At 44.1% G+C, this 62,221-nt stretch overlaps 5 protein-coding genes across 15 annotated transcripts in view; 1 reads left to right on the top strand and 4 right to left on the bottom strand.

Moving 5' to 3' along the window:
* LOC128896713 (nuclear hormone receptor FTZ-F1 beta) overlaps positions 1–4,440 on the bottom strand; it is a 7,298-nt gene extending 2,858 nt beyond the window's left edge. The window contains exons 1-7 of the mRNA XM_054160128.1: positions 4,090–4,440; positions 3,526–3,944; positions 2,971–3,360; positions 2,205–2,886; positions 1,185–2,053; positions 609–899; positions 1–443 (exon numbers count right to left, since the gene is read on the bottom strand). The exon at positions 1–443 is cut by the window's left edge and continues 2,858 nt beyond it. Coding sequence (XP_054016103.1) covers positions 633–899; positions 1,185–2,053; positions 2,205–2,886; positions 2,971–3,360; positions 3,526–3,944; positions 4,090–4,432 — 2,970 coding nt within the window. The 5' untranslated portion in view covers positions 4,433–4,440 and the 3' untranslated portion in view covers positions 1–443; positions 609–632. The remainder of the gene's footprint in view (positions 444–608; positions 900–1,184; positions 2,054–2,204; positions 2,887–2,970; positions 3,361–3,525; positions 3,945–4,089) is intronic.
* Positions 4,441–14,486: 10,046 nt separating this feature from the next.
* LOC128896710 (GTPase-activating Rap/Ran-GAP domain-like protein 3) lies at positions 14,487–28,041 on the bottom strand. 4 transcript variants are annotated; one of them, XM_054160121.1, is made up of 18 exons: positions 23,050–23,786; positions 21,182–22,012; positions 20,777–20,843; positions 20,272–20,355; positions 19,968–20,049; positions 19,623–19,741; positions 19,355–19,419; positions 19,211–19,277; positions 18,868–18,970; positions 18,654–18,752; positions 18,357–18,569; positions 17,805–18,073; positions 17,344–17,629; positions 16,678–17,123; positions 16,190–16,526; positions 16,024–16,110; positions 15,634–15,903; positions 14,487–15,542 (listed from the first exon to the last, which is right to left on the bottom strand). In XM_054160121.1, the coding sequence occupies exons 2-18, from the start codon at positions 21,493–21,495 to the stop codon at positions 15,295–15,297; spliced, it is 3,156 nt and encodes a 1,051-aa protein (XP_054016096.1). In that variant the 5' UTR covers positions 21,496–22,012; positions 23,050–23,786; the 3' UTR covers positions 14,487–15,294. The 4 variants fall into 4 exon arrangements, with proteins under 4 accessions (XP_054016096.1, XP_054016095.1, XP_054016098.1 ...); XM_054160120.1 differs by having other exon boundaries at positions 21,182–21,799; XM_054160123.1 differs by lacking the exons at positions 21,182–22,012; positions 23,050–23,786 and adding an exon at positions 26,225–28,041.
* A 266-nt stretch (positions 28,042–28,307) lies between these two features.
* On the bottom strand, positions 28,308–37,480 carry LOC128896712 (uncharacterized). Of its 3 annotated transcripts, none has more exons than XM_054160127.1 (6): positions 36,989–37,480; positions 34,159–34,239; positions 33,088–33,424; positions 32,840–32,996; positions 32,322–32,679; positions 28,308–32,199 (listed from the first exon to the last, which is right to left on the bottom strand). In XM_054160127.1, the coding sequence occupies exons 3-6, from the start codon at positions 33,422–33,424 to the stop codon at positions 30,046–30,048; spliced, it is 3,006 nt and encodes a 1,001-aa protein (XP_054016102.1). In that variant the 5' UTR covers positions 34,159–34,239; positions 36,989–37,480; the 3' UTR covers positions 28,308–30,045. The 3 variants fall into 3 exon arrangements, with proteins under 3 accessions (XP_054016102.1, XP_054016099.1, XP_054016100.1); XM_054160124.1 differs by having other exon boundaries at positions 37,136–37,480; XM_054160125.1 differs by lacking the exon at positions 36,989–37,480 and adding an exon at positions 34,454–34,472.
* A 2,233-nt stretch (positions 37,481–39,713) lies between these two features.
* On the bottom strand, positions 39,714–49,841 carry LOC128896721 (innexin shaking-B). Of its 4 annotated transcripts, none has more exons than XM_054160144.1 (5): positions 49,022–49,841; positions 43,933–44,152; positions 41,473–41,695; positions 41,150–41,403; positions 39,714–39,852 (listed from the first exon to the last, which is right to left on the bottom strand). In XM_054160144.1, the coding sequence occupies exons 1-4, from the start codon at positions 49,470–49,472 to the stop codon at positions 41,155–41,157; spliced, it is 1,143 nt and encodes a 380-aa protein (XP_054016119.1). In that variant the 5' UTR covers positions 49,473–49,841; the 3' UTR covers positions 39,714–39,852; positions 41,150–41,154. The 4 variants fall into 4 exon arrangements, with proteins under 4 accessions (XP_054016119.1, XP_054016120.1, XP_054016118.1 ...); XM_054160145.1 differs by having other exon boundaries at positions 41,473–41,762; positions 49,022–49,828; XM_054160143.1 differs by lacking the exon at positions 49,022–49,841 and adding an exon at positions 45,692–47,097 and having other exon boundaries at positions 41,473–41,762.
* Positions 49,842–54,297: 4,456 nt separating this feature from the next.
* LOC128896672 (alpha-aminoadipic semialdehyde synthase, mitochondrial) lies at positions 54,298–60,075 on the top strand. 3 transcript variants are annotated; one of them, XR_008462063.1, is made up of 11 exons: positions 54,298–54,493; positions 54,985–55,467; positions 55,628–55,853; positions 55,949–56,279; positions 56,451–56,814; positions 56,915–57,237; positions 57,373–57,622; positions 57,878–58,141; positions 58,262–58,643; positions 58,778–59,373; positions 59,578–60,075. XR_008462063.1 is itself a non-coding variant. In XM_054160029.1 (10 exons), the coding sequence occupies exons 1-10, from the start codon at positions 54,404–54,406 to the stop codon at positions 58,891–58,893; spliced, it is 2,829 nt and encodes a 942-aa protein (XP_054016004.1). In that variant the 5' UTR covers positions 54,298–54,403; the 3' UTR covers positions 58,894–60,075. The 3 variants fall into 3 exon arrangements, 1 of the variants encoding a protein (XP_054016004.1); XR_008462062.1 differs by having other exon boundaries at positions 58,778–59,499; XM_054160029.1 differs by having other exon boundaries at positions 58,778–60,075.
* The last annotated feature ends 2,146 nt before the right edge of the window (positions 60,076–62,221 follow it).

The following is a 62,221-nucleotide window of genomic DNA, read 5'->3' as shown; positions in this document are numbered from 1 at the left end:
CTCTCTCTCTCTCTCTCTCTCTCTCTCTCTCTCTCTCTCTCTCTCTCTCTCTGCCCTCCCTCCTTCCCTCCGTCCTTCCCTATCGAACTCTGTACATTATTGTAAAAGTAAATGCTCTGCATCTCTCCTTCGATTATACTTTCAGTCTCTTTTGCATAGAAACGTCTATGCTGAACGTTTGGAGCATACCATAGGCTGCTCTGAAATTCGTGCGTGGAAGGATCTTAATTGAAAAAAAAAAAAAAAAAATAGAAAAAGAAAAACATTTCTCATACGCTTTACACGTAAAGTAGTCCACCCCTAATTAGTTCTATAAGAATGTAGTCCCTTCACCTAGAACGAACGATGGACTATAATGTTTATAGTTTCTCTCTAATTTGTTCACTTCTCGAGTCTCTAACATATCCGATTCCTTAAGCTTATGGACCCTATAAGCATGGAATCTGCAAAAAGAAAAGATATCCGTTTATCAGAATTCAGATGTTTGATTTTCTAAGCATGCATGTTTAAAATTCTTTGTACCAAACAAATTCCGCATCCTCAAAAGTAAAGTTGCGATATGAAAATTACATAGAAGCGTAGGATCGTTAAAAATATATTAAACTCACGGCATAATCAACTGTCGCGATAATTCAATGATCTCCCCTCAACAATTCCATTAACAAATTAAACGAGCTGCCTTCTCCTTCCGCGCGTTTCGCGCTCAACAATTCCTTTCCTGCCTGGCACGTTCTTTGCAAATCTGGAATTCTCAACAGCAATTCGCCAAACTTGGCAGGCATCTCGGGGTACCTTGCTATGGTGTACTGTTGCAGTGCTTGCAGAGCTTTCTCCTGGGAAGCTCTGACTTTCTCAGGTTCCTTCAGCTCGCTCGTGTCGGAGGTCAACAGCACTATTACCTGTACGCAACAAAAAAAAAAAGAAAAAAAAAACAAGAAACAACGAGATATATATATATATATAAAACTGATCAATTATTTAATTGTAGTACTATATATTATTACAACGTTTTTCTTCTTATAAAAATCATAGTTTATCTATTCGGCAATCAGATAATGAACGCTACAATCGAAATTCTTCAACGTTAATCTCTTTTTTTCACGACAGTTTTGAAATGAATTTAGCTAATAATTAAAATACTCTCTGAAAACGATTTATGTTGCAACCTGTTTGAGGACAATTACCTTCATCGCTACATATTCATACTGGTCCACTCTGAGCCTTCTCAGATTGTTAGTAAACGCTAGCATTCTCTCGATGCACGTCGCTAAGCCAAGTTGCCTAGCCTGTTCCAAGGTAATCGACTTACCGAGAGACACTCTGATTTCACCGGGAGTGCTCATACTGCGAAAGCAGCACGAGAAGAGCAGTAGCTCGCACCAGGAATTAATCAATAGACAAATCTGATCGTCGATCGAGATGTTTTTAAATAGCGGTAGACTCTTGCACCACTTCACTATTTTGTACAGCCGATGGTCAGCGATGTTGCAGAGGTTCGAGAGAAAGTCTGGATGCTGTGTTGGATTTCCATTGGTATTGTTACCGATCTGAGAGCTGCTGTTGACTGGTGTACCATGCTGTTCGTTGTTAACGCCAGAAATAGTAGAACAAGACCTGCCATCTCTCCTGTTGCTGAGATTTCCGTTGGCTGTGGTGCCATTGGAGGAACACTCGACCGAGCCAACCTCGTTACCAGTAGAACTGGTATCCAGTAACATGGCGTCGTTACTTTTGGCGACGTTCGTTCCTCCAGCTTGTATCCCAGACATGCGATCGTTATCGTTGTAGTGCCACAAGTGCTCCACGTCCATGATATCCTGCAGAAGTTGAGGCACCACTTGCATCTTGTGCGAGTGATTCGAGTGATGCCTAACCGAGTAGTGATGCTCGCTACCAGCAGGGGCTGGACTGCAGTTTCCTCCCGCTGCTAGCTTGTCGCTAGTCATTCCACAGGCAGGGCTGCCGACCAGACTCGCTGGGAGAGTGTAAGTACATTGGTAGGTACTTCTTCCGCCTCTGGTGCGGTCCTCTCTGATTGCCTCCAGCTTCATACCTGTCGAATACACAGATAATTAGTATATGTAGTATGTAAAACCCGGTAAAACTGGCTATCTTGGCTTTAAACGGTACAATGAAATAATTATAGACGAGAAACAGGCATCATTAATTCTAGGTATTATCCTACGAGTATTTGTTTCGCGTACCCATGTTGAGGCACTTGTCGAAGCGACAGGCAGGACACTTTTTCCTGGTGGCGACGGTGACGGGACAACCCGCGCCTCTAAGGCACACATAGTTTTTCCTATTTTGGACGGTGCGTTTGAAGAATCCCTTGCAGGACTCGCACGAGAAGATCCCGTAATGGAACCCACTGATCTTGTCTCCGCAGATTGGACAGGGACTGTTGATCAGTTGCTGCCTGGTAGAGATACCAGAGGGAGCAGAGGGTATTCGACAGTCCTCCTGGTCGTCGGCGGGGTGTCCCTCGGGGGAGAGCTCCGAACCAGGCGCGGAGGGAGAGTAATGATGGGGAACTGCGGCAGAGGCTGTCGCTGGTAGATGAAGAGGACTTCCTTGGGCTACCTGGTGTTGGTGGTGATGCTGAGGATGTCGCGGCTGTTGGACGGGTGAATGCGTGGGGGGACTGAGGGAACCGTAGCTGTAGCAGCTGCTCGAGGCGTCAGAGTTGTTCCTCGAGAGAGAATGCGATAGCGACAAGGATAACGATGAGGTCGAGTTGTTGAAGCTGTGGCGGGAGAGGGACAGAGATGAAGAGGGGACCGGGCTTCCTGCTCCCAGAGCGGAGTGGCGAGCTGCGTGGGGACTCTGCGTTGGCGAACTGAATACGCTGTACGCGGAGTGGATCGCTGAGTCTGGAGAGGGCACCTAGAAAATTCGAGAAATATTAGGAATTTCAAGTTACAGCCTTTACGATACAAAATTCCATGGCACCATGTGTGTCTGCATTACCTGCGATCGCGTGTGACTGTGCTTGGTTAAATGGTGTCTTGGGTTCAACACTGGACTGTGATTAGGGGTAGAGCTATTGTAACCTCCCAGTAGCTTCCCCACGAGGAGAGGCAGATCGCTTTGCTGCGTCTGTTCGAGGTTTTCGATGTTCCGTTGCTGTTGTTGTTGTTGTTGTTGCTGCTGCTGCTGCTGCTGTTGCTGGTGCTGCTGTTGCTGTTGCATCTGCTGACCGTGGCCCAGAGACAGCCCTGCGTCGTGGAAGGAACCTAACGTGAATCCTGGGCTGGACCTGAAGTCTGGCTCTAGTTTTATGGGGAACTTGTGCTCTATGGGCCCAGGACTCGCACCACAAACCTGAACGCCTTCCATCGAGGTCTCCTCGTGCGTGTCCTGTGAAAATGAAATTGTTTTTAGTTATTCCGAGTCACATGCATTACACGTAGCTCTACCAGAATAATTGTGTAAATTGTATAAATTGTGTCATGCAAGTACAGAGTTTGTTCGGTATAATTCAGTCTCGATTCGATCGTCATCTACCCGAAGACAAGCACCTACTTGGTTCGTGATGGTGTTGGAAGACATTTCTTGATCGGAGAGTTCTCCTTCCCAGGACATGGGCCTCTCTGGCTGATGCTGCGAGGCGTCGTTCCCCTCGTAGCAACCGTTCCCATCTTCGACATCGCCTTCGCCAATTTTCTCGCCATTTCCAGAGATGTCTCGCTTCTTCTTCGTGCGCAGATTCACCCCTCTGAAGTCGATCTTGCTGATTTCTCCGTCGCTGTCCTCCGCGTCGTTGTCAGTGGCGGCGTTGTGGCCCAACACGCCGATCCCTATGCTGTGAGAACCGGTGCTGGTGCCTATACCCGTCGTGGAGACGACGTTCGCATTCCCACAGCCCAAGACGGACCCACAGCTCGATACCACGGACACCGTCACGCCGTTTTGGCCAGCGAGGTACTTGCAGATGCCCTTGCCTGAAATATTAAACTGTTATAGTCGGTTCTCTGGGTGTTTAGGGGTAAGTAGACGTTACTATACAGAGGCGTTACTCTACACACACACACACACACATATATATATAAGAACATTACTACGCAAATCCTGCTCAAGATCTAGTACCATCGTGTATGTCTTGATTAGGGGGCACGTTGATGGTGGTGACGGAAACGTTTTTCCCAGCTTCCGTGGAACGCGGCGCGGTGATGGTGCACGAGTGGGCTCCAGGAGTCGAGGAGCAGCAGCTGGAGGAGACGGTAGCCGAAGTGGTAGTCGCCAAGGAGGAGGTAGAGGTGGTGCAGGAGGCAGAGACGGAGGCGGAGTTGTCCGGAGCAGCTGAACCGCCACTGGACGAGGACGTCGTTGCGCTTGAGCTCGTCTTCCAAGACTGCGAAGATGGCCACCAGCCAGGACTCGGCCCTGGGCCCGGTCCTGGGCCCTCGCTGGGCCCGTTTTGCTCCGACATCCTCAGCTGGTTATCCCTCTGCACCTCTGAAACCTCTGGACAGTCGCGAAATCCTGCGGCATCCTGGGGAGAACCACTCTGATTACTGTAACTGGTTTCCACGGTTCTTGGACCTCTGGTCCAGGCTATCCTCTGGTCACGTGACCTCCAATTCCAACATCGAGAAACGCTGAGGTCTGTAACCGAAGAATATATCGTTATTGGTTGAGGTATTTTCAGTTTAAAACTGGAGATACTGTTGTAGTTGCAGTTGTAGTATTTTTGCATTGTACTCGTCTAGAAGTCGTTCTATGTAGTCATAGTTTCACCTAAACTCGACAATAAGTTAATTACGAAGAGTACTGGTAAGGCGAGGAATGGTCCAGTGGAAAACACGTTGCACTTGGTAATCCCCGAGTCGTGGGTTCGAGTCTCGAATGCCCTCAATTCCGTTTTTATCAAATATTCAATCGAAAAACATATTCAACAATTTCGTTTGATTAAAAATTGAAAAATTTAGGCTCCCTTTCTCCAACACTCTAATTACCTCCATAAGTATACTACAGTTTCTCTAATAATTCTTCATCACCTCCACGAGGCCTACAATCGAAATGATAATTAGCCGAATTTTTCGTAGGTAAAGTGGTAACCGAGGAAAAACGGTTAAATCGCGAGAAACCGCGCACAGAGGCGCGCCACATTTACCGAACGTCCAGAGAGACGTGGAAACGGTCGCACACATCCAAGTTCCGCTAGTGTGCGCTGACGGTCGTCCCGCAAGGCCGGTCCACTTCCGGTCTCGCAGAACCACCGATCGACCTTCGTGCGCAAACGCAAACGCGCTTCATATTCGCATCTTTCGCTTATAATTGATCACGCAACGCGATACGACGCACCAGCCACGGAAAACCCGATACGAAATCATGTAGAGGTCCGCTTACACCTACTCGACTCGTTAGTTGAGTTAATTTCTATTGACAGTACTGGCCCATGGGTAGTACTTTTTCCAATTTCTAACATTTATTGTATTACATGGTATAATAATGCAACTCGTTACAAGGAAATCTATAACTTATATTCGGTGTGCTCATTGTTAAATACATATTGCTTCCCTTTCTACGGAAAAATAGTACTTGATACTCTGCTTCCAATAGGAGATTCCAGGTTCCCTTATCGATTCGAAGAGCTTTATCTTTTGATAGCGTAAGCAGTAAGGTCAAGAGGAGCGTGGCCTCAACAATGCGAGGGAAAGAAAAAAGTGTCGTCTTGAAATAAAAACTTGTTCACAGAGCGTAATTGTACACCTCCTGTACGCTTCAATTCCTTATGGAAGTAGCCTAAAATCAAACGGAAATAAGAAAAATGTGACAAGCGAGCAAATATTTGCATAGTCTTTAATTGTACAGTCTGTAATGTACGATAAAAGTAGCTTAAAATCACATTTATCGAAGTAGAAGAATATTTCTGATTGCGCAATATTTCCTAATTTCCTCGTCGCCTAGTTTCCTCATTTCTAAAGCTAATAGCCCAACTTGCCTCGTTAGAGCTAAATCGCAGACGTTATCAGACGTCAAAGGACAATTATTCGAACCTTTAGGCGATTAAATCGCTGGTGAACTTGTGACAAGGTGGTCCGTCGCGAATGGCCACAATTATACGAACATGAAGCGTCGCGTATTGGCTCTCTTCTCCCGGTGGTTTGTAGAAGCCAACGACGATGGTAGCTACAACTACGGGCTGCGACGACGACGGTAAGGTCAAGGCCCTCTGCAACCGCCCTACCCAACTCAGATGTATATACCTACGTAGTCACGTGACGCGACTCAAGGTCTTTTCTCCCTACTCTGACCGAGCACAGCCACGCCATGCATGCCTGTCCACGATGCACCTAGGTCGATCTTTTTCGTGGTTGGACCGGTGCAGTGCGTCCTGCCTCGGGCAAAAATCATTCTCAACAAGAGTCGACCTTGCGTAACCCTTTCGAGTCTTACTCGAATTTCGAGCTGTGCTCGACGGAATAATTCAAACTAAAATTTCCCAATTCCTCGATTGTCAAAAATTGCCAATTTTTATCCTTCTCGGAGGATAGTTTGAAGAATATTGGGACGAGGAGGATCTAGATGCCACGACTTACTCTCGGCGCCTCTTAGACAGGATCGAATGTGTTTCACGTCTAAAAAATTCAGAAAGGTCAAGCTTGGAATATCTTCCACGAAAGATCACTCGTCGATCGAATGTTTTACAAGTTATACAACAACTTTTCAAATTACCAGGAAAATATGCGTCTCGATTATTCTCTGATTGGTGTATGTCTGTGTTCCATTCGTCTATCGGATGATGCTATTACGTCCGTGGCTTGATAGAAGGTGTAGGCATGGGCAGGTGACGCGGAAGAGGGATCGATGACCTTACGAGTACACGCCGGGCTCTATTTTGAGCGCGTACAGAGCGTTTCAGGAAACTTGGCCGGACTGTACTCTGTTGCAACAATTTGAGACACGAAAAATAATTAGTAGAGCAAGATTAAATTATCCATATCGGTGTACCGTCAGAAAATTTAATTACGAATATTCACATTAACATAATCATGAATTTAGAAGAATAATTGCATGAAATTAGAGTGGTCTTATGAATTCTACCATATACATGTAATGTATGACACGTGGCTACTTGTTCTCATGCCTGATGGTTGCAGACTTGTTCTCTACGCCTCTAAGAATCAATTTCCCGTTACAGAGGCCGACCGAGACCCATGAGGAACCCTGTACACGGTAAGTAGTCCTAGATCCGAGGACCGAATGACCGCGAAAGAAGCGCGATGAATCGCGTCTGCGTCCCCTGTTACGTTAATCTCGTCACTGGGAGCCTAAAAAATCATTCCTTCAGCGAACTCTCCTTTCGAATCTCGCGAGTCCACGGTTATCGCCAGGGGCGTTCGATCCGCAACCATCGAAAGGAATAACAGGCTCGCTGGCGATCGATTATTTTCTAGCGCGACCGCTAGTTTTATCCGACTGCCAATCCGACGCGATCTCGTTGAGGCAGGCGAAAACAAAATGCGCCGGTGTGTACATATACGAGACGGTAGCTGCCTGTTGCAGTCGGTCCAGGACCGAACCGGTTCTCCACGTTGCTCAAAAATGTCCCTCGACCGGCTATAATAATTTTAATTGACACCCAGGCCAGACCACTGACTCTACGTACACGGGTTCCCTCGAGGTGTCACATCCGCCAAATGAACAATCAACATTCTCCATATTTTTATGTCATATATACAATTAATTTAGGACTAATGTCTTGTAGATACAATTAAGAAACTCTATTACCAACTATTTACTCGATACCTTCTTGGATACCTGTACACCGTCAAACTTTGCTTATTATATTAACAATGTGGCTTTGTAAAAATCCATACAGCATCCCAAAGGGACGCAACCTTCGACTCCTTATCCACATTTACCCCTACCAACTATTTTTAGTTACACCACTGTACCGATTCAATTTCCACCACGTATATCCAACAAAGTATCGTAAGTAATACCTCCTAAGACCTTCCTAATACTACATTTTCGAGGTCTATTATCTTCGAGGGTCTCCAACAACCAAAGTGTGCAAGCAGAACGATGAAAGCGTCGCTGCATGTGTCTGGCGTGCATTCATAAGCGCGTACAGTTACAATCGCGTGAGGTTACGTGTCTGTACATTCAGAAGATATTAAACATATGTGCGGTTGGGCCTGCTCGGGGCCCACTGGGCCCGGGTGAAAGGAAAACCCGCGCCTACCTTCTGAGTGAAACAGAGAGAGAGAAAGAGAGAGAGAGAGAGAGAGAGAGAGAGAGAGAGAAACACTGACTCCACGTCAAAGCCACTATTTTTCGTACGCGTGTATGCAACGAGAGACAAGGAGAGCTTCCATCGAATACCTACGCATATTCAACCAAGGTGCAAGTCTGGTCGCGGAAAAAATAAGAAAATACGCGATGCATCGACAGCGCGGAAGGATTTTTGGCGATACGCATTAAAATTTGCTTATTTAAGAATTCAGAATTTAATGACAACTTATTCAGAATTGTGAAATTCAAGATGGCGCGGCCAACACGGTCGACATGTATCGCAAACAAAGATAATGAAAGAGATGCCAATGGAAAAAATGAGAAGGAAAGCTTGGCAATCAAAATTCTCCAATTTGGATTTGAAGCTCTCGCCCAAGTTTCAGCTACAAGATGAACAACTACTGTCAACGCTCCTGGAGGAGCTAGACTTCAATGTCGGCCCAGGTGGGTTTGTTTCGCTATGCATAGATCTATGCGCAGCCTTAGAATGCAGCTCGAGATATTTTTTTAAAACGGGAACCGAGTTCCATGCGCACGCGGCGAGTCGGCCCTGAGCGTGTATACGTTTTCTTGTACCAACTCCACACCAGCGACTTCCCAGAGTTCGCGATACTGCAAACACGCACGACGTCAGCGATGTCGATTTTTCTGTTCGAAAGGACCGTCGATATGAATGCGCTTCAGTAGCGTATAGCCCCGCGGGGCCCTGAGAGAATGCAAAACTTTCCCTATCTGAAATGTTTTCGAATTAAAGGATGCCAAACGACAAAATTTACTACACTTTTTACAGATATATTGTATGCATTGCCGAACGTTCCAATGACCATCAGCGAGTTGAGACTTACACGAAGGATGTGCATCAGGTCCATTGTAATGGAGGATGGATTCAGGACGAAGGTTCAGATCAGTCGATAAAGAGATCCTGTCTGCTGGTAATGGACAACACTTGTCGATAAAACAGCGTTCTCTGCTGGAAATGTAGGACGTTTGAATGGTAAGTCAGTTATCTCTGCTGGTACTCTAATGCAACAAAACGACTCGTACATATTTCTAATCAAACTACGGAGCGATTGAATGCAAAGCATTATTGAATTAACCGCAGAAAATTAATTTCTGCGCCTAATATACTTACTTTTCATGCACAACAGTTGAAATCACGAATTGAAAGCTACTTTAATTCTCTGATAATTAATTCCAAAAGAAATTCAAGCTCCTGTGGCATTCAACTTGGACATCCGTGCATCTGCAGATTTGGTAAACATGGATAACGAGTACCAGGACGGGACGAGTTTAGAAAAGTAAATTCAAAAGTGGCCAGGAGGAAGATCGTCGTCGAGTAGCAATGAACGATCGAGGTGCGGCCAGGTCAGTACGTCGAGAAAGGTTCATCAATATTCATAAGTCGCACTAGGCCTATCCGTGTCTCAAGGATCTAGGGAGTTTCCAGTACCGCGCTCTTTCTCTCCTCTTTTTTTTTCTCTCCTCTCTTTTCACGTGCAGGGTGTGGGACTGCATATGCACGACCGGAGACATTCGCGCGACATAGAATTCTGCAATGCGCACATGTGTGCTCGTGCAGTTATTTACGTTGCATTCTATGCGCACATTGTCATATCGCGTTACTGTTTTTGTCTTGCCGTGTGTCGCGCATATGCAAAAAAACAAACTCAAGCAAAAGGCCATTCGAATATCTTATTCCAGCAATCATTGTGAAATAATTCATTAAAGCATACACGTATATGTGTTCTTCTGTGGGTTCTTTTTGTGTTTTTGTGTCTTTCTTGGCAGAGTATTATTTGTAATCGATGACAATAATGGAGCCAAGTAAGAATTGTATGCCAATATCTTCTTTCGCCAATCGTTACGGGATAATTCATTAAAGTATACGCATTCCAAATATGCACGTAAGACTTCTTATAATATAATTCCTTCTCGAGATCCTTTTTCTATCAACATCTGTGGTGAAAACATGTGGAGTCACGAGAGATCATTTTCATCTGCTTTCTGTAGCAAAATCTTTCAAAACTAATAAAGTAATAATAACGTAATTGTGTTAAGAATGTGTATACGACGATGCCACATACATGTGCAATATCATCCTTGATTTCTATCAAAGTGTACGTTTACTATGAAATTTCATGAAATCCTTGTCCACCATCCTCGAGTATACACGTTAATCTACAACGTAAATGTCGACATTTGTGACGATTACATCCAATTACTTGAAGACGATCTAAAAAACCAATATAAAGACCAAACGAAACATGAGGAACGAGCAAGTTTTGTAACAACCATCAGCAATCTCTGCTTTTGTTAAGTTTACACACCGATTTCCCAAAATCCTCTAATTCTATTAATTACATTTCCCAAGTTTTCTACGTAGCCTGCGTACTTGAACATCGTTTCGTCTACGTAGACGCGTGCTGCTGGTGTGCACGTGTAATGTATACATTTTGCGGTCATGATAAGATCAAGAAACTTGCGCAATCTCAAGTAGTGATTTCCACGAGAGCCAGTGTCGTGTACAGACCCTCGCTTTTACCTGCATATTTCGCTCAGTATCTACAAACTCTAAGTAATCGTTACCTTCCATGCTCCTGGTGGTGTAGCAATCAATTTTTCAAACAATCTTTTGCGTTGGAAACTTTTCAACATTTTTCTTACACCTATCCAAGCCATTTTTTGAGGTTATGCAAACTCCATGACCAACTTCGGAATATTAACATTTACCGACTGGTGTCGTCTGATATGTAATTAAATTTGATAATAGCTTTGATTTTGGGAATGTTGGGATGTTTATTTTATGTATTAGAGTTGTATTTTCATTAGTATTTATATAATGTTTCATAGTTAATGGGATTATAATATGTGTAACGGGAGCATTAGTTGTCTTAGCGAAACAATTACCGGTCGGTAAGTGTTGAAGTATTTGAGTCGAAATTCCTATTTCTCCTTTAATCCTTAACGATATGTTCTTAAACATGCCACTTAAAAAGAATAAATTGAAACAAGAATGGAAATTTGTTGGACTACCAAACTACAAAATATTTGTCAATTCGCTACTGACGGTAACAAACAAAAATATCCCCGAAAATGTAGGGTTGTTATCAACCGAGAGTAATGCTTTTCCAATAAGCTTTTTTAACGTCACTGTAACCAAATAGGGGAGAAACTAGCTAACTGTTCCAGTATCGCGCGGTTATTTTCGTCCTGTTTCATGAATTCAATTTTCCCGTTACAATGAGAAGCATATCCAAGAAAATATCAGGCCTCAATGTCGTGTCAATAACGTCATTACGAGCCGTGTTCGCGTATACCGCTACAAGCTAACGTACCATCCATTCGATCCCGTTTCCTTTTTTCTGTAACAGTCAGCCTCGAGCGCGATTTTCCCCACTCGTTCTATTTCCCTCCTCCTCGCGTTTTTGTATTTCTCGAGTCACCGTCTTTTCCGTTCGAGCTGTTTCTATGCTTGTTTACAACGATAAAATAAGCCTAGATTCTTCCAACTTCCGACTGCTACTCTACATTTCAACCTTAGACTCCCTAGATCGACTCGAATTCAAATGACATAAACGTTTTCCAGGTGAAATATCGAACTTTCGGTTAGTTTCAAGTTCCTTGATCGCAGATAACGCGTCTACGCGTCCACGTTCGACCTTCGATTCGATAACGCTAGGATAACGTACCGACGGGAATGCAGTTCATTCATCATTGCAAGCGGATAGACCAACCAAACGAGCCTACAATTTCACCTGCGTGAACAAATATGCTCGTACGAAATCACAAGAAATATTTCGTTGGAAATCCAAGGAAATTAATAATTCGATACAAGTCCAAGGGTTAAAACTGCCCCTCGTCCCTCGCTGGATAAAACATCATCGAGTGGTTTCAACCCTCGTCGCCAGTCTCTACATGTACATAAAGGACACTAACTTACACCAATATCCCGAGTGTCCTTCATTTCTGACACATTCAGAGGCACGATAAAGCTGTAGAAAAATAAAATTCAGGAAGTAAGTTTCACGTTCGAGCGGCAAACGTTCATACGTAGAGCGCGAGAGAAAGAAGCCGAAGAAAATCTCCCAGGCGCAAGAATCTCGCGTTGAGGGGCGCTGATTTGCAGCGCGTATATCGTACGTATCGCCTCCGATGGTAGGGATGGAGGTGAAGGGTGCAAGGGGGGCGGGGGACGCGGAGGGGCTCAAGGCCGGTCACGCTGTCAAGCCAGAAAGCCTGCGCGCCGAAATATCAACATGACTGTCCGGCTCTCGGGCTAGCATGCTTCGATTAGGCACGTTTCTTTGTGTCTGTAGAGCAGAAACGATGCCAAAAATTCGCGGGGAAGAGTAGACACGTTGCAAGGGGGGCGATGGGAGGAGGAGGAAGAGGCGGGTTCGGCGGGAAGGGGGAGAGTTTCGGACAGGTGGTACAACTGAGGCTGACAGCTGATAGTTCGTGACTCTTGTATCGAGGGAGGTTACGAAACTCGTTACCGCGAGAAAGGCTACGACACGCTCTTTCAGGAAAGAAGCGGAACACGTCCGTGCGCGAGCGAACGAGAAAGAGAAAGAGAAAGAGAAAGAGGGAGAGGGACAAAAGTATTCGATCGATTCTCGATCGATCGGAGCGGTCAAAATTCCTCGATCCAGTTGTCGCTGTCGAAAAACGGTTTTTCATCGGTGAGCAAAACGTTCGCGAGCGCCAAGAAAAAGGGGGAGACAAGGAGAAGTGGGAGGCGGAGGGGAAAGAGAGCGACGAAAGGAAAGGGGATAACGAGGAAAAGGAGGAGCGAGTCGAGGGGTCATCGGGAAACATAACCTCCCGTACGCGCAGCTCAACTGTAACTTCCAGTTTGTTCCGAGCGTTACATTCGTTTCGTATTTTTTTAATAAGCCTCCTTTCTCACCTTATGCTCTCTTCGACTCGACCACCACGACGAGGATCCCACGAGTGGTTTGCGTTGCCAGCGTCTGGGACACTCCTGACAGTTTTCCACGGCGATGTGCGTTGCTGGTACAGTTTTTTAGCAGGCGCACGAGGACGATAGACCACAAAACACTATCGACGCACTCGATACGCGACACTACGGGGGACCCGCGATCGGGCGTCTTCGGACGGAGTAACAGGCACCCGAAAGAGCTTGGCACACCTTCGCGTCACGTTACAACGAGTTACAACAAGCCACGGGCAGCTACAGGCTACAGGCACGGGCGCACGGGGCACGGGCTACCTCGGACTCTCTGTCTCTGTCTCTGTCTCTGTCTCCGTCTCTGTCTCCGTCTCCGTCTCGGTCTCCGTCTCCGCCGTTGACTGGTGGCTACCTCACACCACAACCTCGTCTCGTACCTGTGTCTCCCTCTCACTCTTTCTACGCCTGCCGTGCCTGTAGTACAGTGCATCGACACCAGGTGGCCGCCAATGGCGCGCGTCTCGATGTACATATAACGAATTCCAATGAGATTCGTTTGAAATTCATCGTACCTTGAAAGATATTCCAAAAAGGAAATGCTGTAGGGTTCCCGGGCTGTTTTAAACACTCGATTAGCCAGAGTAGTTGAGGATTATTCAGGCTAGTTTTTGTTTAGTTGGAGTGGGGGGCCTCGCAGAGGGAACGATTTCGATAGTTTTTAATGATTACCGACTGGGGGCCTGTTAATCAACTTTTTGCCGTGGCAACTTTTCTTATTTGTTCATATGATTATATACTCGTAGGACTATTTAAATTACAAAATCCATATTAATATTGTAAATGCAAAACAAACTCTGTTTGCTACCTTTTCACATCTAAATCGTTCAACAGATTTCGATAAAAATTAGGCAAGGAGATAAATTGCATTTCGAGGAAGGACATGGGCTGTATTTTATTTTGATAAAAATAAGGTTTCGGTTCGAAATCTCGATATTTGTAAATAAAGAATCAGAAATATCTATCGAAACATCTTGTTACGGAAAAAAAAAGACAGCCATTGATTGGTACACGAAGGTTCACGTGGTTCAACTGTCAGTCGAACGCAAACGGCATAAGATAAATGGTATACCACGAGAGTGAAATCGCCGGAGGCCGCTATTAATGATCGAAATAAAAATATAATTAAATCTTGTTATGTGACCAAACGCCATCAGTCGGTAACGTATTAATTACCTTTTTACCACTGCAATATTTTGTTATCGCTAGTCGATAACAAGGGTGAGGAAGAAACTTGGTAAGTTTGAATATGATTTTATAACTCGTCACCATATCGACTTAATAATGCAGCCTTGCTGTATTCTTCTTTTATTTGCAATGGATACATACACGTAGAAACTGAACAACTCGTTAATGAAACACGGTAGATCGGTGGTTAACGCGAGCAACTCTGCAGCAGAACCGCGATGGTGGCATATACCTTTATTAATCATATGTACACGCGCAGTTGCTGAAGTAATTAACACGAGACCATCGACGTGGCTACGATTCTGTTAAAAATAATTGCAGGTATACGCAGCACAGCCCAATAGAAGTAACTTGTAATAAATAATCGAGCTTGCATCGTTCCCTCTCCTCCATTATTATTCCTACCTACAAGAATCTCCCCTATTCTCCGTCCTCGTTGCGACCAACGATCATCTGGTGCTCGAATTTAATTAGCATTTCGGGTCTTTATTCAAGAAACGAATCACAGCGAGTAAACAAAGCATTGGCGGGCTCATTTACGAACAAAACGAGTGCGTCGATGCTTTCCTTCGCATTTAACGCAACAGTCTTTCCATTTTAAAAACGCCAAGGTCACTTGTTGCGCATACAATTGCATCTACAGCGAATATCTGTCAACGACTGTTGGAACGGCAGTAAATCTAGCTACGTTTAACGCACGGTATCGCGCGGATACACGTTCGAATCAGCTGGTGTATCCGTTGATCCTACCGAGGCACAAGCGTCAGGTACCTGCAATCTGCAAACCTTTACCAACAAATTAATCCAGACGGACGTATCTAGAAAGAGCCAAGAGGAGGCCCCCTCCTTTAAGCTAGATACTTGTTAGGTTCTCGACCTACAACTAATCCAAACTATTTCCTCAGCTGCGTTGGCATCAGAGTCGTGGGTGTAGGTGTTGGACTGCTGCTGCAGGACCTACTCAACGCCCTGTGAGGCTCCACAGTTAAGAAACTCCTGTCTGTCGTTGGTGGCGCCGAGATCACTTCCGGTTCTGCTGGACTGGGGCACCTCCTCTGTGCACAGGTCGACAGGGTACTCCTCGATAACGTTTGCAGCGGTATCTGGTAGATTCTTATCGGTTTCCAATCGTTCTGGCTGCCTGTAAAGCATACACAAGGGACACATCCATGGTTGACTCTTCATCTTTGTTCGAATTCTCTTAACGTTTTTACGTTGACTAGTCTACGTACTTTGCGAGTTGGATCGGGAAGACGAAGACTGAGAGAAGGATGGAGGACTGGCGACCGGTTCCTCCTTGTCCACAGGCTTCGCGTCGAGTCGAATCCTCTCGCACTTTCCTGGCAGGAACTCTGGCGCCGTCGTCGCGAAGTAAATGTCCTGCTTGGACGTGATCAGATTCAGGTTTGGCATCGTCATCGTGTGCACCAGGTTCCCGTTGATTATCAACCGGATCTCCATTGTGTCGTTGGTGAAGGCGATCACGTAGGGGAAGGCACAAGCTGAAAAATGGAAAATTAATTTTTGTCGAATCTTTTAACCTCGACTAGATTGCTAGATTGCTAGATTGCTAGATTGGCTAGCTGCTAGAGGCCCAAGTAGGTTGACTACAGCTGGTTTACCTATGGCTGCTGGCACAGAGTTCCAGTTGAAGTCGAACTCTGTGGGCGCTGTACTCTCCTCCAGCAGCTTTTGAAAGTGGCACATGTCTGGAAATCGCAAGCATACAAGCTCAAGAATCATCACCGAAACTCGTACGTTCTACTTTTAAGGAAATCTGTCGCTTACTGTTGTAACAAAGCAGTAACTCTGGTTCCTCGTCCTCGCAGAGATCCAGAGCAGCCACCAGGTGGGGTTTGGGGGTCCCCTCTATGTGAAGAGTCCTCGTGCTCCCTGTCGCGGATATCAATTCAAAATGGTGCCTAATGCCGCAGCAGAGCGTCCACTCATTGGTGGAATCCGTGCTTTCTGTCATGGTCAACAGCGAGGGGGTCTCGCTCGCGTTCAACTCCTTCAGCAACACGAACCCATCCACTGTGTCTGTGTCTGCAGCAGAGCACCAGGCTGTCCAAGCAGCACTGTGCTTCCATTGGAGCACCGTCAGGCGGCGACCAACCGCCACACACTGTAAACAATTACATCGTAAGAATGCAAAAGCAGATTTCGAGTGACTATTCAATTATAGAGTGATTCTAGGCGTGGAACTGTAGGAGGTGGCCCTGTCTAGAATAGTGACAATTTGAGTACTATTTGAGCCAAGAATCCTTGATATTCACCATACGCAGATGGGAACCCCCTGGCATAGTAGTGGTATATAAATGACAGCCACGCGACCGAGGTAGCTTCCTTTCCTTTATGTGCGCTCGACCTCTTACAGCCAGAGGACGTACTCGTGCCCTACCGCGTGGACGAATAACAGGTTTAAATTTCGCAGTGGCTCGAGTGAAATTGTCGCAGTCGTTATCCTCGCTCTCGTACGCGTCGTCGTCCACGTCATCCTCGTAGGCGTTGTCCTCGCAGTCCTGGTCGTCCTCGCGTTCGTTCAACACCTCCGCAGATCTGTTGGTAGCGTTGTTTTCAAACTCCCGTAAGCGAAACACGTAGACGTTGCTCTCCCTGCCCTTGTCCACCGCGCGGAACAGCAGGATCCCGTGCTGCTCCACCACGTTCAGCTGTTTGATTTGCACGGACTCGTCGAAGATCAGGCGGTGGGACAGGCTGTCTGAAATGCCAAGGGAAGCTGACAGTGTCTTCAGGTTCAGGTTGAGATAAAATTGAAGCAAAGGCGAAACTAGGCGTCAAGCACGTGGCGAAGGATAGCGTGATGAAAGGACTTGACCAAAGAAAGAAGAAGAATGATAAGAAAATGAGGGTCGGGAATCGGCCATTTTAGTCCGTCAAGCCAAGCGCCCTTATTCACCGTAGAATAAACCGACTGTTACCTTCTATCAAAAATGTCCCGTTCTCCGTAGCGAGGACGATCTTGTTGTCCAACCAGACGTCTCCACAGACGACCTCGTGGGGGAAGTCGGGGTATATGCACCTGGGCTCCCAGGGTCTCGGCTTCAAGGGACCAGCAGTAGCCAGGGAGGTGGGGGCAAGTCCTCTAACGATGGCCTCCAGCTTCACAGCCTGGCCCACACGCACCATCTCCACAGCGCGCGTTTCCTCGCGACGTCGACCTGGAGCCTCCACCACATCCGACAAAGCTCGTCGGTTTAACATGCTCTGCGAAAATTTGATTAATTTTCTTTTCCACGGGGTGGGGGAGAGAGTAAACACCGAGGTGAGGTTCTATCTTTTCTTAATCTCTTAACTGTTCATTTCTCCTATAGTTCGTGGGAGCCTGATCTCTCGAGGTGTTTGCGGAGGGAAACTAGCCACGCGTTGTGTACAAACTTACGTTGCCCTTGCCCTCCTGCGTGTGCTCTTGGTACATGTCCCGCAGGAGAGCGTCCAGCGTCCTTTCGCGCTTCCGCGAGAACGTTGGAGTGTTGAACGTGGCCTTCTCGCCGTTTATCAGCTTCACCAGCAGAAACTCCCGCAGGGTGTAGGGGTCCTCGAAGACGGGCGGACAGGGCAGGCTGGGACCGAACAAGGGAACGCTCTCGTCGCAGTAGAGGGCCACGCGCCAGCCTTTCTTCTCCTCCGTTGTTACCACGGCGAACACGTCTGAAATACATGTATCTTACTGCATATTACGTGTGCTAATCTTCATGGTAAATAAATTAGTTGATTTATTAGTTGATTTACTATCAGAAACCTACTCGTTGTCAGACAGTATTTCATAGTTTTTAGTGATGTTTTAATATTTGTCCATGTCGGTTATATTTTTTTGTCGAAAAATCGTTTTATTACGCATGACGAGTATACTCGCCGTGACATAGCTGACTGGTTAAAGGACACGCGTCGTAGATTTTAATTAGGCGAGCATATTAATTTGGGCTCGACTCACGCGTAAATTGGCTCCTGATGCAATTAGGGTTGAAAACGTCGATGGCGTCGGGGTCGTCCGTGTAGACGATGTTTACTATGTCGTTGCCGATGTGACGCTTTCTTTCTAATTGTTGTGGGTTGTCTTTGGAGTAAGGAAGCATCGTGCTCACGTGGTACATAACTTCGTGGCCTGCGTATACGGTGTAATAGCTCTCCTTCCCTGTCATGTCACCTGGACATTGTTTTATGGAACGCGACACGTGTAAGTGAACAGGTTAACGAACAGGTGATATTTTAATAAAATCTATACGAGTACCTTTCACGTCCAAGCCTCCTCGATATTTGTCCCAGTTTTTCAGCTGTATCCTCTCGCCCAGGATCTCCAGAAAGCTCTCGAAACCTGGACTACCTTTCTCTGGAAACGAGACACTTTCAAGTCGGTAGTAAGCTTACCAACATGTAATCTAAAAGTTGTTCTAATCGTCGTCGCGTCGTGGTAAGCTTTAAAGTTCAATTTTTAATCGACTTACCATTAGAGAGCATCTCGTCGTCGGTGATTTGTCCTTTTTTGGCGTAGATGACGCCGAACTTGAAATTCACCGAGCCCTCTTGTTCCTCCAATAGCAGCAAGTCCTGCAACGTCGAGATATTGTTTGTTGGAGAAAAATGATAAACATACAATTTTCAAATGTAAACACAGAATAGAACGCTCGAAGGGATAAATGGAACGTTTGGGTCCAGATTTTCTTGCATATTTAACCCAGTCTTTAATGTGGCTGGTATTACCGCTTAGTGTACAAAAATATTATCTGCAATTATTAGACAGCGCACCTTGATCATTTTCATGGCAAAACACGCTAAAGAAATACTCACTTTCTGTATCTCTGGCGAGAAGACCTCGCGTGGCGCCTTGTCGAGCTTCTCCAGCCCGAAGAAGTTGCTGAAATTTGAATCATCGATTCATCATTGTGGATCACACTGAATACCGATCATGGGCCACTTTTAATAGACATTTACCTCAAGATTTGCCTGATTGTCAGAGTTTTGTTTGCAGAATACGGCAGAGATATCCTCTGGGCCCCCTAAATATAGTGCTCTTTTGTTTACGTAATACTCGAAGCTTTCATCAATTAAATATCGCGGAAAAGACAGATTGCTGCTTCGGAAAATGATTGAACTGATTGAAATGATCAAACAATAAAAGAAAAGAGAAACGAAAAAAGAAAAAACGTAAGAGAAAATGTAAGGTTTAGGAAAATAAACTTTCAGTTTTACGCGCACTTACAGTTTTTCTCCACAGAATGACCCTGTAATGTGGCACGCTTTGGTCGCTTATCTCGCTGGTCGCCACTGATAAGAACAGAGGATTCCTCTCTTGATCCGCAGCAACGTAGTTTTGATGCACTGAGTAAAATATTGCAGCGTAGAAACAATTTTGTATATTAATTATATTCTGATATAATTTATATATTATCGTAGGCCACGCTGCATGAGAATCTACCGAAATATAATAATAAATGGGCATACACGGGCATAAACTGTATAAGAATATAAAAATATCCATTGTTTTCGTTGTCTAACGAGCCTCTCGACTGAAATTCGTACAAACACTCGAGTGCGCTCTACTTACGTTTCCCCAGAAAGTATTTGAAGTACCATCGCGTTTGATACTCGGGATTTTCCAATATTGGCGTGCTGGGCGAGCCGAACATCTGAGTACAAGTTTGTTAATCAGTTCCAACGAAATAATCTCACTTGATAAATAACGCAGTGAATGTACGAAGGGTTGATACTTGATACGGAGTCGTCCATCCAACAAATACAAAATAACAACAAAAAATGATTGTTCATACGCGATTGAAATTACAAGGGGGGGGGGGGGGGGCAATAATTAAATTGAAAATGAAACGGGAGGCAATTGGACGGTTTCTTACTTCCTCTTTCTCGCCAGGGGAATCGCCATTCTCCACTCGAAATCGCCTGCCATTATCCGTGCCGTCTTGCTCGATCTGCGGTAGCTAAAAAGCGACGTGGAACGGACACATTAGTATTAGTATTAGTAGGTACGCGGATGTCTGTGGTGCGACCGTGCTCCAGTTTCAGAGTGCCTCCGTTTAAGCATGGAGTGCAGGAACCTGACTCCCCTTCCTCTTCAGCAATGAACTTTTCTTGTTTCTAGCCGCGCTCTATCTTTTTGCTCAACGGATGATGCAGAGAGCTTGAAACGCCGCACAGGTTTTCGGTAACGTGCTTTTCGATGTTTCCAATGAATAGAATAGAAGATTCTCAAGGTAATTAGTTTCGTAGGCGCGTAGTACAAGCTATAGAAATACATTTCGAAGGTTTTGGAGCCGGGGGTGTACGACAGGGAAAACGTGACATAAGAAGACGCAATCGTACAGGAGGGAACGGCATCACCACGTGCGAGGATACACTCACCATCTCCACACTGCCATAGTATCTCCTGGACAGAACTCCTCTCCTAGAGATGGTATCGGTGCTGGACCTGGAGAAAAATACATTTCACAGCGTAAAGAAAGTTTCTACATTGTTTGTTTGTTTAGGTACGAGTCACGAGCACATACAGTTGATGTATATTTTGTATAGCAACCCAATCCTAACCAAGACCCAAGCCCATATTTTTGTTTACTTGGAGGAAAACCTGCTACCAGACACCTCCCACTTGCTCGGAGGAACAGATGAGAGGTAATGTGTGGGGTTCGAAACCAGACCTAACCCAGACCATTACGTGACTCTCACTGCACGAACAACTCCAACCGATTGTAAAATGCATGAATCTACCGAGTCTGTAGCTTCCTATATCTACATCTTCCTACAACCTACACGTGATGGCTGGCCCTCCTGTGAAGGTGCTTCAACTGGCTGGACGGTAGCGCAGAGACGCACACCGATCTGGACCTGTTCCTGCGTATCAAGTCCTGACCGATAGACGCCATCTCCTCGTCGCTGTCGCTTTCCGTCAACGAGTTCCCAGTGCTCTCCCTCCTACCCTTGCTACGTTTCCACTTCTCCGCGCCAGTGGTCGTCGATGAGGTCGAGGTCGACGTCGAGGAGAGCGGTGACACGCTTGTGGAGGAGCCGCTAGTCAGCGAAACCCCTCGCAGCCGCGAGACCAGCTTCATATCCAAACACAACATCTTCAAGGAGTCACCTTTCCTCTCGGATCAAATTCGAGCCGACTCGACGCGACGCTACGCGCGACGTTAAACACGCGACGCCATTTCTTTGGAGGGAGTCTGGGTGCCCTAGTCGACGACCTTTAGTTCCTTTAGAAATTCGATGGACGACACCGACGGTGACGGCTGATCTTCAGGGCTCAGGGCTTCAGAGGGTTAAGGGACGCAACCAAACGGCTCGGGGAACAAGACGTTCATTAGACACTGATTATGGTGTACCGAGTCGAGCCTGGCTCTGTAATTTGCCGGTTTCATCCCTTTGTATCTTTAACAAACGTCCAATGATGAGAAGAAGAACCAAAGTTAACGATTAGTCGTAAAGCCAGCTTTTCTCGACTTTCTCTCACTGAATTACGTACAAACAAGTAATCTTGTACAATTTTACGTTTGCAGAAACTTGTTTACATTTGGAATCGAAACATTTCCTTTTGCTCGAAGATGCTTGAAAATCAGTCACTTATGAGGTCATGTTTGTCTGCTAAAATAAAGGAAGACAAGTGCTGCTAGCCTCTTTATATTATTTAAAAAACATTATTAACGAGCGTAAACTTATTCGATTAAGATTTATTCATCGAAATTGCCAGAGTTTGTAAGCTTTTCTCTGTTTCCACATAACTAAAGAAAGAAACAAGACCTCGAGTATAACTTATCCCTTGGTTTCTCTCTCCTGTTCCACTGAAGATTGAAAAAAGAAATGGTGGGATCCTATTACGTTTGAACTTTAACCGGCACTCTCCTATTTCTTTGTTACCATTTATGTGTGTGTGTGTGTGTGTGTCTATTCGTGCAAAGTGTGCACACCCTCGTAATTTTTTCCTTTCAACCCCCTGCCGCTTTTCCGACAGCGCTTTTTGTCTTCTGCGAAAGAAGTTAAAAAATGGGGGAAGAAGGGGGGTGGAGAATACAATGCCCTTTGTTCGGCGTGGTTACAGTTTCCGTCACCCTCATTTATCAGCCGGTGAGAAACTGATGCGGGCGATAATTTACTCGAGAGCATCGATATCGAGCTGTTTTCATCGTCCTTAAAATGTACGACGCCGACGTTCACTTATGATATTTCGAGCACCCAATTAATACGACCAACTGATCCAGAGAATTTTAATAAACGTTCCCATCTCTTAGAGAAAAAATTCACTTTTGTTGGTTTATTGATAAAACATAGTTACGGTAAGCAGCAGCCTGATGGCCATGTTTATTTCGAAGCATTTCAATCTATTATTTAATTTAGGAAAATGTTACTAATGGATAGAGGAGAAAGAAAACCTGTGCGACTGACTGTACGTATACTTAAAAATTTGATTTACAAGAACCATCCTAATGTACATATTTATTTGGAAACGTTAAACTCACCATTTAATTTAGACAAATTTGTGTAATGGACATCGATGGTACAAACATTTATTGGACCGATTGTGCGTATACTCAGGGACTCTGGCTATTTTAATAAATAAATAACGAATCAAGTTCTCAACAATTTTTCTAGTTTATAATCACTAAATTTTGAACAACGTGCACCCTCTTACGGCATCCCGTCTCGAGCAAGATTCACCAACTTTACCGTCGAGCATCCCTCCGGAAGGGCTAGTTTTTCACCCAGGCTCCAATCATCATCCTTCAATCCTTTATCAAACAAAACAGCAACAAACGATCGATCCGAGGGAAAGACACCAGCCACCGTATCCTGGTGCAGGTCGTGTCCGGACCGCGACCCCGATTGATCAAAAAACAAAAAAAAAGCACCATACGAACCGTTAAAAAAGAAAAAAAAAACAAAAACAAAAAAAGAAACCAAGAGGAGAAGAATTAAACGAGGAGGAGCCTCCAACGCACGACCCTCCGTCTGTTTACGAGTGATTGATCTCGAAGATCGAGGGAATCGATTTACGAGAAGGAACAACGACCGATGGGTATGCCTCGGGTCTGCAACCCCTACTGACGGGGTGGCAGGACACGACCCTTTGGAACGAGGACGCGAGGGAGCAAGTACTGGTAGTAACACGGCGACTCGACGACTGGCGCCGCGACGTCGAGCTCATTGGCTCTCTTTCCCACCCCCTCGTGACCTCCTGTCCTACCGCCATCACCACCACCCCTCCTCCTCCTCCTCATTCCCCGCCAGCCACCGTAACCGTGGTTCCCCTACGTTTTTCTGTCTTACAGCAACGCTATCCTTCCAACTTGGACTCGTCTCGCGTCTCCTTCCACCCTTCGACCCCAGGACCGTACCCAATCTGGCGCCCAGGGCGTCTCTGGGTCTCACAGTCTGGGAACACTCTTTACCGAATTTTGGTCTTTATACACAAGTGGGACGGCTTGTTTCAACCCTTGGCGGACTTTTTAAAAATAATATATTTTTTTTAGAATAAGACAGTGCCGCACACTGAAACTATATGGAACATTTGTTTTCTAATCGATTTGGTGGCCATCAGGGGTTTTGTTTTTCAATAAAACACACGTGTCCAGCATCTAATCGTCGAGGCTCTAATCCTAGAGCATTCTTTTGGAATTTATACTGACAGAAATATATATATATTTGTTACTTTGAATCTACTATTACACTTGTATTAATTGTCTACGACACTGATTTTCATTTTTCCCCCCAAAAGAAATAATTAATTTTCTGTCCCTTCCTTTAACTGACAACGCTCCTGTTTCGTTCCAAGCTGAATCGATAACGATGGTAACAAGGTTCTCGAGTATCCCCTGTCGATAATAACCAATTTAACAGCATTCCAGGATAATTACCCATTGAGTCTAGTCCGTCTTCTTTTACCGACACGTTCGCTGCCCTCTGTTGACATTTTCATCTACTAAACTAAAATAGGACGCACGGCAAGATCGAAATCAATCTATAGATAAGCATCGAGCAACAAGCAACAAGCAACAGTGCGGCAACTCTAGAATTTTTATTTTTTTGATTACTCGGAATGGGATTGTACGAAAGATGAATCGTTATTTAGCCCAACGTGTTTGGTTATGTATTTACAAGGTCGAACACGTGTACATCATGGCCACGGATGCGAGGCCATCGAGATGACGCAATTCTCGATACGTTTCCAGGACAAAGTAATCGGAAACGGTCTAGTTCTCTCGCGTTTATTCTGCCCATATGCATGATGCATCAAAGGTAACCGATTGTCGAGGTATTTTTGCAGCCGATGTGATTGTTTCGATCATCGAAGTCTGTTTACCCAATCAGGAGTTGTGATTTCTTTCAAATTTTTGTCGCGTTCACCACTAGCGACTTTCTAATAAAGTCATTCTCTCATTTTCAAAAGCTTAGCTGTTCACTTTACAGCAAAACTTTCTATACATTTTTCAAAGTGTTCCATTAGATTTACAATGCAAAAAAGTTTCAATCAAAAATGTTCATTATCGAGAGCCCCACGAATTTTCCAAGATCAACCAACTCTTACGTTTAAGCTTAAATAACAACTTTCCGTCCCTCAAATAAAAATATAAACCTCCACCATTTTGTCCCGCACCGACGCGACGCATTCGAACGTCCACGATTCCCTCGACTTTGTTCCCCTTAATATCTCGACTCGTTCTTTCGTGTTCATCGTTATGTCTCGATTATCTAAAAGCTTCTCAACCCGTCCCAAGCCACAGGCTGCAGGGGTTATTCGCGATATTCCGTCGCATTGTTATTCCTTCGACGTCTACCCTGGTTCTTTGCTAACACCCGTGTCCCGTTCGGGCCGTCCACAGATGCGCTTCTACTTGGTCGAGCATGATCGAAATTGATCCAGGCGGCACAAAAGGGTGCCGACGGTCGAGACTCTGGTTAGCCCGATAGCAAAAGAGTTAATTATAAAGAGAGGCGAGCGTCAAAATCCGATACGTCGCCAATGAAGCCTTATGCGTTCGCTGGATCGCAAATAGTCACCGATTATCGGTACCAGATCGATATAGGCCAGATAGAGCATGGGAGACGCTCGATTTCGTATTAAAATAGAAAACGACAGGTTCCCCGTTATTGCTATCGGATTAGTCGCGAACCGATGGCGCGGACGCTGACACTCTTTTTTTCTCTCTTTTTTTTTTTTTTTTTTTTTTTATTGCCAACGGGAAAAGTTTATCCACAGATTGTTCAGATACAGGCCGAGTTTCATGGGGGAATTTCAGATCGTAGGGCTCAGGGAATAATTATCGTAAATAAAATAGTATTTGCTCGAACACTTTCAATATTAATTCAAAATTAATATTAACAAATATATCGATTCAATTTGGATTTATTGTAACGTGATATTGTAGAACTTTGGAATATACAACATTTTTTGTTGCGTATTTTTTTCTGATTTGGTAATAAAAGAAATTTGGTTTTCAGAATTGCCCGTTCTCGAATGTCCGTCACGTAATTCAAAGAAACAAATGTGTTCCAGGACACAGTAACTAACCTAACGAAACGACAACACTCATCTCATCCAATCCTGGCTAGTAAACTAACTACAGTAAAGACTGGATAAGTGCAAGACAGGATCGACTGGATAAATGCAAGATGACTATCCCTAGCACTGCTGTGGTGTCCCCGTTAACGCTCGGCGAGCAAGCAGTGCGATATAATCCTAATAACCGATTGATACGCTTCTACCGACTGCTTTTTTTTTCCGTCCTCATACCTCTTTCTGTTTGGCTCCCGATTTTCTTTCACTTATCCGGTCTTTACCGTATAAGACAGAGGACTCACCGAGCAGTCCATGGGAGAACCTTGGTACCCTCCAAGCTGATGCTTCTCAGCTCGTACTTGGACCTGTGTCGAAGAGGAGAACCAGGTGCTGTGGTGGCGTGGAGAACGTTCCTCATGCTCTTCGAGTTGACCCCTGTGATGGCGTGCCTTCTGCCAGAGGTGCCCTCCCTGGTCGACTGGTTGGTCGACCTCCTCAGCAAGCTCATCTTCGAAGCAGCGATTCCAACACCGAACGACACCTCCTGCATCCTTTCAGGATGAGATCTCAACGTCCAATAGGGCCCATATACGCTCTAGTCAACACTAGACTCGGGTTCAGGATGATTTTCAACACGTGGGCGCATGCTGACAAGCTTTCAACGTCCTCAAATCTCCCCAAACAGGCCAGAGTATCTCCAAGAGCGATTCTCTACACTTGAACACAGTTTCAGGTTGCTTCGACACTTTGAAACCCTTTCAAACTGCTGTAAACTTCCAATCGTTTAAATATTCCCAACCAGTGACATCTTTGAATTCCTTTTACTAATTCAACACAGTTGCAGTCTCGGAATTCTTCGAACCACTGCAGCCGCCAGTTGTAACTTTGGCACCCTTGAAACCATTATAACGAAAAAAAGAAAGCAACTTGATCAGTAACAGATCTTGAAATCCTCCGAAAGCCAGACGTCTACCCTCGAGATCCTTTGTTTCTTTCTGTCAGCTTTACTTCAGCTCTCTCCTCAGACGAGCTTTTACACGATCAAACATGATCCATAAATTAAACTCCTGTTGGGCTTGTTCGTGCAGGGCCTGATACCTGACAGGCGCCTGTAGGCTCATCCTGGTGAGCCTTTTAGCTGGCGTGCGAACAGACACTGAACTGTCGGATGAACCGACAACCATAAGTGACTGCGCTAGCCCTCAACCCCACCATAACTGACGAACGGCGCACCTTGGCAACTCCACCATCACGTTTCCCTGATCATCGGACTTTTTACCCGGCCGATAACCCTCTTTTCAACTACGTGCTCCACTGATCCGAGATCCACGGCACGGCACGGCACCGTCGTCGGCGTCGTTGCTTTAATAAGCGAAACCGAGCGTCCTTTTGTGCGTTCGCGCGCTAGATAAACGGAACTTGAATCAGGGAGGGGGTCCGGCCCTCGTAATCAGTCGTGAGACTTTAGACTTTCTTTTAAATTGCACCTTCGGAATCGATTGTATCCGAATTGATTGGGAATTGGTTTGTTTCAAGTTGCGACGATCAACGTGTCGCGTTGTCGGCTTGAGGACGTGCGCTACCAACACTAGCTCGCGCTCGAGTAAACAGAGTTTACGACGTTACACTCGAGCAGGCACGAACGGACCAGCGCGCATACGCACGACTTTGACTTTCTCGAGGGGCAATCTTCTTCTCCTCTCGAGCTCTCGGTGGAGCTAGGTTCTTTGAATTGGCGTGATTCGTAAACGATGCATAATATGCGATGACAGTGTCAAGAAAATTTCAAGAGTTCCATCTGTTTCATCTCTGAGAATAGTCAATTTGTTTTCAAACGTTATTGTTTAGCAATTCCATTCTACTTTGAATAGGAAATGTATTTTTAAACGTTACCTTAAATAATTCCATCCTATTTCGTATCAGAATTCGCTAGGTTTTAGGCGAAGTAACTAGAAATTAAAGTGTAACAACACTTGTTTTTCCCCTAATAAGAAATGGTCCGAGTTTCACGCGTCGGTGATCGATAGTCTCGAGTTGATGGTTGCACCGACAATAACAAGGTTACCAAAATCGCGGATTTATCGCGTGGGATGGTCGCGGATCGCGGCGCGAACAAACAGTGAGTCGTTGGTTCAGGACTGCTCGATTCATGGCCAACATTGTTCCTCGTTGAGGAAAAGCGCCGTGTCTGGATATACGCATGCGTCGCCAGGGAAAATATTATTCAATTTTTAATAGTATCATACATGTATATAGTAAATGGATGTTATATTCAATGAATATTATTAAATTATTAGTATTCTCAAGAGGACGTGTGTTTTCACTAGAATTACATTTTGGAAATGAGTTGTTTGTTCGTGGTGAGTAAGAAAAGTGAAAAGTCGATTCGCTGTTTCACAATTTTAATACTCTTTCTTGGACCTGAAGAACAACTTGGGTCCAACGCGGCTGGAAGAATAGCATTCTTCCGAGAGGTCCTGTACATTATCAGGAAGACCTCTCCGGCTCCGATGTAACTACAAAACAATTTTACAATAAAAAAAGAAGCATACAAAACTCCCAGCAGTGGGAATATTCAATTAATAATATTCTATTTTATTAATAGTCATCAGTAGCAGTAATTAGCATTCGATTAATATTATTTCATTATTAATAGTATATCGAATTATTAATGGTACGTAATTAGTAATCGAATATACTATCAACATTAGAATAGTACTAATTGTAGGCTATTATTTATATTTAAGAGTTTCGATGGTTCCGGGGCACGTGTTAAAATTCATTAATTTAATCAAATTTTCCACAAATTTGTTCCCATGTATCTGCATTCAGGGGCTAATATAAAAATTGAACAAATCATTGAACGAACCACCGTACGACGTACCCTGTGTGCGGCAAGTACACAAGTGCCGAATAAACAAATTATTCAACATTGGCCTGGTCGATATCTCTTCAAGACCAGAACACAGATACGTTATACTCGGAGAAGATCGAGTACGTCTCGAAGAAGGAAGACCTATTTAGCTATTGTTTGAAGCGTATAACCCAGCACCGTATGTTTCGTTACGTACTTAAATAGACTATTATCGCAGCGGTGCCACCCGACCGAATATTTAACACTTTCGCTAACCGCGTTTAACTTTGTCAATTCCATTGTATTCCAACTCGAACGTCAGCTGGCTTTCGTCTATTGTTTGTTTTCCGTTTTGTTCGTAATCGGCCAACGTTTCAACTCGGTTCGTTCTATCATTAATTCAAGAGAACAATTTATGGAATAAAGAACTCGAATAGAGAAATGCTAAAATGTGCACAAGAAAGAATTTTGGATTTCGTTTATAGGGAAGGTGTTAAATAGTGTTCCAAGGTGGCTTCCAGTGACTATGGAGAACCATTTAAAAGTACACCGTTCAGGCCGTTAGGTAAGCAAATCTGTCGATTAATTGTAAACTTACCCGTTAACTTGGCTCGAGTTAATTTCTAATTTACGGTTAATTGCTTCGCCAGAGTCTACAGTCCCACTCGTTCGTTTAAGTCGATCCACGATTACTAGAATCGATCTTTTCTGGTACAATTACGAGTGACGAGTGGCGAGCGGAGAGAACGGCTGTCATTCTTCCCTGGTTTCCCTGGTAGCGTCAGCCAGCGTAACTTTTTGTCACTTTGAACTTGTGGTCATACTATGTTCGCATTTAATACGATATTCCGAAAATTCTCAATAAGCTTTCGTAGTTCTTTTAATTGTTATTCGTTATTCGTTATTCGTTATTCGTTATTCGTTATTCGTTATTTGTTGTGCATCGTTCCGTTGTTCTTTTGTTCATGTCGCACGTTTCAAGACGTTTCTAACGAAAAGGCAGTTTTCGATTGCAAGAAAAGGCAGTGAATGGTGAAACCTTAACCTAATCCTTCTGTTACCCTGTTCATGCGATCAACCATCAAATAGACAAATAGATTTGAAAAAGAATCCTTCCAGAGACCGAATACACAAGAACTGACGAATAATCGCGCTACCTATCTAAAGTGACCACACCGCTGGTCCAGGTTGATCACGCAAACCTCGACGAAAGGAGAACGACAAGGACGGAGAAACTTGAAGAGGACTCGAAAGTTGAAAATGCCCAGGTCAGATCTGCATTTCCGGCTCGGAGTCGTCGTGGAACCAGTTGGAGGTCCGTTGGCTCTCGGAGACGCGCACGTTGCTCAGCTCCCTCTCGACGTAACGACTCGATCTGGTGGTGGACGAGCCCGGTACCTGGCTGCGTTCGTCGAAGGATGCAAGGACTTGCAGCCGATCGTTCCTTCTGACGACTCTGGGCGTTGTTTCGACGGAGCTGGGTGGTCCTTCTTCGGCGTCCTCAGCCGCCCACGCTGGGAGATCGAGCATCGCCGCAGGTATTCCCCAGTGCTCGGTAAACTCGGAGCCGCTTCTGGCTAAGCTGGGCTGGCTGAGGGATCTCACCAGGGAGTCTGCGCCCTCGAACGAGCTCAGGCTCGTCAGGTCATCGCGGTCCACCCTAGCGAAATCTCTAACGGTCATCTCTGACATGGACCTGACGTCTATCTCGCTACTGCCTCCCGCCCCTCGATGACTGGAGCCTAATCTGCGCAGACGAGCTGGTTGGCCCATTGCCGTGGACTGTGATATCTGGAGTCGGTGACCCTGGGTACGAGCAGAGCTACCTCCGTCGCTCTCGTACTCGTAGAGGGTCGGTAGAGAAGATCTTCTAGACCTGGTGTCCCATTCCGAGGACTTTGACCTCTTGTACCTCTGACCATGGTTCTTGGCATGGTTCGAGAAGGACGCGGAGCCTGCGTGGCTCGAACAAGGTCCCAGGATTCGAATGATCACGTCCCACTTGGCTGGAGGAAACAGATTCGTGTATCTAGCGTCCTTGCGTATCAGCTCGTAGTCCTCCTTGACCACAGCCTCTGTCAACAGTGTCCGCAGTGTGCTGTCCGTCGTGATGATCTCTCGCCATCTTGCTCTTTCGTCGTCCGTCAGTTCGCTGGAGTAACGAGGATCCAAGACTCGTGACAACCTGCTGAACCAGTCAGCGTCGATCTCGTCGATGCTACGACGTGTGGAAGGGGGTGGTCTACAGGGTATCTCGGCTCGAGCTGTGTACGTTGGCTCTATGTTGATGTCTGGCTCTTCGTCGACGGGTACGTCGGTTTGACCGGTTGGCTCGTTGGTGATGGTCAGGTTGGAGGTGGAGCTCACGTCGGAAAAGTTCTCCCACTCTGGTGGCGGCGGAGGCAGGTTCTCCTGAGGATAGTTTCTGATGGTTACGTCCCACTTGGGGTCTGGGGGCGGTTGAGCTCTGGCTCTGTACTCGGTCACTTGACGACGATGACGCTCCACGTCCTCGATGGTCTTCTTCTCCGTCACAGTCTTTAGAAACACGTCGTCCACCTCGTGAGTGGTGATCTCTGGACGTCTCGGGGCGACTACCTGAGGCTCTACGAGTGGCTCGGTCACCTCCTCGCGGAATAGTCGATGTTCGCGGTGCTGGATGGCCGCATGGGTGGTGGTGGCCGTTGGGACTATCGGTGGCGGTGGCGGCGGGGTTGGCGCTAGGATGCTGGCCACTCTGTACTTGGCGTGGGAGTGGTCAGTCACCTCTGTTAAGGAACGAGTCTCCGTCAGTTCGGTGTTTAAGGAAGTCAGGGACCTAGGTCTGCGTATCTCGTGATGCTGAACAGCTGGCTGGTCCACAGGCAACGGAGATGGAATTCGTTCTTGCAGGAGACTGGTGCTGGTAGTAATCTCCCTCTCGGTCTGCTTTCGAAGGATCCTCGAGTATACAGGTGGCGTTTGCTGTCTGGAGATGGTCGATGCCGAGGAACCACCTCCAGGAGGCCCATGAAGTTCAGGAACGTAGGAAAAGGTCGTCATTCGTGCTGGTGGACTTTCCAAGCTGCGAGTCAGGCTGGATTCCTCCTTTTCTAAGATCGTCGTTAGATTTCTCTCCAAGGTCACGCTTGCTATGTCGGATTCTGATGGTAAAGGACTCGGAGGGGGAGGAGGGGCTCTCTTAACTCGCATCTGGACGTCGAATTTCGGCTCGATGGGCATCGCCATCATGTGTCTTGGAATGCCAGTTCTGGAAGCGTTCGCTGCGGTCATGGAGGATGTTTCCACCTCTGCAGCGACCGTTTCAGAGTATAGGGAGCTGGCGGTGCGCATTTCTTGACGCTGGTGGCTCTCGTGATGGATGAATGCCTTGTTGTCGTAGGAGCCTGCCGAGGAGACGGGCAGAGAAGGCTCTTCGTCCACCTGGAAACAGAGGCTTGGGTTATTTCAGGGTTTATGATGATCGAGGAGATGGCGACAGGGTCTTTAGGCTATTTGGCTGCAGACTGGACTTGCATCGTCTTTTTCTATGGAAATCAACCCACCTCGGAGCTCTCGCTCGGATAATCGCTAGGCAAAGAGTGATCGATCATCAGATTCGCGTCGCTGCCAGTAGTGGAGGGTGGTGCGTGAAGAAGAGCATGGGCCCTAGGTATCTTCAGGCCCTCGAACATGGTGATGTTGCTCAGAGAAGACGTGGAGAGCTTGGTTATCTCTGACCCTGACCCACTTCCAAACGGATGCCTGTGTATCACTCGAACATTTCTGCGCTTCAGGCACATGTACGAACAACCCAGGCCCAGTAGGAGCAGCGACAGGAACAAGATAGCGCAGATGATGAGGAGAATCTGAAATCCCTTCAACGGAGGCTCCGTGGAGGGTGCAGGCGTTGCTGTGGCCACGCTGTAAACAGTTGAACGAGTATTGGATGTCGACTCCATTGTGGATTCAATTTAGTGCATCATTAGTGCAAATAAAAATCCATTTAAAATTCGTCCCTGAAGAGGTTAAGGGATAGAGGTTAAGGGAAGACAATTCCTGTTTCCTGTTATCGTGTACTCACATTCGAGATGGAGATTTTGGTGGAGCAGGCGCTACAGGTGGAGGGTACCTGCAGACTATCGTGATCACTTCATCCCCGTCCATTTCGAGACCTGGGTGAAAGCGAACCACCACGTTGTTGGTAAACACTCGCAGGGGATCCTGCTTCGTCCCACATCCTGTAACATGTCGTTTATCCAGATATTAGAATCCTAAGAAACAAAACAATTTTATAATATTTTAGAATATTTTCATTGCTCTGAACAGTACCTTTGAGAGGTAGCTCCAACTTAGCACTGGCAGCACCACGTCCCTTGACAATGCAAGCGCTGTTGCGATCAAAATCAGCGTAGGCGACCCCGTAGAAGGGTTCCTCGAACTTCAACTCGACGTGCATGCTCCCCTGGCTGCAGTTCAGGTACGCCTTGGTGCGATTCAGGAATATCATCGAGGAGATGTCGTCCAGTTTGGTCACCTTGCCGTCGAGAATCGTGCTGGGTGGCAAGCCTGGTTGGTACTCTATGCTGTTGCCCTGGGAGGCGTAGTTGCTCTGCGACACCACCACCGGAAATGCCGCGCAGAGCAACGTCAACAACTTTGGCAGCATCTGGAAAAGAAAATGAAGACTAGAGAGGGGAGGAATACAGACTTTCTGTGGGTTACGGAGACTCGAGTTATTTTTAAAAGGGAATTTAAAGATGGAGGCTTGAAAATGAAAGGAAAGTCTGGAAAAGAAAATAGACGGTCAGAGGGGAATCCGAGAGACGGATTTCGTTGGATCGCGTAGGCTTTTATTATTCGGAATTTCGTGGAATGTTGAGTTTCAGGTTTGGAAATTGCGGAGGAAAGAGGTTTATTTAGATGTTTGGGGGGGTGTTTGACGCAGGACTGCCGAGGAAAGTTCTTGACACGGTTCGATGCACTCGCACCGTTAGCTCTGCCTCGGTAATAGTTCATTTTACAGGGAACCAGTAACGAGCCAGCATGCACGTTTCAGCTGTTCACTTGACCCTCTACCCCTCCACCGCTCACTGTTCTTCATACATCTGATATTCTTGATTTCTACAATCGATGTTGGCTATGTTTATGGCATACGTTCGTTAACACGTTGGTCACCAGATTGATGACTCGTGTAAAATTCGAAAAAGTTCAAATTTCGTTTCGAGACCGCTGTACATTAGACTATTTAACGTTTTATTCTCTCGAGATTCATAAGTCCTATTCAAAATTATTTTTATTGTCGCCTCAGTTTTGGAATTAATCTTTTTAATTTCTTCATTTCTGGGTGGCGTGGCTAGCAACGTGTTAAAATGGTTCCTTAATCATTTTCCTTTGACCTACTTTTATAGTTGAGGCTGCGCAAACGATTTGGATCTCTTCCCCGTGTCCCTCGATTCTCGTCCGCTATAGCAATCGCATAATCTGTAAAGAACGAAGCTTTAGTTAACCTCGATTCGTTAAGATAGAATAAGATAGAATTCGTAGAATTAATTGTTTGATACTTTTAAGGGATAAGGTCGCTCCATGTTTCCAAAAAATACCCTAATTTCGCGAATTTTTTTTGAGAAATTTATTAAAAGCAACGAAAACTTCAAGTAGGGCATTTTATTTTTTGAAACGTCTGGAGTGGCCTTACCACTTGAGAGCCTTTTCTGAGTTCCCAGCTTGTCACGCTTCTGCGCCACACCTACTGTTGCGACTTCCAAAGAATAAATTCATGTATTTCATTCCAGCATCTTTACTTTTTCATACACATTTCAATATTTCAACATTCTTAATTACTAATTTTCTTTTTGCTAGCGAATAGCTCCAAGAAAAATGGTGCTGTATCGACCTCGAGTGTTTCCTGTCTCGCAAACACGTGTATATACATATACATGCTACGTATAGGCAATCACGTTCGCCTCTCGCATAGACGTCGACCAACATCGACCGATTCTTTCGATCCAACGCGATACGGTCGCGTGCTTCGATCGCGAGAAACGATTCCATACGAGACAATGTCTCGAATGAAACGGAATTACAGTTGCGATGCATACATTTACAGTAAATACTGATTAAGTGGAAGAAAATCGAGACCCAAGCGTTACATTTATACAATCGAGGTTTCTATTCTGTGTTTACATTTAGCTCGAGTCGAGCGTCGAACGAACAAGGGCCCCCTCCCAGTAATGGAGACAGTCATCTTGGATTTATCCAGTCTTTACTGTATACTCGAATATTAATGGAAACATCGATGAGGGCACTCGTTAGGTCCGTGTACGGCACTGACGTCGGATATCGAACAGCACTCGGCAGAAAAATAATAATCGTCTTGTCGATCACGTTCTAAGCCTTCAAATCAACTTAACGCATCGTTCGTACACGCCTTTTCGTGTACGAGCCGTGTAGTACGTGTTTGCAATTCGCAATTAAGAGAGGAATGTCAGGTTGCGAGACGGCTCCCACACGATTGTTTCTATTTCAGAGTAGAGGTCAACGCATCTCGTCCTTGGGACGACCTGTACCGATGTAAACAGAGATCCCGTGACCTCGTTAAATAAAGTGGAGTGCAAGGTATGTAACAGTCAACAGTTCCATATTTGCGTAATAGGAGAATGATTGACGAGAAAAATGTGGAATTGATGGAATAAACGAAGGTGTCTTTGCGTGACAAGGATGACGTTAACGGTTGAAAGTCTAGGGGACAGGCGTATCGAGCCTTTAAAGTCGAACCAGTATCCGAAGGAGACAACCGTCGTCTCATTGCGCAAACACTTTACTTTCACTGGCCACGCACACGCGAAACTTGCGCTGTGCGTGTGCCCTTGCACTGGGCGAATTGGTGGTTGGACATTTTTCGGAATTCAACAGTGAATAATACAGTACTCACTGCTTGATCGGGAGACTGGAGAAGGCTCGAAAATTAGTACCGAGAACGATCAATAGTCGATGTAAGCGGGCTAATTTTCTGGGAAATCGAGGAAAATGTTCCAGCCGTATTGGTATGCTTGATCAAAAATGTTAAAAATCATAATATCCTCGATAAATGGAATCTAATGCTCGATTAGGGTATAATAGGTAGTCTCTGATTAAAACTGGCAACGGTCGATCGTAAGGTGAGTGAGTCATTTTTCAAGAAATTCGAGGAAAACACGCCAGGCATATTGGCTTACCTCATTCGAAATAAAAAAATCAAACTCTAAATATAACTTGGATTAGGTACCAAGAGGATCTTTAATTAATTTCCAGTTGGTTTATTTCTAAATGATACCGATGTATACATACATATTCGACACCAGCGATAACCAGAAGCCCAATAAAGACCTTGAATTTAATCAAATTCCTCCGTAAGTTGAAAAGATTCACTGATATATATCCAAAGGATAACGACCTGAGCCCCAACCACTCCTACGTTTACCGTACCAATATTCTTCCAGAACCTAATTTCCATCCTAATCGATTCGAAAACTTTGTAATCGAGTGTAAGACAATCGAGAGAGTCTTCCAGTGGATGATTCGACCAACGGAGGAAACATCGACGCCCGTTTCCATCTCTAGTTGGAGCTAGAATTGAGCAAGCGACCGTGCCTTGTACCAATGACGTCATCCCCGGCGGATCCAAGATGGCGATCGCGCGTTCGCCAGGCAAAATCGGCTGGCTGCCGCGAGCAGGACCGGTTTTCGAGGCGGCAGGCAGCCCGGAGGTGGCTTTGGATGGGATGCAGGGAGGGGGCCCTGGGTCGTTTATCCGCGCGGTTTCGTCGTTTTGCGGCCGAAATGTGGAAGCTGCGAGACCCCGGGGACCTCCCTGCGTGTCGTGTTTCGCGTAATAGCCAAACACGTAGCGATTTATTCCCGCGAATGGGCCCAGTGGCGCGGCCACTTTCCATCTTTATGCGCCGTGGTTCCTTCGAGTCCGTTCAGTGAAAGTAATTAACGCTCGTACGTAATCGACGACTTTCCCAAGCACTGCACAGTCCAGAACCGTGATTTTCCCAGGTAGAGGAAGGAGCCTGGCGTGTTTGTGGAAGAGGTAGTGTACAGTACTCGTAGCCCGTGAGTCGAGGAAAAGAGAGGAGTGACGTGCTAGCACGCTGACTGGCTTCAGGAATGTTCGTTTACGCGAGTCGAGTGGGTGTTTCCCGCAATGTCGTCACACGCAGGGATCGCCTAGCTTAGTTTAACGTACTAGTTGCTGCGCAGAATGGTCCCTGGGCCGTTTCTCTTCCAGACGCTTGATTTCCAGCGACGCGTTCGCTAACTGTTTCTACTCTGGCTAGGTAGGCACTCGGAGTCGCGCGGAGAACGCGCTATCGTAACAGGTAGTTGGTCCTACCTTGAGCTACGCTGTCGAGGATTCTCGAGGCACTGGGGGGGGGGAGGGGGCTCTGGAGCCGACGGTACGCTCCCGATCACGGGCTCCGCGCGCAGGTAAATATCGTCCAACGCGATCGCGCGGCCGCGACTGAGACTGAACTCACTTTCCAGAGGCGGCGTTTTACCTGCGACAGGAGAGACCTCTTAACAGACCAACGGTTTAGCTTCCCTCTCCGCGGCCTCCCATGTACGTGCCACTCTCGCGTTCTTACGGCTATCCTTCCTGCCTACCCAGCCACCCACCCACCTATTTACGCCTGCGAGTGCGTGGCCTCAACAACCTCGAGCCCAACTATCCCGACTCTGCCAACGAATCCTCAACCTTTAGGACGTGCAAGTCTGGCGAACTTGGTGCTCGTACGCAATCACCGGCAATTGCTTTCTTCGATCGTTCAGATGCCACTAGAAAGTGTCAAGGGAAACGCGAGGCACAGGCCTGTGAATTATTGTTAAATCGGTTTTTGTAAATGATAAAGATAACACGTTGGGAAATCTTTCAGTTTTTCACATCTTTTCCACTTTTCAAGCTTACAGTCTAACATTTTACCTTTTTTCCATTTTCAAAGTCTTTTCCAAACTTTTCCACCTCGAAAGAATCTTTCAGTGTTTCCCACTTTCCTTCATCTCCAAACTTTGCAATTTTGTCCACCTCTAAATTCTTCCAGTCTTTCCCGGCCCAGCCCTGTCACACCTGACTTACGTCACTCCCCTCGTATACACTGCATCGATTGAAATGGAATTAAACGCGAAACGCGAAACGAGATGAACAACAGATGAACGAGGAATTTCAGATTCCGTCGCGTTAAATTGCGTAAATTATTGGAAGTACGCGAAGAAAGTGGTACGGGTGGAAAAGAGAGAAGAAAAGTGTGGGCGTGGGTGTCTCAAGGTCTTCCGCTCACCTTTTACGGCCGAATGCAAAATCCGGACATGAAAAGCCAAGACAATGTACAGGACCGAGACGGATTTTAACCGCGGATGGAGAGGTGAACGCTAGATTCTATTTATCAGCTGTGTTATCATTCCCAAGCCAATGCCGTGCACCACCTCATGGACTTTGGAAAATTTCATCCAGGTCGGATCGACACATCTGGAGGAATGTTTTCTTGTTTCTAGGCTAAAAACCGAACGAATCGGTGAATTTGTTTTCTATAAGAATTCAGAGAAAGCAAAAAAAAAGAAAAAAAAAATGAAGATGGATGGGAGACAATTACCATAACATGATCAGAGTGCAGTAATGACGCTAGAACATAATTGACACGAGGAACTGGTGGACAGTGAAAGGATATACAGGATCCCTTAAATGCCAGTGGTTCAGATTACACAGAAGAAACGCGTTCACCGCCGCCTTCTTTTCAGGCACGCAGTTATTGCGACTGCTAGAGGGACCAATGGACCGGTTGGTCCCCTTGATAGCACTTCCGAATATGGCAACGCGTCTCCCCCCCACCCCTCCAGCCCCATCTTCTTTTTTCGATTTCGCCACTTCTTCGTGCAATCTTGTATTTGTATACCGCGCTGGACGAAAATATTGAAATGCACGCTAGAGAAACAATTCGACTGCCCCGCTCTCACGTTTACATTTATTTTGACGATGAAAATTACGCTCGGCAACTGAAACAAGGGAAAGTAAGGTTTTCAAAATGGACATTTTTTAATATATTTGGCATATGAAACGGGTAACTGTAATAGTTTGTTGCTTTCTTTGCTTTACTGAAAAAGGGAAATTAAAGGATCGTTCAAGAAACAAACGTTTGCATCTACAATTTGTTTTCGAGGTTTAAAGTACCCCTTTATACCAAATCTCCTTCAATTATTTATTCTTGTTTATTTCTTCTGGCTCTCCTGTTCTTCCTAGCATCTTTTTGTGCTGCGTTTCTATTAAATACACAGAAAATTCAGCTGCATCCTAGTTGTCCACACGATAAACTATATTTATTAAATTTTCGTTTAAATAAAAATACATTTATTTCAATACTCTGGTAAAAGTTACACGCGAGTTTATTTACGTTGGCACAGTCTTTGTGAAAGAAAATACATCGTTCTACGCCGTGAGTGTCCTTACCAATGTAACACGCGAGACCCCTACGAGAAAACGATGACGTTTAAACGTTTAATGTTAACGCGATTCTATTCACGGCCATTTTCTCATCATTTCGATCCTACTCGTTGTAAGAAATCGTTAATACAGCGATTACAAAATGGTCCATTTAAACGCAACGCAGGCGCAAACCCTTTGAAATTATAAAAGAAACATCGTCCAAAGGCACGTGACGTCTAAAAGGCGTGGGGGTTATTTTCAGACACAATTCACTGCACTGTGAAATGTTTTTATTCTCGCTCGTTTCTTCTCTCTCGCCTGTTCTCTCTTCAAGTTTGTTTTTTTACACGAGTAACGATTAACATTCATAAACAAGAATCGACCAAACACCCTCGATAGAAATGGAAAACACACGGTTCCCATATTAAATAAAATCCATCAGTTCGTATTTCAACTACGCGACACTCGGACGTGCTGGAAAACGAAACCTGTCTAAGAGGCGTAGGGGTCTCTTGGACAGAATTCAGTGTACCGTGACACGATCTGTTATTGTTCCCTTATTGGTCCTTGGCCGTCCATCTTTGCCGTTCCTTGCGACCCTCCCTCGCTGAAGACATCCTCTTGTCCGAGGCAATCTGCAACAGTACAAAACTAAATAAACAAGGAATAGGTGTCGGACGTTTGCAAACGTTCAAAGTATTTTCGACGTCCCTAATAGCTCGAACGACACGCGTGGACCGTTTAGAATGCAACACCTTGTAGAATGGTTCCAAGAACCGCAAACGCAAACTGTCGTCTGCGTCAATAAATAGCGCATCGTATTCTTTCCTTTTACAACTGATATTCTGCACGCGTTGCTTTCAAGACGATGGTGTTATTTCAAACCGAAATTCAACAGAAGGATACCTCTCGGCCGCGGCTGTTAAACGGCTCAAAATAGGATAACGCATTAATGTCAAAAGCTTGTTGCCAGGAAATTTATGGCTGCAGAGCGGTCAGGTCGGTATTGAAAGTGCGTTATCGCTAACGTGTATCGGACGAGTGTCCATGTATGACGCGTATTCGGCAAGTTTGATGTAACATATAGTACCAAATATATACATAGTCAGATGGACGGAGAACGGTGAGGCTATAACGCGTTGATTGGCAGACTGCAAGGCTAAAACTTTGTCTGTAGGCAATCTGGAAAAGTATACAAGCTAACAATTAGACTGGTAACTTTAGACTCTAACAATCTATTCTGTCCGGATTCGTTTTTATTATCGCAGACCTTAAGATTAATTGTCCGAGTCCCATCGGTGAAAAGTACTCGTTTAGTCTGTCACCTATATGCAAGTGACGTGGTATTCGATGCTGGGTTTATTGGGACCGATCAAGCAAAACTAAAATTGCAGGAACTGCAACGGATGAGAAAGAGCTGTGAGGATAGGTGGACAGTCTCCTAAACAAGCCGTTTATTATATTTTTCGTTCTCTATATTAACGATACTAGAAACTATGTAAAGGACACTGTAGTTTTGCAAGTATTGTACATTACCGATGGAAGTGCTAATGTGTAGAAAAGCAGCGATTGTGGATCCATAGTTTTGTGTCCAGATTCACAATTCGTAATATTTGGCCATTGCTTTGTTCCCCTGACATTGTATCCCCTGATATAAACATTTAATTAAATACGTCTAGAGGAAGTAGCTTGCATTTTGTGGATAGAAAGGTAATCGTCAGAACGAAAAAAACTTTCATTTTACACCCGACGCAAGCAAAATTGAATTTGTAGCGCCACCGAAGATCGCCATCTTGATTGTCGGGTTGGGTGGGAAACCGATAGGTGGCGTATGCGTACAGGCCGCGACACATGTCCACGTTCGATATGCGTTATTTCTGTGGCTGTGTTACTAGCTCGAAAGATGCAAAAGGAGTCATACTCGGTACATACTCGGATCAGGCTTCCTGAAGTTCTCCCTTGATTCCAGGTACGCTATGATGGTGTCTGGACGCGAGCTTGCTGGCCAGTTCGTGCATCACGTCCCTGTATATCACCGTGTCCAAATTCTCTCCCAACATGTAAAGAAGAAACCAATCTCCCACTTTACTCCTCCTGACAATCGTCTCCACGGCTTCTCTTCTGACCAAACGAAACCGCAGCCTTAGAAGGTAGACTCTCGTTCGCGGCGAGAATATGATTACGATCTGTGTATTACAGCTGGAATAACTATCAGGGACAACGGCGACGGATAACATTTAAAACGAATAACTCACCCTGTATAAAACCGTTATAAAGCTGAGCACGCCGAGAAAGAGAAACCAGAACCAGAGAAATACGTATATCTTCTCGTTGACGACGTTTAAGGGCAGTATGCAAACGGCGTCGTGCCTTTCGACTTCACCGCTGACGCCGTACTTGTAGAAGGTGCACTTGGTCATCCGTGGAAACACGTATATCATTGGATCGACCCTGTCCTCCTGATCCGATTCCAGGAACCTGAGCACGTCGATACCAAACGTCAGAAAGGCACCGTCGAAGAAGCGGTTCATCAGAAACATTTGACCTGCGCACATCCAAGCTTCTTTTGTAATCTCGATTATTATTCGACAAACTATGTTTTTTTCGGCTGTCTAGAGTCTACGTCTACATCGTTAACCAGAATAAATGTAGAGACCGTAGGTTCTGTAGACTCGGTGACCTAGGGCACATTAGATAGATGTTTGAGTTATGCTCGTAATACTTTGCCGGTGGATGCGATTTTTACCATGTGTATTACGCATAGTTGTGTTGTTGTTGCACTACGCGAACGCTCTTATAGCGTAGGTTTCGTAACTTTGTTGGTCTAGGACATAGTAATAGGTATTTCAGTTGGGTTCATGATCCGTTTCTTGTGTACGCGAATATTGTATGCATTACTGCATACACTTAATATTTTTAGAGTGCGTGTTATGTTTGTGTCCCATGTCCCATTGAATATATCCCACACGCACGCACGCACGCACACACGGCATATCACATAAAATGTAAAAGGCGTAAAGGAGTCACGAGGCCTCACTAACATTATCCGTGACTAGGTGTTTTCGCATCAGGTAGCTTTCTTTCCTAGAAATTGTTGGAACGATTCCCTTGTTCGTTGTTCGACATTGACGGGCCGTTTACTCCTCATCCTCGAGTTTATTCGAATAAAATTTTATTGGAATAGGTGTTTCAATAAGAATTGATTCGAATAACGGGCAACTCTACTCGTGAGATCGACGGAAACATTCTGGAACAATGTGGACGTTGAAGAAAACCGATGGATGGCGCATAGATTGGCTCTTCAGACGCGTTAGTTGGCCAGTTGTATAGTTGCCAAATTTTGTTGTGAATCATTCATTCACTGCTCGCATATTCCTCGATCTCCCTTTACGCAAACTTTACACTCCGCGGTGAGCTCGATATTTCGGTTATTACAAGTTCTACCGAGTACGAGTACATCGATCTTTGAGACTTTTGGCATTGTTCGTACCGGGACTCGTAAATAATGACCTGGTCAATTGATTAGCTAGTTTGCAAGGTGCGTCACTTCCCCTTCCTATAGTTACAAAGTTACGATTGCAAGTATAACAGAAGAAATGGGAACAGAATTAATATTCCCAGAATAACGTGGAACAACGAATGTCAGTATGACCATCAGCATCAGGCATGAGATACGAATTCGTCAAAAGTAACAAAACAAATAGCACACGAAGATAAATATATATGAACGCGGCAGGATCTGAGGAAATACCAACGGAAACGACAAACGGGAAAACTTGACGGAGGAATGGAAACATACAATGTCGCAACGGTCTGTTGTTTGTAAAGAATCGGAAGGAACTGTTTGAAATTGGAGCCATTGAAAATAACAAGTGCACATGGCGAAAACAGTCGCATTGTCCGAAAAGTACACGCACACGTACACGTATCGATACATGTATTTCTGGCTTCTAATCGAAGGTGAACGAGTGCTATTTTAAAAGTTGCGAAGAAAGCAAGAGTCACGGTGTATTCCATCAAAGAGATGTCCGAGACTTTAGAGATCAAAGAGGATGATCCGTTTCTTGGAACGGCTTCTTATGGAAACAGAAATCGCTGCTTTTTTTCTGCACGTGCTTCGAAAGGTATTTCAAGATCGCCAAAACGAATCGTCTCGATGAAGAAACTAGGACGTAAAGGAAACGGAATAGCTCCCTACGTTTTATTCCTAACAGAAGAGGATTGCTATTTGTTGTCATAAAATGTAAATCGATGTTATAGTGGGATACCTCGAGCCAACCTTCAATAAAGTTCTTCCAGATGTAACCAAACGATCTCCCATGTTGTTTTCTTTGATACCATCGGTAGAGTTATCTCCTTCTTTTTTACGAGAAACACGTTGTAGATCATTTGGTTCACTTGGAGAAACTTGTGATAATATTCTTCGAGGTGGCACGTGTGGCAAATCTATTTACGTAGAATTTCAAGCGGTTTCGATGGACGAATAAACATCTTTGTGAATAACGAACAGCTAAAAAAAAAAAAATATCTATTTTTCATTTCTTATCTCATATACTCGTGACACTGTGCGAGTGGGTGAAGGACTATAGGTTACTTAAAATAATCTGTACAGCGATAAAATTAGGGGAAGTAAAGTAAGGGTAGCGTGAAGTGAGAGTGAGAGAGAGAGAAAGAGAGAGAGAGGGGTGACGGGAAAAAAATAACGTGCCACTCACCGACCACATTCACCAGGGCGAGAACTTCGCAGAGGTAGTACCTGTAAGCCCACCAATTGTGATAGCGAAGATTTTCCCACAGATAGTCGAGCAGCATCTTTTTCTTCTGCTTCTTCTCCACCTCGGAGCAGAGGCCTATGTCGAGGTCCATCATCAACGCGTGGATCTTTCCACCCTCCCAACCTTTCCACAACCAACGGGGCGTGTAGAAGAGGATCGCCTGAAAACAAACCATAAAACTGATCGGTAACAATTTAATCAAGGAACGAGGAGATCCTGTAGAATCGAATTGATTGAAATCAGTGCTAGTAGAGCTTCTCCCAGGGCAACGATAACAAGCGAAACAAGGACACAAAGGCTAGGAATGAATCCTTCATGTAGTTGGTCAAGAAATTAATCCTAAACTGCATAATAACGCTACCCCTCACCAGACCTCGTACTTTGATTCCACAGCCATCGACATGGCGAATACTTACTTTGCTCCACTTTGTATTATTATGTAATTTAAAAAATTACTATTATTATCATTATTTCTTGGGTGTAACTGTTTAACAATTATTGCCCCATTTGTATATAGATATTTCAGCTTGACTAGGCATAATAAACGCATGTTACCGGTGGTAATCCCGAGGACGTGAGTTGGAATCTTTCGCGTCCATGTTTGTTTTTCATGGAAAATTCCGAAAAAATAAACAATTTAAAGAATTACTAAACTTGCAAATTAGTTTACTTGGAAACATACTAAACGATAACTGTTATTTCAGAGTATTATTACATCGGTGAGGATTCGTTTGGAAGCGATAAAATGGTAGTAAAGGGGGGTAGTATTGTTTCAAGTCAAGGATTGATTAATTGCTGGTGATTTAGAAGCGATTCATTTGGGTAACGAGTTTACGTTGGCCAGGAGAAATGCTAAATGTATCATCGTGGATTTCCGTTGGTGGGGCCGTTAAAGATTGCGATCACGCGGTCTTAAAATCATTAAGAGTCGAATTTCGGGCATGTTTCGCACGTGTAAGCGGAAATAACGAAACGGGGATCACAGTGAATTATTAGGATGATACACTCCAAGTGGATTTAAAGCGGTTAAACTACGATAACACAGACAAAAATAACGTGCATTAATTAACGTGAACTGTGATGTATGGAGTGTGCGTGTTTAGGAACGTGGATGTTTTAGTAAAGCCAGAAAAGAATTTTGTTCCAATGTGTTTAGAATGAATAATTTTAGGACCACTCTTTTGGACCACCTTTTACCTTGGAGAATGATCTTTTTCGAATATGATTCGAATATGTAATCGAATCAGTTCGAAAGTGATTTGGTATGTTAATGGTAGGGCGAAGCCAGTCGAAGGCATCTGGCACAACCTTGGCTTATGAGTATGGTTATAATCTAGTCACAATTGATCGATAACCAGGAAACGATGAGCGCAGTATAAATATCTGGCTTGTTCGAAACATGTGTACCTCTTACGCGCCTATAAGCGCTTCTTGAAATTCCAAAATTTCATCCAGAGACATTTTTTTCGATTTTCTCGATAAATAGCACGATGACCTCGAGATTAATCATCGGCGATATTATGAAAAAACTATTTAAAGCTTATGAAAAAATTACAAGGTCGTTTCGAAACCCAAACACTTGGCAACTACTCGATCCAGCATTTGTCCTGCTCGAAATTTACTTTCACATTTAAGCTCACCTTCCGAATGAATGAATAATAATTTACTAATTTACTAGGCCAAACTGCAGATATCGTACTTGCAGGAGCAAGAAGAAGATGACCCACTGATAATACTTGTGCTGTTTGACTAGAGGGTGAGCCGCATGGCCGTGCATGCCAACGCCCTTGCTGTTGGAGACACCAGGATAGGGTACAGCCTGTCCAAGGCTCTTGTTGAATGCGTGCACCATGCTGTAGGTGGTGTGGAGCCAGCAAAAGGTCTCGAGGACGATCTTGTCGACGGATCCGGAGGCCTCGCAGTGTATAGGCGAGCCAGAGATGCTCTTACACGCCAAGGTCACGCAACCTCCCAGGAGGAGAGCCACCGTGGCGCGATAATGGAGTCGAAAGACTACCGTGTCCTCGGAGATTCTCTGTACCTTGAAGAGGGACCGCAGGGAGCCGAAAATGTCGATCATCTTCACCATCAGAGGCATCTTAGGATGCTTGGGGCAGTCAGTTGTCGACCTTTCCACTTGCAGAAGACAATCGTCTTCGTCTTGGCCGAGGAAATCCGTTTTTGCGGCTGGTTAGCGTCTGGTGTCTCTACGAAAGCTCATCGCCGTTCGATCGAGTCCCTGGCGAACATTTACCTCGAACAATGAACCACACCGAGATCGCGATCATCCTCGTCCCCGTCCCCGTCCCCGTCCCCGTCCCCGTCCTCGTTCTCGTTCTCGTTCCTCTTGAATTATTTCGTTTATTTGGGAATGTTTAGGACCTGGTGTCCCTAGCAGACCTCCATCAACGTCATCCTTCCTTTGGATCCTCTTCCAGGCTTGTGTTAGAACGTTGACTTTGAAGGATGAACCACGCGGAGAGTCATCTTTCCTTGAATCCTCCAGCAGAATTGTTTGTCCATCAGTGTTTGGCCTTTTTCTTTAGTTGCAGGAGAAGCTTCGTTGCGAGAGAAGGTTGCGTTCGTCACTGTATACCGCCTGGTTCCTTCTCCTCATCACTTCTGCTCAATTCTCCGTCAGAATACTCCACGTAAACTAAACTTTGCGGATGCGTCGACAGCACCAGGCTCCCCATGTACATTTTCCTTGGGTTCTGTTCTCGCTTCACCAGGGAGAGATGACGTTCATTTTCCTTGATCGGCTAGTTGTTTATTCCATCCAGATGATTCTTACTTGGACTCGGGACACCATTGTTAACATTTTTTTCTGCGATTATGCTCCGTTTATAAATCTACACTAATCCACACTAATCTATACTACGCTTGTACTAACGAAATTGTACGATAGTTATTTTTCGTTATTTCTATATTTCTATGTTTCTACATTTCCGTTTCCATGGCGTACAGCAGCGATTTAGCGATGGAAAATTGCACTGTTTATTTCGGAGCGAAAGAAACGAGAACGAGAGGACGGATCGAGTAACGGACACACGTGGAGCACGGAAGCAAGCCGTCAGAAGACTGACCGAACTTGAAAGGTATCACTTGGCCTCGATGCTAAACACATAAATTGTACGATCTTCTAAGTATCATTCTCTCGAATGGCTTTGCGAGTCGAGGATTCGCTTAGACAGCTCAAAATGTCGCACGAGGCCCAAAAAGTGAAATTTTAGACCCGTATGGGTCTTTGCATCTTTGCATCTTTGCTACTAGACATGCCCCAAAGCCTTTACACGCAGTATTAAATTCGAGAATTCGCTTAGTCAGTTGAACATTTTTCCATACAAGTGAAGAAACACAACAAGTAGCCAAATAGGAATACCAGAGGTAGGTTGTGGAATGGCCCAGTGGAAAAGGCGGTTGGCTACGACTCCAAAGGTCCTCGAGTTCGAATCTCCCCCCTATGGATCTCCAAAGAATTTCGATAGCCTGGAGAGCTATTTTCCGCTATTTACTCAAAGTAAAACTACTAAATGACTCGGCCAATAGCATTTTTTTCGACAAATTTCCCACTCGAAACTTCTCCTCGCATAAATACATGTGTATATGTATAACGCGCGCAACAAGGGAATGGCACCCAAGTTTGGATTCGCCATGGATCGTGACCTGAAAATGGTTGACGGTAATTTATATCGGTGACGTCGTTGCTGAAAAAGAAAATGAGAAATGCATGCGACGTTATGATGTCACGTTGTAATAATATATAGTGATTATCAGGAATTGGCCGGTGGCCAGGGGCACTTGTTGTCGCGAAACGCCTAAAAGAAAAACAGGGAAAAATGAAACATATTCGGGTCATTGTCGTGGCTCTATAGTTAGATATCAGAGGGATTAAATTACGATGAATTATGAAGCAATTGGAGGATTTGTTTTGTTAATTAGAGAGGGAACTCCCATTCGTAATAAATCGAAATAACGATGAATCTGAAGATTTAATTAGGGTTGCTACAGAGAGAAAGGACAACGGAGTGGACTCGAGGAGTTTTAACGAGTGGTCAGAAAAAATTCTGCTAGGCGAATTTTGATGCCATAAAGTATGCAGTTTGATCAATTCGAGATCATACACCCATTTACATCCCGATACTTTTCAAGCCCTTTCAGATACCTCTGTGAAAAGACATCAGCAGCCTCCAGCAGTTGCAAATTGCGCCATAAAAATGATTGAATTAATAATAAATAAATAAATAAATCAAGACGAAACTCGTTTATCTCTCGATTCATTCGTCAGAGGGAAGTTGTCGAAATGCAAAGGGGATCGATACCGAACAGAAAACACTAATTCCATCCAACGACACGTCTACTCGAAGAGATCAGTCGAAAGGTGAGGGTAGAGGAACGTCTTTGACCGAGCGTCAAGGCGACGAGCACGACAGCGACCCTCGGCGACCAAGTAACAGCTACGGGTTTAACGAGTTAATATGCTTAGGGTTTCCTTCTTGGCAATGAACTAGATATAAGCTTCTGTAAGTAGTGAGTAAATTCGTCGCTGGTAGCCGCAACCAGTTCGTTTGTTATCCGGCTTTCCTCGTTGTCAAACCCATCTATCGATGCATTTTCTATACGCTCACTTCAAAATTTCATTCACGAATGAAAAATATCGATTTAACTGCTATGATTGCGCAGACTGGCAACTGGCAACAGGGTACTCTTTTGGTCTGTTTCTCGCGTCGGCTCGTTTTCTATCGAGTAGTTTTCTTTCATTTTTCGTCCTGACTCTTACCTTTGCCCTGCCATTCGTCGATATAGTAAATGCTATAGTAAATGCGACATGTTTAAATGCTACAAATAATTGTTTGATGAATTCGTAATGTAACGAGAGGTTCTATTTATGTTTCAGATATTGTATTATTGTACGCAGTGGATTTGTACAACTCGAGTACATTACTACAAGACGGTACAACACTAGGAAAAGTATTAGAAAAGAGTGAAAAATGAAAAGTAAAGAGAGGACTGTTCTCTGGTGAATTACCTGAAGAAACAGCATGAAGCAGACCCACTGATAGTACCTGTACTCCTTCCTCTCGCTCTCTGGATGGGACTTTGAGTTGTCGACGCCAGGGAAGGGCACCTCGAAACCCTCGCGCTTCTTGTAAGCGGCGGTGATCGTGTAGGTGCTGTGGATCCAGCAGTAAGTGTTCAACACGTCCTCTGGCAGATCCTTGCTGTGAATGCAATCGATAGGATTCCCCACGTACTGTCGCGTGGTGACGATCAACGAGAACGCGATCAGCAGGATGACAGTCATGCTGTAGTGCAGCCTGAAGACTGCTGTGTCGATGTGAACGTGAGAAATCTTGATCAGGCTCTTCAAGCCTCGAAATATGTCCAGCATTTTGGATCAGAGTGAGATCGAATCGAGCGGGGGCAGGGTATCTCTGGATCACGACGATACCAATGGATCGTACGTCGATCCTTTCCATCCACGTTCTTCACATTTTTCCTATTATTTCCTCTCACCTATCGATCTTTATCTCCTTTATCCAACACGTTCAATGCCAGATATTTTCGAAAATCACTTCTGGGATTCAATTTTATTTGCAGACTATTGGAGTGGGCATAATCAAAGGTATATATATATCGTGGTATCTATTCTTCTACCTTTAGAAACATTCATAAATTTCATTTCAATTCATTTCCTTTGGCGCTTAACTTTCAGATTATATATTTAATTTAATATTTCTTTACTGTGATCTGATAAATTTAAAATTTAAAATTTTATTTAACGCGTTGGCCGCCAGACTAGAAGTAGCGAAACTTTCTATCAAGTTGAAATTTCGTCTCGAGACTGTCGAAGGTTAGACAATCTCACGTCGTGTTTTATTTCGAAGTTTATTTTATTCGCTAATCCTATCCGAATGTATTTTCAGTGTGGTCTCACATTTGGAATTAATCATTTTTAGTTGTTTAGCGAAAAGCACTTATGAATGGTTGGGGGACCTCCTGACCTTTTGGGGCCCTTGAAACCTCTGAGGCTCGATGCTCGCGTCTGGCAGGATCAACAAACGAAAATTTTGACGCGTACCCTTGCAGAGATCCAACACGATGATCCACGTGGGATCCTCTGAAGTGCTCCTAGGATCCTGGTATGCCCTCGCTAGTCCTGTTGCACGCATTCTTCCTCGTTCAGAGCATCGTAAATTCCCACCCACTCGAGTCTAAAGTATCAGGAAATGCGACGATCTTGAAAATATTCAGGACCGATCCAACCTCGCTCATGTTTCTCAGGTGTTGTTTGAAATTTCCAATAAATTTCAAAGTTTCTTGGCTCCCTGTTCGAGAGTACTCCTCGAATGTGTTTGATTGTTCCAGGAAGCTTCCGTTGGTCGTCGATCTTGCTTGTTTAGGAAGGAACGACTGCTCAGAAACACTTCCAAGTACTCACTTTGTGAAACCGTAGTTGCATTTCACAATCGCGCCACTGTTTTAAAAGCCACTGCGTCGAACTTGTGTCACAAATCTGTCATTTTAAAGGTGGAACGGTGACTCGAGACTGTATTATATTCCAGCGCTATGTTTTCGAGCTGTTCCTCCAGCATTCTATCCTCTGTTTCAGGATAATCACACCGTTCAATGACGAAAGGACCAATAATCCCCTGTTAATTCCCCGAATTATAATGTATATTTTAAACTTGAAATATCAATGATATACATATTAATACTTTGACGACTATGACAACGACCATATGATATAAATTCCCATTACTATTTCCAAACAATCGAATGTTCTTTCCAACATACAAATGAATCGTTTCATCAGAAATCAATTTGATAAATGTTTCTCGAAAGTATAAACAGAGCAACTCGAATCCTCGTACGGTTTCCTACGTACGTCTACAAAAGTGTCACCAATTGTCCTCCAACTGGACGAGTGATCCCCGAAAGGATTTCGGTAGAGGGAAAAGCTATCAACACCGATAAATACGAGGGGTTTTGTCAGCGAGGAAGACGCCCACGGATTTTTTCCGAGAGAAGACATAACATCGATGGGTTTGCTTCCACGAATGCACCGGTTCCAGCCATACGGTCGGCCGATAATAACGCGAGCGGCTCCTATTTGTAACACAAAGCGCGATTATCTAAAAATAGAGGAACGCGCGAGCCCCCAATTTCGACGAGACAGCTGACACTTTCCGGTTCGTCGGTATCTCTTGGGGAAACGCGAGAAACATTCGCGTTGGACGACCAAGAAACACGGCGAGGAAGCTTGACCCATCCCAGGAAGAGTCGGCTGTTTATTAAGAGGAGTTTCTTGTTGGCTCGAAAGATAACCGATGTTTGCTATATTTTTCTCTCTCCAAGTACTCAACGTAAAGAGCGTCAATTTATCAGGTTTTTTTCGTTGGCTTATGCAGAGTATAAATGAATGTTTGTTATTGAAATGCAAAGAAACTGTCTGTGTGTTATTTACAAGTTGTTTGTCTCTTAATAACGAACATTTTCGATCGAAACTTTTGTCCCTTGTAAATCTTACGGAGAGCTGATTTTGTTTATAAAAAATTATTTCTCATTGCCCCAGTCAATTTTCCAAATGTTTTTTCTATCATCTCGAGACAGAGTGTTGGCGAAGGCTTAGATTATTGGCACTGATTATTTGTGTATAAAAGGTCCGAGAAGTGGCAGAAGCCAGGAACGAAACACGAAACTGAATGAAACCGAAACTAAGCTTTGGTTTGTTTCTTATTTGTCTTTTTTCGCGGCGTGTTACTTGTTTAAAACTAATCGAACCGTCTGGATAACTTCTCCACATAGTGGCGCATTTCATCTCCCCAGATTATTACAACGTCAAACTAACCATGTAATTTACCAGCGTTTTTAAAATAATATTTGGAATCTCGTACGTGTAAACACACAAATAGAATTTACGAATCTTGCCCGAAGAAACCATAAAACTACTTGTAGATAATAATATCGTCTCTTTATTTTGAAAGTTTTGAAGATTTTCGAACATTTTTATGAAGAATGTGAAAAGTGAAAGTGAAAAGAATACAAGAGAGGAATAAATAAGTAAGGTAATTATTTTTAAGTTAATATTGGAATTAGGCGCGAGGCATAGAAAAAGTGGAACGTTTGGTGAGTTAGTATGCGAAATCAGCGCTCTAAATATTCCCTGCATCAGTCAACGAACTCGTACTCTGTGTGTGTGTGTGTGTGTGTTTGTGTTTGTGTGATGCACGTTAATAAATCCACCTTGTTGGAGGCTGGCAGGATCTTGAACATTCATTTCAAACAGATTACATTTGAATAATTCAATATTCGAAGAATAACTTAATAGTTTTAGAATTTCATCAATAATTAATTAAATATGCTGATTTTTAATTGGAAAACGAGTCTCGAGCAGTTTCCTCGGGTTACTATCTAGGCCCTATTTTCATCCCAGAACACTGACTTCACTTTCCACGAACAGATCGCCAAGATTTGTACATTTTGGCGCACAATGTAGGCGAAAATACACGTGCAGCATCTGGAGCCTCTGAAGACACTTGAGGATAGTCAAAGCGGTTCAGAGGTTTTCTAAAATTAATAGAGAAAGTGTGCTGTGTGTCGTAGCAGGTACCTTCTATGGGAAGTTGAGGAAGAGTGGTAGCTGAAATGGTCCAAGAAGTTTGGAATAATTCAAACACTCGTGGACCAACTGTTTGTCCCCCACAAGCCCCTAAACAAACTTTGTTTCAGCTCCGATACGAGTATCAATTCTTGATAATTCTAAGCAACCTCCAAGCCTCTTAAACGATCAACAACTAATCTTCCAGTATCTCTCCCTACGTAAAGTTTAACGAGAAAGGCAACCTGAATATATCGTAAGGAGTTTGCAGGCCAGGGTTACGTGCTCACACGCGGACACGATCGTCGAGTTTATACGGCAAGAAGAAGCACGCGCAACGCCCTCAGCTTCCACACGCCACGAAGAAGCTAGAAACCGGCGGCGCCGACTCGAGGCGTACGGACACGGCTCGACTGCTCGTGTTTGCTAGCCAGGGCATAGCACCTCCCGTAGGAGCCGAGCGAGGAGTCAACCCGCTCCAGGAATAGAAACACCAAACCCGAAATGTTGGAGCGTACCAAGCGCAACATTAAAACGCACCGCGAGACCACTGTCTTGTCTTTTCCATCGATTCATCGTGGAGAATTGACCAAATTTCGTTTGGAACCAGAGGGATCGAGCACTGGGAGATTTATTAGATCGTCGACGCTTCAGGGACTTTTTCAGGATTACCATGTAAGAGCAGAAGGGAGAGGGTTACGTGGGCAATTGAGATTAAAGAAAAATTATTGATATTTCCGTCTGACGCGATTATGAGATTCGTCAGGGATGTATAATTGTAAATAGAGTTATTTTACGTGGGAATAGGAAGTAAGGATGTAAGATAAAATATGTAGAAAGAGGGAGAATCGTAGGAGGTATGTTAAAAGGAAGGAAGTTTGCTTGGTTCTTGAGGAGAGAGAAAATAAAGAAAAAAATGCGCAAGACAAATATCGAGATGGATAATCAAGATCCAAGGAAGAGTTTGATGTAGCGAATGTTTGTCCAAGGAAAGTATACAGGCTACTTGATCCAATATTAGAAAAATATTAGCTACAAAGTATCGTTAGGTTATAGTCTGTATTACTCGGGAAGCAAGGAAACCTTGTAAAAGATACAAGAATCTCCACAAGTAATAAAGTTTATAAGTAAATTTTCAAGGGATTAGAATATTTAACTGTAAACATGTTTACAGTTTTTATTCTTGAAACTAAGTATTGGACTGCGAATAGACTGTAAATATTTGGAAGGGCCAGCTAATTTTTAAATGAATTTCCACGAAATGAAATGTAATGAAATATAAACTTATAAAATGTAAGTTTACTTGATTTCTAAGTAAATTTTCAAGAGTTGAGAATATCTAAATGTACATGTAAAAACATCTAGTTGTTAATTTTTAAACTAAACGTCGGCGTCGAATGAATATTGAATATGACGATTATAAATAAAAGACCATATATAACCATAATATTTTTCCGACTAAAACTGAAATATTAGAATATTAAATCGGTTAATTATCGGTCGTTGAGCATCGAAAGATGGCTCGTACAAGTTGTTCCAGATTTCAAGGCAGCCATGGGGCAGCCAAAATGTAAATTGAATCTTGACTCCAGCTCTGATCATGTTGACACGAAAGTGCTGAGTTTATCGGCGATGAAGTAATATATACTGATTTCTGCACTGACCTCCCCGACCTGGTGTACTATCAAAAGAGTAACACAGCAACTTTCATCCAATATACAAGTAAACGTGTCGCGTAGGCGTCCATGAACGGTTCACGGTGATTTACTTGTTGCGAATTTATATAAACTAGTGAATACAGATCATACTATGTGGGTTTTCCGATTACTCAAATGTGAATTTAATACACCCCCTTTATCAACGATACGCACTGTTCCGTCCACGATTCGTTTCATAAGTGTAAGATATCCATATATATATATATATATATATATAGTAAATAGTTTGATGACAAATATCGAAAGTGCACGTGACTGAACGATAATGATAAATAATGGGAGGAGATTTCTTTTATTTTTTTTCGATGCAAGATTTTTGTAGTCGAGTTCTTGTTAATAGTTGGCGGCATGAAATTCGCTGAGTGGTCGCTTTGTAAATCAATATTTAGAAATGTATTTGATAGCGTTTGTTTCTCTTCCGTAAACAGTACAATATAATAATAATAATAATAATAATAATAATAATAATAATATATCATATTATGGTAATATACATATTTTAATTCAAGTATCAAGAAAATAGAGAAAAATAAGGCATTTGTTATTCCAAGTGCCGAGACAAGCTTCGCATAATTATTAGAAATTTGTTTTTTTGATAAAATCCCGAGACTCTATCGAGTCCGTAAATCAGAAATGAATGTTTGTAATTTTACATGAGAGTCTATGTTGCAGACGTTGAAGGGGAAGATAATCGCCATCAGGAGGGAGGATCAATCGGTATGGGAAAGAAGGGCACCCCTGGCGCCAGCGAACGTTCGTCGACTGATTAGAGCAGGCGTGAAGGTCCTCATACAGCCCAGCAACAGAAGAGCCTATCCTGCCCAATCCTACCAAGCTGCTGGTGCACTGTTGCAAGAAGACATCAGTTCTGCCTCGGTCATCTTCGGAGTGAAGCAGGTTCCTGTGGATCAACTGTTATCCAACAAAACCTACTGCTTCTTTTCTCACACAATCAAGGCCCAGGAGGGCAATATGCCACTTTTAGATGCCATTCTCGAGAAGAATATACGTTTGTTGGACTACGAAAAATTAACCGATCTTAATGGACAGAGGGTTGTCGCTTTTGGAAAGTATGCTGGCGTTGCTGGCATGGTGAATATATTGCATGGGCTGGGCTTGAGGCTGTTGGCTTTGGGACATCACACTCCGTTCATGGTGAGACGATGGTCAGGTCGAAGCAGTCCAAGTAGTCTTATTTCATTTACACTTACTTTTTTTATATTTCGTTCGATTTCATTAAGTTTTATTCGATTTCATTTCATTCCACTTGATTTCCATTTCATGAATATCAATGCCGTGTATCGGTGTTTGTTAGCACATTGGGCCAGCGCACAATTACAGGGACTCGGCCATGGCACGACAAGCCATAAGAGACGCGGGCTACGAGATAGCCTTGGGTGCCATGCCTAAATCCATCGGACCCTTGACTTTTGTCTTCACTGGCAGTGGGAACGTCAGTCAAGGGGGCCAAGAACTCTTCCAGGAACTCCCCCATGAATACGTACCTCCAGAAATGCTGAAGAAAGTGGCTGAGCACGGTGGTAAGTTGCCGCAAAATCCACACAAAAATCAAACATACACTTTTCCATTCCATTTCCATTGATAATTATTTAGAATATATATATATATATTTCAGACACAACAAAGATATACGGTTGCGAGGTAAGAAGAAGGCACCACTTGGAGAGGAAAGAAGAAGGGGGTGGGTTCGATCCAGAAGAGTACGACAAGCATCCTGAGAAATATATTTCCACTTTTAGCAAAAAGATTGCACCGTATGCATCTGTGATAATAAATGGTATATACTGGGCGGTCGACTCGCCGAAATTGTTAACGCTACCCGATGCGAAATACCTGCTGAGGCCTGCTCATACTCCATGGTTACCAATCAGTGTCGGAGCACCTGCTTTACCCCACAGGATGTTGGCCATTTGCGACATTTCCGCGGATCCTGGGGGCAGTATCGAGTACGATCAACTTTTCTCGATCTTATACATATGTACACACAAATTGCAACACTATCTTACAGATGAAATTCTGCAATTGCATTTCATGTTATACAATTATAACACGCTATACAATATATAATAGCATAAATATAACGAATAGAATGTTTTTTGTCTTTCAAACATTCTCAGATTCATGAACGAGTGCACAACGATCGACACTCCATTTTGTTTGTACGATGCCGATCGTAACAAGGACACAAAGTCGTTCAAAGGGCCTGGTGTGCTAGTGTGTTCCATCGACAACATGCCAACTCAACTTCCAAAGGAATCGACCGACTTTTTCGGGAATCTCCTGTACCCCTATGTGCTCGACATTATCCAGTCGGACGCGAAGACGCCCTTGGAGGAGCATCATTTTAGCCCAGCTGTGCACAGTGCCATTATTGCATCGAATGGACGATTGACTGCTAACTTTGAATACATTCAGGAGTTGAGGCTTCTGAACAAGCGCAGCAAACACAAGGCAGACAACGTGGAAGCGCAGAATAAAACAGTAAGTTCAAGTACTTTTTATTTATTTATGGTAAATATTAATTAGTAATTGGTGTAAGGTCTGTAAGATGAAAATGTAAAATGTTAATCTGTACAAACAGGTGGTTGTCTTGGGCGCAGGGTACGTGTCCGCCCCATTGGTGGAATATTTACACAGAGCCAGCAACATACGGTTGATCGTTGCGTCGCAATTGAAAGAAGAAGCTGACATGCTAGCATCAAAATTTCCTGGAGTGGAAGCAATTTTTTTGAACGTGCTGGAACGACCTGACACTCTAAAGGACACGATCGATTCGGCTGACGTAGTGGTCTCGTTGCTGCCTTACAATCTGCATCACGTTGTGGCGAAGGCTTGCATCAGCACCAAGACTCATCTGGTAACTGCTAGCTATTTGAACGAGGACGTCAAGGCCTTGCACGACGAGTGAGTATTGACATTTTTTTAAAATCACAACTCCTCGTTACGTAAAAATAAATTCTTTGAAAACAATTTCTCTGTTACGTGTACTGTTTGGAAGATTCGGAGCTCGGTGGAATTATTTAATTTTGATCACGTCAGGGCTGTAGCAGCAGAGGTGACCATACTGAACGAGATTGGATTGGATCCTGGAATCGATCATTTATTGGCCCTCGAGTGTTTCGACAGTGTGAAACAAGCTGGAGGTAAAATAGAGTCGTTTGTTTCCTGGTGTGGTGGCTTGCCTGCCCCAGAGTGTTCTTCCAATCCTTTACGATACAAATTCAGTTGGTCCCCTCGTGGAGTGTTGCTGAATACCTTGGCATCTGCGAGATACTACGACGAGCAACAGGTGAGCTACAATTACAAATAATTTAATTCTTTTTCCAATTCCAAATAGCGATAACTCTGCCACCATGAATATTAACCGTGGTCATTAATCGAACGTATGTCAAAGACGGATTTCGTTCGTTCTATTTGCTAAACGATATCGATAAGGATCCATCTAGAGAAAATACTAGTAACAAAAATTGTCTCGTATCTGTTACTACATATAATACGATAATTGAATAATTCACTCGTAATCAGTTCTGTTTCCATTCGAAAGGTAGTCGATGTTCCTGCAGGCGGAAACCTAATGACGCAAGTCCAGGACTTGGACTTTCTCCCTGGGTTCGCTCTGGAGGGCTATCCGAATCGAGACAGTACAATTTACAAGGATTTTTATGGAATTAACTCTGCCAACACAGTATTACGTGGTACACTGAGATTCAAGGGGTTCTGCAACACCATAAGATCGCTGCAGTATCTGGGACTGATCGATCCCAATCCTCACCCTAGCTTGCATCCAAACGGGCCCGATATCACATGGGTAAGCTCGTTGAAATTCACCTCGAGACTGCCAAAATAAACGTCGACAAGCCTCGACTCGTTGATTATCTGAAATTTAAATAAATACATGTAAATGAAATTCATTCTTGATCCGTTCCAGAGGATGCTGGTATGCAACTTACTCGGCCTAGCAAATGGTAACATCTTCTACGGGAACCTGAAGAGGAAGCTGGCGGAGATGTTGAACTCGGACGAAGCCGTGCAAGCGATCGAGGACTTGGGCCTTCTGAAGGAGGACCTGGTGATGAAGATGAACACCCCCCTCGACACTCTTACTTATTACCTCTCGAAGAAGCTCTGTTACGAGGAGAGCGAGAGAGATCTTGTGATTCTGAGACACGATATTGGCATCCTTTGGCCTGATAACAGGAGGGAGAAGAGGGGGATCAATTTGGTCCTGTATGGAGACGTCAAGGGACATTCTGCCATGGCTCGTACTGTTGGCTATCCAGCCGCCATTGCTGTGAAAATGATTCTCGATGGTATTCGACTTTATTTTATGTATAGTGTATATATATCTAGTTTACCACGTTTTTGTGTTTTTATATTAATTTAGTATGCATGTATTATCAATGACCGCTTGCAACGGTCCTGAGTCGATTCTTGTTCGTTCCAGGTGAGATTCAACAAAGAGGAGTGGTCCTTCCCTTCACAGCAGACATTTATCGACCACTGCTCAATCGCTTGAAAGCTGAGGGCATCGAATTTTTCGAAACGTCAAAGTGGCTGTAACTTATTTCTACTACCAATTCATTTTACGATATACGAATATACTTTGATAAGGAACGAATATTTTAGCGAATATTTTACGTAGACTGTTGACGAATATTGTTGATAAGTTTAGAGTCAGCGATCAACTTATTTATGTTTATTATGATACAGTAATAGTACAATTATACTATAGTATAATTTCAGTATACATTATACATATAGTGGTAGCGCTAAGAAATATTGTTACCGAATTTATAGAATATGAATTTGTAAAAATCGCCATGGTGTTCATCCCTTCTCGAATTAGAATGAATTTGATTAAATTATCAGATGCAATCAATAGTTGCATTTTTCTTTTTCACACACGGCCTATAGTGTATAGCGAGCCGCGTGACGTCGCTGGCCCGAGCTGAATAGAGAGTGAGAGCAGTACAGGCGACACAATCTCATCGAACCTCGTTACATTAGGTTGTGTCGGTGACGTACGTAACATACATGACGGTAAGCTTTAATTTATTCATAAACAGTCTGCGATTGTAGTCCTATCTGACATAATTAATATTTCGTACGGAGAAGAGGAAGACGAGCGAATCTACGAACGTTGTCAGATGTGGCACGTAAAACGAGGTTGTTGCTATTTAGACTGCTATCGTTGGTTTCTTTACGAGAGAAGAGAGGTAATCTAATATCATTTCAATTTTGCAGGGAGAAGAGAAGAGAAACATAAGTGATCGAAGGCGTTAGCGGAGGTTATCGGATTGGAAAATGTCAATCGAGGTTATTCCTTTTTGGAGTGATTTCTTTATTTTGAAGACGACTGCAATTGTAGTGTAGTGTCGGTGAGATACAGTGTGCGAATCAGGCTGTGAAACGTATGATACATTGGTTAACAAATGAAATTAAGACAAGTTTCTCTATGCGATTGGTGTAACTATGTATGTTTCGTCGCCTAGGTATGAGTTAATCTTTTGCATTCAAGGCCTTTTCTTTTTTTTTCTCTTTTGTAGTATGTATCAATAACTGTAGAATGCTTTCTTAGCTTTGTACAATGTAAATGCAAAGCCATGTATTAGCTTGGAAGTTGTACGATTGCAATTAATTTAACATTTAATAATCAAGTTTCCTTTACCTGTCAAAGAATTATACGATTCATAATTGGAATTACATTGAAATAAAAAAAATAAAATTAAACCTTGTAAACATTATCTACCTTAAGATTTGCTGCATCAAGGTACAAAGTCACGTGTCACTTTTGGAGTAACTACATCGGGGTTAAGTTAGGACTGTCAGTCATCTCTCGAGTGCAAAAGGTTAACAACCAGGGGGTTAGGGACGTTAGTTGCAGATATATTTATTTTTTTATCTTTAAGACGACACGTTATACACCCTTTGATAGAAGCATGTATTAGCACTTTGCAGTGTACAATGTGATATTTATTGATGAAAGGTTCACTCTAATGTAACGGAATACGTATTGTAACCTAACCTATGAGCGTATAGCGAATGAAATTGTCCTATTTCTTGTCATTTCTCCAACTTCTATTTAAATAAATGAACACGTGAGCTGCGTGGAAGGTAACATAACACATAACTAAACGAAAGCTTTCTCTCAAAGGGAAATTTTATTGTTATTAATCCTTTGCACTCTGCGTATAAGAAAGGCACTACATTTAACAGTATATAACTTTGTATACTATTTAATGTTATAGTATACTATATTTATAAGTAGTATAGAGTATATATATATATATAAGTAAAGTTATAGCGTATAACTTTGTAAACGTGTGTTTTTTGGTAGTTGCAATGATTATATGTGATTATTACTTCTTTTAAAGCTTACGAGGGCATAAGTAACATATATATGGAGTAACCTTATACTTGGTAGTAAATCCTAAATGTAATTCATATTCTCTCCTGTTAATACATCAAGTGGCAAGGATTCAATCGATATCTTAGTTTGGAATATTGTATATAAATGAATAATTAAGTAAACAGTTACTTGGTTTTAATTGAAATATCAAGTATCCAGTAATAATAATGGAATTACTCTCAATGTTAAACAAGCAGCCTTGATTGCGGTTGCAGACATTGATTTTAATTTAAAGATGGCATCATGCACACACGAATACAAACTGAAACTGAAATCATGTTGATCAAACAGGCTTAATACTTGTTCTTTCTTCTTGTGCCACTGGATCGACTCGAAATCAATATTGTTCCGTTTAATCAATCAATCAACCATTTTTCTTTCTCTCTATTTAAATTCGATCTTTCCAGATAGATAAGGTATACGTATAAGGTGCTTCAACAATACATAACGACACTGTTAACACAAATAACAATATGTCAATAGTACATCATTGTCAGGCACATTTGATCATTAAACAGAGACCGAAGCCATTTATAGGAAATCCTTTACTTGATATTCTTTTCACAGAACAACTATTCATAGTTAAGGAATGGTTGGCCCGCTTTCTCTCGCAATTTCCATTTCCATAAGCACACGTTTATCCAAGGGAACACGGTCGAATTAATTAATTAATTAACATAACCTGTAATATCTGTCACGTACAACGTGACTCTATCCCCAGTGGATATCCGAGTGCAAAGGGTTAACGGAATCATAGTCGCGGTATCGTACGTCGTCAATATTAACTAATAAATAATAGTAATTATTACTTTCCGCTGTCGGAACCGAATGCAACACAACAGTAGCAATAGATTTCGCATTCCTCGCCGCTAGAGGGACATCAGCGTCAAGTCAGCGACTTTCTCGCAAGCGCTCGAGCAGTCCTTCTCTCGTATATATACAACTTCTAAATCCCTTCCCTCGGGGTCGCAGTCGAGTTGCGCCGCGTTGCCTCGGCACGGGCCGGTCTTCCACCACCACATAGACTAGACTCAACTCTACTCTACGCGGAAGGAAGACCGGTGCGCGCGCACCGACTCGACTCGACTGCGACCCCCCCTCCCCGGCCGCGCCGGGGAGGGCTGCGCCCTTTCCATTTCACCAGTTAGTGGCCGACCGGCAACGTAGAAGGACTTCTCCTCCCAAGAGGAGAGACTGGTGGCTCTCCCTCACGTTGTCGGGTGGTTAGGTGCGGGTGGTTAGGTGCGGGTGGTTAGGTGCGGGTGGTTAGGTGCGGGTGGTTAGGTGCGGGTGGTTAGGTGCGGGTGGTTAGGTGCGGGTGGTTAGGTGCGGGTGGTTAGGTGCGGGTGGTTAGGTGCGGGTGGTTAGGTGCGGGTGGTTAGGTGCGGGTGGTTAGGTGCGGGTGGTTAGGTGCGGGTGGTTAGGTGCGGGTGGTTAGGTGCGGGTGGTTAGGTGCGGGTGGTTAGGTGCGGGTGGTTA

The sequence above is a fragment of the Hylaeus anthracinus genome, unplaced genomic scaffold (genome assembly GCF_026225885.1).
Source record: "Hylaeus anthracinus isolate JK02 unplaced genomic scaffold, UHH_iyHylAnth1.0_haploid 11978, whole genome shotgun sequence".
Taxonomy (NCBI): Eukaryota; Metazoa; Arthropoda; class Insecta; order Hymenoptera; family Colletidae; genus Hylaeus; species Hylaeus anthracinus.
The sequence above is the reverse complement of the archived record's forward strand: the minus strand, read 5'-3'. Positions and strand labels throughout refer to the sequence as shown.

Excerpts from the sequence above, each read along its gene's own strand:
- LOC128896710 (XM_054160121.1), bottom strand. The coding sequence starts at position 21,495 with ATGTTGTGTTTGGATATGAAGCTGGTCTCGCGGCTGCGAGGGGTTTCG. Across the intron at positions 20,356-20,776 it reads ACTATGGCAGTGTGGAGATG|CTACCGCAGATCGAGCAAGA; the intron begins GTGAGTGTATCC and ends GTCGCTTTTTAG. Across the intron at positions 17,124-17,343 it reads CGGGACATTTTTGATAGAAG|ACAGCCTGTCCCACCGCCTG; the intron begins GTAACAGTCGGT and ends TTGGCATTTCAG.
- LOC128896712 (XM_054160127.1), bottom strand. The coding sequence starts at position 33,424 with ATGCTGCCAAAGTTGTTGACGTTGCTCTGCGCGGCATTTCCGGTGGTG. Across the intron at positions 32,680-32,839 it reads CCAAAATCTCCATCTCGAAT|CGTGGCCACAGCAACGCCTG; the intron begins GTGAGTACACGA and ends AACTGTTTACAG. Across the intron at positions 32,200-32,321 it reads ATCCGAGCGAGAGCTCCGAG|GTGGACGAAGAGCCTTCTCT; the intron begins GTGGGTTGATTT and ends CTCTGTTTCCAG.
- LOC128896721 (XM_054160143.1), bottom strand. The coding sequence starts at position 46,090 with ATGCCTCTGATGGTGAAGATGATCGACATTTTCGGCTCCCTGCGGTCC. Across the intron at positions 44,153-45,691 it reads TCTTCTTCTTGCTCCTGCAA|GCGATCCTCTTCTACACGCC; the intron begins GTACGATATCTG and ends GTTTGTTTTCAG. Across the intron at positions 41,404-41,472 it reads TTATAACGGTTTTATACAGG|ATCGTAATCATATTCTCGCC; the intron begins GTGAGTTATTCG and ends TGTAATACACAG.
- LOC128896672 (XM_054160029.1), top strand. The coding sequence starts at position 54,404 with ATGTGGGTTTTCCGATTACTCAAATGTGAATTTAATACACCCCCTTTA. Across the intron at positions 56,280-56,450 it reads GATCCTGGGGGCAGTATCGA|ATTCATGAACGAGTGCACAA; the intron begins GTACGATCAACT and ends AAACATTCTCAG. Across the intron at positions 58,644-58,777 it reads TGTGAAAATGATTCTCGATG|GTGAGATTCAACAAAGAGGA; the intron begins GTATTCGACTTT and ends TGTTCGTTCCAG.